At 52.2% G+C, this 70413-nt stretch overlaps 7 protein-coding genes across 7 annotated transcripts; 4 read left to right on the top strand and 3 right to left on the bottom strand.

Moving 5' to 3' along the window:
* Positions 1 to 13424: 13424 nt before the first annotated feature.
* MIND_01128500 (uncharacterized protein) lies at positions 13425 to 14642 on the bottom strand (the record flags this gene model as incomplete). The annotated part of the gene is made up of 7 exons (XM_037367836.1): positions 14531 to 14642; positions 14374 to 14482; positions 14227 to 14323; positions 13910 to 14164; positions 13767 to 13842; positions 13664 to 13720; positions 13425 to 13615 (listed from the first exon to the last, which is right to left on the bottom strand). Exons 1-7 carry the CDS (start codon positions 14634 to 14636, stop codon positions 13425 to 13427), a joined length of 891 nt encoding a protein of 296 aa, XP_037215668.1. The 5' UTR covers positions 14637 to 14642.
* A 6601-nt stretch (positions 14643 to 21243) lies between these two features.
* Positions 21244 to 23894, top strand: MIND_01128400 (uncharacterized protein; the record flags this gene model as incomplete). The annotated part of the gene is made up of 2 exons (XM_037367835.1): positions 21244 to 21432; positions 21480 to 23894. 2 exons carry the CDS (start codon positions 21244 to 21246, stop codon positions 21606 to 21608), a joined length of 318 nt encoding a protein of 105 aa, XP_037215667.1. The 3' UTR covers positions 21609 to 23894.
* Positions 23895 to 25010: 1116 nt separating this feature from the next.
* Positions 25011 to 25743, top strand: MIND_01128300 (SWIM-type domain-containing protein; the record flags this gene model as incomplete). Its single annotated transcript, XM_037367834.1, has 3 exons — positions 25011 to 25176; positions 25223 to 25519; positions 25568 to 25743. 3 exons carry the CDS (start codon positions 25011 to 25013, stop codon positions 25741 to 25743), a joined length of 639 nt encoding a protein of 212 aa, XP_037215666.1.
* A 3019-nt stretch (positions 25744 to 28762) lies between these two features.
* On the bottom strand, positions 28763 to 31503 carry MIND_01128200 (uncharacterized protein; the record flags this gene model as incomplete). Its single annotated transcript, XM_037367833.1, has 4 exons — positions 28763 to 28918; positions 28972 to 30812; positions 30861 to 31290; positions 31342 to 31503. The coding sequence occupies 4 exons, from the start codon at positions 31501 to 31503 to the stop codon at positions 28763 to 28765; spliced, it is 2589 nt and encodes an 862-aa protein (XP_037215665.1).
* Positions 31504 to 35752: 4249 nt separating this feature from the next.
* Positions 35753 to 36306, bottom strand: MIND_01128100 (uncharacterized protein; the record flags this gene model as incomplete). The annotated part of the gene is made up of 2 exons (XM_037367832.1): positions 35753 to 35899; positions 35950 to 36306. The coding sequence occupies 2 exons, from the start codon at positions 36304 to 36306 to the stop codon at positions 35753 to 35755; spliced, it is 504 nt and encodes a 167-aa protein (XP_037215664.1).
* A 2909-nt stretch (positions 36307 to 39215) lies between these two features.
* On the top strand, positions 39216 to 40186 carry MIND_01128000 (uncharacterized protein; the record flags this gene model as incomplete). Its single annotated transcript, XM_037367831.1, has 2 exons — positions 39216 to 39352; positions 39412 to 40186. The coding sequence occupies 2 exons, from the start codon at positions 39216 to 39218 to the stop codon at positions 40184 to 40186; spliced, it is 912 nt and encodes a 303-aa protein (XP_037215663.1).
* A 1786-nt stretch (positions 40187 to 41972) lies between these two features.
* MIND_01127900 (PCI domain-containing protein) lies at positions 41973 to 42675 on the top strand (the record flags this gene model as incomplete). The annotated part of the gene is made up of 5 exons (XM_037367830.1): positions 41973 to 42150; positions 42204 to 42291; positions 42344 to 42411; positions 42449 to 42538; positions 42587 to 42675. 5 exons carry the CDS (start codon positions 41973 to 41975, stop codon positions 42673 to 42675), a joined length of 513 nt encoding a protein of 170 aa, XP_037215662.1.
* Positions 42676 to 70413: the final 27738 nt, after the last annotated feature.

The raw sequence follows: 70413 nt of genomic DNA, 5'->3' as shown, positions 1-70413 counted from the left end.
CCTCCTCCTGCAGCTGGTCATCGCCGTCCTCCTCCTGCTGCAGCTCGTCATCGCCTTCCCCATCGCCTTCCTCCTCTTTTTCATCATCGCTCTCCTCCTCGTCATCAAACTCCTCCTCTGCCTCGTCATCGAACTCCTCTTCGTAGCGCTTGCGTTTGCCAGTAATACGTTTGCTGGGAACACGCTGGCCAGAAGCTTTGGCAGCTTTTTGTCTGTTGGATGTTAGATGGGCGGTTGCAAGATGAGGAGCGCCACACGCACTTTGCTCTCCAGGTCTGCGTGTAAGTCAGATGTCGAGCTTCATATTCCTTCTTATCTTCTCCCTTCAAGCCCTTGCGCTGCCTGTCGCGAATCAACGGTGGACGACGGCCGCGACACCACCTACTTTCTCATTCCCACCCGCGCCGCTTTGTTGCGTGCTTCACGATTGCTTGGGAGTCTTTAGCGAAGAGAGCAAAAGATGGGAAAGGCTACGCACTTTGCACGGTGTTTGGCCTGCGACTTTTTGACATTGGCCGCTCTTTCCGCCGGGTCGATTCGAGGGCGTCCCACGGCCACGTTTTGCGGGCACAACGGGGGGCTGGGGGATGGGGGCGGCGATGGTGGCGCTTCGGCAGCTGGACGCTTGGGCATTGCGGACGCGAGTTGCGTCGAAGTTGTCGCAAAGTCGATGTGGTCGAGATCAAGGTGTTAATAGGAAACGTGATTGAGACAATTCTGGGTCACCCGCTAAAAGTAATCTGCACTCTACACCTCTCTCTGTAGTGCTAAAATCATGAAAATATTCAGGCAGCTGGATTGACCATATATACGCACAATACGTGAAAATTAGAAATATTGAACAAGCGCAGCGTCTCTAATTGTCGATTTATTGTTTCGGTAAACTTTATCTCAAACGGCAGCGGGGATGGTTTATAACTAACTGGCAAATTTTGAGCTGCATCGGACGAAGGGATGCAGAGATATATCAGACGGTGTGTTAACAACTTTTATTCACAGGCGGGCTGTTAACAACATTTATTCAGTCAAGGATTCGGTGAAGTCATTCTCAATCATTCATAGTAAGTAGTTCGTCTAGTGTGCTCCATAGTTCTAGTCCCATTCTCCAGCGCGATTCTCTTTCTGCCATAGCTTTGGCAAAACCAATCGGGTCTGCTATTTCAAACTCCTTCTCGGTGCGCAATCCATTATCGACGTAACGAAATAATCCTCCCGCCGTAAACTGGGTGAACGAGGTACGTGATTCCCCTTGCTGAACTGGGATGTTAGAGTGGGAAAGTGTGGCGGAGGGAATGAGGATGAGGGCGCCCGATGGAAACTCAATGATGAGTTTGAGGTCCCAAAGAATTAGATGGCCACCTTGTTTTGAATCAAACTTGCCTAATGCTTGTATTGCACACCAGCCGAAGGGCAGATTAAGCACGTCCCTATGTCGGAAAGTCCAAACATTTTGACCAAAATTGAATGCAGCGCATGAAAACACCGACTTTGGCCAAGGTCGTCGAAGATGCTGAAGCTTCTTATTATAGGCAACATAATACTGGTGAAGGCGAGGGGCCCAGAAGGCAAACGCGGCTATACAGGGAATGAGGCGCAATACAAGGGGAGAAGACGGCCTCATACCACTTGCGAAGGTCGCCATAGTGGTGATATCTGGGTCAGAGAGCAATGCCTCCGCTACTGGGGTGTAATCGCTGCTAAGCCACGCAGGCTCCGTCTGACCTTGCCCATAGGAGATGCCTACGTTGATGGCTGCAAAAAGACCTCGTCGATGCTTCTTCATCGAGCTGGGAAACTGAGCGGATGCTTCCGCTACCTGCAGGGCATTGTGGGCGCGTTGAACAGCCGCAGCGTAGGAGGATGTGGCTGGCTGACCCGCCAATACCGCAAATATGCGACCAGATTTGTCAACGAGCGGGCGGGCAGCTCTTTTGGTGGGGTGAGTTAACAATATTTAAAGACTCAACCCGACACCGCACCTGCCATCCCATTCAATGACTTGAAACCCTTTTTCCTCCATTTCCTTGAGTGTTCGCCGCTTCTTGCTCCCATAGGACTCCTTAGCCCCTTCAATGGAGGCCACGTAAGCTCCTTGGGCCACAGGCAGATCGCCTAGTGCATTGAGGGCGGTGGAGATGGCCAGTGCACCATGAACATGCTTCGCGTAGGCTGCTGGACGAGGAACATGTCCCTCGTGCGCGATTTTCGCGTTTCTTTTGCGCTGCCGATGACGATGGGCGCGTGATTGCGGGCCTTTAGGAGGAGGTGAGGCGGTGAAGTCGAGGGCTTTGCGTTTCTTGGGAGGGGGGGAGTCATCAACTTGATTGAGAGGATCCTCCTCGTCTGCGCCGCCATCAACGGACTCGCAGACCTCATCGTCGGGCTCATGGTCTTGCTGAGTGTCTGATTCCTTGCCCACCGCAGCTGCTAAAGGTGCATCGATGGAGAACGTGGGGGATTGAATGAAAGCCGCAAAAACGGCGCCACTCCGAGTCTACGACAATGTCAGAGAGGTCGAAGGAAAACACTTGCATACCTGTCGAGTGGGTATCCACAGCATACGCGTCCTGTATGAAATGTTAGCTTGATACTCGGCTGAGGGACAAGGTGGGTGATGACCAGATCCCAGTTTGAGTTCGATGGTCGCGCAGTCGACCAGAGCCCAGTTTGAGCTCGATGGTCTAGCGATTCAATAGGGAGAGGGACTTACTTGAGGGTGGGATCAAAGAGTCAACAAGACGTGACCATTTTGTGACAGTCCCTTTCCTCCTCATCATTCATGGGCAAAAAACCTAAAGGCACTGTCAGCGGCATTAGCTCCACATCCGTGGCTTCGCGCCCGACTGCGCATTTCCGTAGGCTCATCGGTCGCCACTGGGGTCTCGGCCCCGACAATGTCTCTTACGCCGGGCAAGGCAACCCTGTACCAAAGGGCTCAAGAAGCGGCCGAGCGGCAACGGCGGAAACGTAGGCTTCTTCTTGTCAGTTACAAGCACCCTCTGAATAATCATAGAGCTTACTTTTGCCCAACGGCTGGCCGAAAGACGGCGCTTGGATGTCCCCGACCCCATACCTATGGACGTTGATCCCTACGAGGAGGACGTGCTGACGGGGGCAACACTCATGGATATTGGAGCGGGAGGCGAAGAGAGTCTCAGAGGTCTTGCGGATGAAGCGCGCGAAATGCAGTCGTTGTTGTCCCAAACTCACAAGTGCGTCTTTCACGTTTAATAACCCTAGGAACTCACGCTTTCCACCAGCCGATCTTCCTCTCATCGTCGACGCGCGTTGGAAGGTATCAACGAGACCGCGGGCAGCAAATTGTGGACCGTTTCGAAACACAAATGGCAGCCATCGCTGATGCAGAGGAAGAGCACGCGCTGTTCGTTGAGCAACACGGTCCTGACGCGACCTATGAGCTTCCAGATGGTGCTATGGTCCTTAAGTGGACGCATATGCATGTTGTCGACGTTTTCAGTGAGTATATCACCTGGCAGAATGTGACGAGTTAACGATTTTTATTAGAATCTGGCAAGATCGACATCAACTACCTTGCTGGTGACCATTTCATTGCTTCCAGCCTGGTACGCCAAGGAATATACCCTGCCTCTCCCATCTTTCCTGTGGTCGGATTTACAACCCGCCTACTCGCCTTATTCCATTCCCTCCATCTCCGCTGTCCACGGTTGGGCAAGCAGGCTTTTATCCGTTCGATATGTGACCTTCACACAATTGCCCCACATCCATACCTCGTCACACAATTCACGGTTGCCTACGACCTCTACCTTCGAACAAAAGAGGTCATTCGCCAACGAGTGGCTGCAGAACTAAAGCGCAACACCCCCGATTGGAGGGTAAAAAATGCCTGCCCTTGCTGCATGTACAGGGTAGAGGGAGAGCCGGAGCTGGCAATACCTGGCGTGTTCATCACGTTGGATGGCAACAACGCACTGAAACGCTTCGACAGGAGGGAGAGGCTGACGAATGAAGACGGTGTTGCCGTCCCAGGCGATTCACGGGAGTTGTTGGATAATCGTCTGCCCCCAAGAGACTACTTCCTCTCTCGCGAGACGGTCGACCGCTATGGGAAGGATCGAATTGAAGAGCTTCTCAAGGGCTTCATTCCCGACCCCCAGTATGATGAAGAAGGTGATGGCTGTGGTGATGGCTGGCAAAACATGAAAGAAGATGTAGTCAACAAAGCGTGGGGGTTGTACGAGGAAACGGGCATATTTGTGGCCCTCTGCCGTCACAGCTTTGGGATGTTCGTGTTGGATATGGTGCGGAGCGGAGAGCTGTAAGTTTGACTTGTGATTTCTTTAAGATTGTTAACTCATCACTTTTGCAGCTCAAAGTACGGCCTCGCTGCTATTGCCGAGCTGCTACGAATCCTTGGACGGGTTCTTGCCGGCTATGACATTGGCTGCAAGTTCCTGAAGTGGGCGTACACCCATCCAATCGTCGGGCCCCTGGCGAAGGACAATAAATTCGAGACTGTCGTGGGCGCATTTCACGGATATGGCCACAAGCGGCAATGTCAATGTTGTCGACTTCCGCTGTACACACTGGGGGCTGGGTTGGAGCCCTTTGAAGAGGCTGAGTCGTTCTTCTCTCGATCCAACGCGCTTTCTGGGGCGACACGGTATATGTCTCGCTTCCATCGGCAGCAGGAGATCGTCGAATACTTTGCCCACTCAGACACGTTTGAGGCCTACGCGAACCTATGTGGGTTGTTTACTTGATGCATTTACTCCTCGTTGAAGGACACACAGCTTCAACATTGGTGAGCAAATACATCCATGCCCTTGAAATCTTGGACACCGAGGCTGGTCTCGAGGAGGCAATGGTGCTGTTGGGGGTGGAGAATCGCAACGTCTTCGAAACATGGCTGCAGGATGAGGCAGACCATCTTAAGAAGCTCTCAACTGAGCCTGTGGAAGAGACCCTACAAATGGAGTACTACCAAAAGTTGGTGAATCTTGAGGCAGCCGAGTAAGTGATGTCTGAATGACTTTGGGAATCCTTCTCACATTCCCTCAGGAAGCGCTTCCAAGTCTGTCGAGCCGCCGACATTGTCATTATTCCAGCAGATAGGAATAATGACTACAACGCGATTGCGAAGGAAACCCGACGTCGGGAAACTGAACGACGACATGCAACGGAGCAGCGAGACAAATGTCTTGAAGTAGTGATGGATCTGGAACGTCGGCTCGAGATTCAACAAAGATGGGAGCCAGGTAGCAAGGAATGGACCGATGCAGCGACGTTGGTCAGTGAACGTCGATATAGGCGAGCGTTGGACAGTCTACAGGCGTTAATCATCGCCCGCCTTTTGGAGCTTGCTCGGGTCAACATGGCTGGAACAGGTACGAGCTCCGTGTAGTTTGCAAGCAGCTGATGACTGGCTGTAGGCTATAAGCTCCGGAAGCACATTGCGAAGGCGCTTCAAGCAAGATCCAAAGCTCTGAAGAATGCCATTTCCCATTACAACGATTCAGCGACACTACTGGGCCGACCGACACTTACTTGGGAAGAAGTGATGAATTACGCATTCTTGGCTGACTTCGATCTCTTGCGACTTGGCCGAGAAGATATTCGCAAGGCTCCATGGGCGCAGCCTGGTGCCCGTGAAGCCATGGACCACTACTTTCGACTCCTTCGAGCTGAGGAAGAGAGGCTCAGATTAGATGTGGAGATCAGCCGCTTGGTGACATACATATATGAAGAAGAGAGGTTTTTGGTCTACCATGAGCGACGACTTGAGGCAGAAGGAAGATCTGCCCGTGCCGTCCAAGTTCGACAATATCGAATGCTCCAAGGGCGCTTCAATGCCTTGCATCTAAAACGGCTACATAAGCTCAGCAAGCGGAGGGGTTTCACAGGAACGATCCTACCTGGCCATGGCTTATCCGATGAGCGAAGGGTACCAGAGGACATCGTCTGGGCTGCTCCTGCGCACCCCGAGGGCTTACCAACGGAAACAGAAAGAAATCAGGAGAGGGAGGGGGATGGTGAGGAGGCCAGGGAAGACGATGGGGATGCAACAGATGAAGAGGATGTGGAGGGACTGGCCGACGCATTGGAACACCTGGTCCGCGTGGCAGAAGATGATGACTAGTGTTTGTTTTGTGCGTGAGTTAACAATGTAAATTGAATATCTACTTGAATATTGCATATTTTAAATATCCGACTTTTGTTCGTGCTTAATTGAGTCATTTCGCAACTTTTTGATTTTTGGGGTCGGGGGGCGTCGGGGGGCGTCGGGGGCGTCGGCGCTGCGTCGGGCGGAAGGCGGGGTGATGGCCTGCCATCAATGACATCGGGGATGCGGCGGGGTTGATGAAAATGATGTGAATATTGATGTATAATCAAAGTACAAAAAATTTGATCAAGTTTGGTCACGAAATGACCTCATTGTCGTCGGCGACGTCGACGACGACGAGCGCGAGCCTTTGACAGCGGCGGGGAGGTAAGCGGCGGTGGCGCGGGGGTGTTGCCGAGCCGACGACAGCGAGCGGTGATGTTCTTGATGTTCCTGATGGAAGGTGTCAGCAACGGTCACGGGTCACGGCCGCGCTCACCGTCGGCGGCGGTGGGGACGGGTCTAGACGGTGATGAGAGGGCGGGAGCGTGCCCGGGCGATGACGCCGGCTCCCGACCGCGTCACACTGGCTTCCACCACCATGAAGCCCGCCGTCGGTAGGCGGAGGTAGCGGGGGTGCCCGCGGCGAGCTCAACCCCCTCTAATTAGAGGCGGAGAGTACCCTAGTCTCCGCCTCTAATTAGAGGGGATAAGGGTGAGGGATAGGTGCTAAGAGTGCAGAGTCCTGCGGTGATATGGTCTTTCCGCCAAGAAGCACAGGCTTCAAGTTCAGCAAACTATGCCAGTGGTTATCGTTAGACCAACCAAGAGCGAACGCTAGCGAAAAAGATCTGTTGCTTGGCAGTTTTTTTTATGTAGAACACAGAAGGAAAGACAAGTTCCGAGATAGCACTGGAATACAAACAACATCCAACAAGTAGGGATGAGCAGTACAACTGCGGAATCAGTGAGCAGTATGTAGAAATAGTAAAAAAGGTATCAATGAATGTGTGTACTGGCAGTCAAGCTCGGGAAAACACAGTTAGTTGGGGGATTCAAAGAACCGGGGCTTGCCGCTGGACCGCGACTTGGACACCCATTGCCTGATTTTCGCAGATGACTTCGATACTTTCCTCGATCTGGAAGAACTAAGTACTAAGACTGAGTAATTGGAAGAAAAGAGATGCCCACAATCGAGATATCGCCGTCGAAATTGCTCTTTGTGTCGTTGCCATGTACCTTGAACTCGAGAGGTCTCATTGATCGTCCAGCAGTAGTCTGTCCCATGGAGCCCATTGGACTCGAGTTCCAATCCTTGTCGAAGCAAGAAGTGACTTGATCCCGGATGCGTTGTCGGTTATTGAGCCTATTGTGTAGTTGTTGCAACATTGAAATGTAACAAATCAAGCAGATGAACGCACGTTGCAAGGAGACTGTTCATGTACACTGCTGAATTATGAGCACAAAATGTCCAAATATGCGAGAGGGAAACCGACACTTGGAACCCGGTGCAAGGCCGAGAAAGAACCAGAATGTATCAGGAAGTGCGAGAAACTGGGAAGAAAATTGAGTGTGGCGACGCAACAAAATCGGAATATGGGGCCGCCGACCAGGACAAGATTGATTCCAGATGCCAACACAGTTAAGGTGCCACGATTGATCACCTCGTAGATAAGCCTATCCATGATAATATTTGTCCTATGGTGAAGTTGAGCGATCATGCGCTCAGGTCAAGATTGAACCCCAAAGCTTGAAGTCCAACAGTCGCTCACTTCTTGATGTCACCCTTCTTTCTGGTCAGGAATACACAGAGGAAGAGTGTGATAAGCAAGTCGCAGGCGAGCGAAGTGGCAGCTTGGACGATGGTGACAGCCTAGTATATTGACGATTTAAACCATGCACAAAGGGCGAGCGGTGAAGGAGACTGACCTTGGTGTCTTTCAACTTGAAGGAGGATCCGATAATGCTGGTCCATGCAGTTTGGGCGATTCCAGCGACTGTGGGTATGGTCAATATCATCCTCCTTCAAATACAACTTGAAGTGCATATTACCAACGGACAGAAAGGCGAAAACGAACTGTCATTTTATGCGATTATTAAATGTTTGTTCAGAGATAATAAGGACACGACATACGATCCCATACGTTCCGATCTTGGCAAACGGACTCGGTGATTTTTGGGTCACTGGCTACCAGTCAGAGCTCCGAGCGTCAAGGAGGGTGAGGAAAGTATCAACACTTGTAGAGGCGACTTGAGAAGAAGAGCCGAACAGCGAAAGCGCCAAGGTACTACATGGTGCATCGATGTAAAGATCGATTTGGGAAGGCCATCACTCACCGACGAAAGAAGTTGAACGGAATCCACCCTTCATCTCATGAGTGATGCGACGCGCAAGAGGATGTTGAGCGCACCAGTTGAACCCCGCGGTCAGAACACCAAAGTTCTGAACAAAACGAAGGTAGCCTTGACCCAAAGAAAAAGACGACTTGAAGAGTTTCGAGAACACTATCACATGCTGGTGAATACCTAGCGATGGAGTCCGTAGCAAGAGCATACATGACGATGCAGACCTATAGCGTCAATAAGCAAAGGTGAGACTCCGGTGACCGCCTTACCGTGAGTTTGATAGATAACGAATCCTGTGGCCTACTAGCAAAGTAGATCCATGTTTGCAGGAGGCCCATCCCGTAGAGAATGGTCTCGGCGAAGAGAGACACAAGCCATGCGCCGTAGGTCGAATCTAAAGGCGGAAGTTGTGGGACAAGAGCTGACATTGGTAGTAATTAGTAGTCCAAGCAATGAGCGCGTTGTATGGAGTCAGTGTAAGAGAGCTTGACAGAATGAAAGTTTGCATGCAGCCCGCCTTATAAATGTGTTGCGCGGCTGCCTGATGCCGCTTAAGCGAGAGCTTGTTCGACGATATCCCATTTCTTTGTGGACCCTGAATGTGCGAACCTGAGGCTTCGAAAGCGTAATAGACAGACACAAGACTTCAATATTCAATGTTGACCCAAACTCACGGAATGGTGAAGTAATTAACTTTTTAGGGCCAGATTGGAGCCAACTTTCAATTTTTGCCACTACAAAATACAAATAGTGCCAAACAATCTCGGAGCGTCGAATGAGCTCCACCGTACGGCTACACTTTTGAAATCAGCTCAGTTGCAAGTACTGAGGCTCCTATAAAGACATTCTCGTCTGTTGTATAGAGGGCTTGGAAGACCTGGGTCTGGATCTTGTTGAAGGTCTTGAGCGAGGACGAATATAGAGCCTCGAACTCTTTGTTGTGGAGGGCCAACAAGGGTAATGCTTGCAGATCGAGTAGTGGCAGGTGGAGGGAATTTTTTAGGGAGAATGAGATGGGCAACCGAGTTTCTGCGTGCAGTGCAGCCATGACCACCGATCTGAGATGACCGAGATGTAATGTTTGGGCGGCACGGGCTCGAACATGGGCACGGTTAGTGTCACATTGTGCTCGTCTTCAGCGTAGCGCTGACGCAAGCTAAACGAGTCACGGAAAAGAATGGTGTCGCCTTCCACATCTTCGACCACCATTATGAGCACCACCATGGATCTTCTTGTCCCATCGGAAGTGAGGATAACGGACAGGTCACTTCGAAGGAGCGAGCGGGTGATTGGCTGGATTTGAGCCGATAATCTGAGAGGATATTAGCGCGAACAAACAAAAGCATGCATCAGGAATGACACCAGTCGATGCACCAGTCAACCGGATGCCGATGAGGTGGTGTCTGTTGTTTGATCAGAATAGGAAGCCAAAGTTATTTACAAACTCACCAAGTCGAAGTAGCGACACCAAGGCTGCGAATGAATTCAGCGAATGGATCTATGGTAAAAGAAATCAACTCACAAATTACATCTTTGAATTGTCGCAAGGGAGTCCCACCTAGCCAATCAATCAATTAGAATGCAAAAGAGCGAAAAAAAAACAAGCACTGACATGCGCTTGTCGACCATTTTGCAGAGGTCCAAAGCTGCCCTGGCGGGAACGGCCCAACCGCGCTTCAAGCAGATCTCGAACATGGCACGCAATATACTGCATAGAAATCAGATTTGGGTTGGACGTTTTAAAAAAGCGCCTACCTCCTTGCAGACTGCTGCACAAAAGCCATAACGAGCACAAAACCTAGCATGTCGAATAATATCAGTATGGCGGGACAAGCGATTGTTTTTTGCTCGCCGTCCAGTCTCAACTGCGAGATGTACGCCTGTTGATCTTGGCAGCAGGCTCTTCGACGCTCTCTTTCACAGGGATAGGCACCCTCTCGAGAAGTTTAGCCAGCTCCAACTTTTCCTCTTGCCGAACGGGAAGGAGTTTAAATTCGTCTGACAACGCGAAAACGCGGAACAACTCGAGAGTCGACATCGTTGGCTGCAGATGCTGGCTGCATGTCATCATCGAGTTGTAGGTCCCATAGTAATACGACGCGATACGGCCAAGTTCAGTGCTTTGGAACCGGCCCGAGGACCGTTCGTACTTCAGCAGCTGGCATTTCTCCAACGGAACGGCAGGCTCGCTTTTGTATCAACCCTACGTCGTCATCTTGATAGTCGACACCGACCCCGTATAGCCCAGGCGATTTTTAACATCCGAACGTACCTTGAAAAAGTGCATCAGCTGGACAGTCAAAGATATATTCAACAACTCACAGATAGGTGTAACCCAGCCATTGGACGGCTTTGTCTCTGTTTCTGATCGTTCCGAGAACAATCTCGGCATTGAGGTTGTCGGCCAGCTTGGAGACGAATTGCGACTCGATTGGGAGCTGCTGATTCGACAAACTCAAGTAATATTGCAGCTCGAAGTGGTTTGTGATGATGATACCCTCGCGTACGCGTCATATTGCGGTCGACCGGCTCGACCAAGCATCTGCAGCACATCTTCCTCCTCTCGTAGGAAATCCAGCGTTTTTCGCGGTCCCAAGTGCGCTAAGAGAGAATGAGCATGCTTTATGACGATTTCACGCAAGCTACGCCCATCCAAATTGATGTCTGGAATGCATAGTACTTCCACCCCATCGCGTGCCTTGAACACTAACCCATCCCACTCTTGGAAGTCCTTGTACTCTGCTGGTGGAGATTTCAGAATGTGGCGGAAGAACTCGTCTTCCTGGTAGTCTAAGCGGTACTTGAGACCGTCCGGAAGTGGGATGCCCAAGTCGCCCCCAGTGACCACACCACTCAGATCTGGCTGGGTGGTATTACATAGTGTTGTGGAGCATGAGGAAGAGTTGGCTCTTGCTCGGTGCTCGGCGCCGATGTGGCTCGGCGTTTCTTATCGGGAGTGGCTGTCCTCTGTGACACGTCCATGCCTGCCATCTCCTCGACTAGTCCTTGTCCACCCTTGGCTGCCGTCTTTTGGGGCCCCCGTAGGTCCTCGTATCCGCCTTTGCTTCCGCCAGCCTCGACGACCGGCGTAACGCGCCCTCCAGAACCGCCGCCGCGCCTGTGTAGACTGTCAATGGGTTCGTGAGTTCAGCATCGCTGTCCTCTACCGGTGCGCCCCGCCTATCGCCTCCATCCACATCGTCCATGCTAACATATTCGCTTACAGCGCGAATTGTTCCGAAGGGTTTATCGCTGTAAATACGCGATAATGCATCTGCCAACACATTGGTTTCGCCTGGGATAGGGAATTACCGCAGTGGTCCCGAATCGGAAAGCGTAGGGATCGTGAAATCAAACTCATTCAAGATATCGAGCTATCGGTGCTGGCGTGGAGATATATTCTTCTGGCTCATGAGGTGCCCGAGGGCTCTGTGGTCCGTCGAATTGCGGAATCTTGCACCATGAAGAATGCCGCGGAAGCGCTTGAGAGATTCGACGATGGCGAGTAATTCCATTTCATGCACTGGGTAGTTTTGCTGTGCTGAACCAAATTTACCAGACCAAAAGGCGACTATTTTTGCAGTCTTCAAGTCATCACCTTGACTTACATACCTGGTCGCACCAGTGCAGCGTCCGACACCAAATTGATGGTTGGCGCGTTGTCTGAGTAGTCCAGCGACACGCGATGGTGCTTTCGCCGCCTGTGCACGGTATCTTTCACCTGCTCAAATGCCCGTTGCTCTGTATGACCCCATTTCCAGGTTGATTTGGCCCCAGTCAGCGGTGTCAGTATGTACTCCCATTGGGATTCGAATGCCATGGCAATCATCTGCAAGGTATACGACTGCACCCAAGAAACTCGCGAGTAAGTCCTTGTTCGTTGGCGTCTTCCAGTTCGTTCCTGACTCCAGTGTGGGTCCAAATATCCTTCTCGTCGATGATATGGCCCAAGATCTTGAGCTGTTCGGCAAAGAACTGCATTTTATCGGCACTCAGGTATAGTTTTTCCTTCCGCAATATGTCGAAAATGATTCTCACGTGTCGGATGTGGTCCTCGACAGTGTCGGAATATAACATGATGTCGTCCAAGTACACATCCATGAATACTCCCAAGTATGGCGCGAAATATATGGTTCATCAAAGCCTGACACGTCGCTGGCCCATTCGTGTCGCCTTGCTGCAAAACCAGGCTCTCCAGTGTCCCGTCCGGTGTACGCGATACGTGCTCTGGTACTACATGGATTTGCTCATAGAAGTCCTTGCCGTCAACCAGTGTTCGATATGGGTGGCGGGCAACGTTTCGGAGGATCGCGTGGATATCGGGGAGCGGTGCCGCAATCTTCACGGTATTGTCATTCTGTTCCCGTTTATCGATTACCGTCCGTATCCTGACCACCCCATCCTCCTTCATAGGCTTTGGCAGGATCAACATTGATGATGCATTGTGTCCTGACGCCATTCGCCATCATATATAGGTGTTTTTCTTCTCGCGCTACACCTCTTTTAACGCCTCTGGGCATTTCGAAGGCCGCCAACGATACACCTTAGACTCATCTTGAGTGGGATCATATGATTGACCGCGCGAAATGGTAGCAATGCCGTTTCCGTCTGGGCATAGATCTGCTGCCTCTTGCTTCAGCATCGCCCGTAGCTTAGTAAGATCTTGCTCAAATATGTCCGCTGCCGCTGATGTTATTGCTGGATCTCAGGTCGGTGCATTTCGAGCCGCTTATCAGAACCCACAACTACTCGTGTCGGATTCAACCCCAGCACAACTTTATGTTGGAAGATGAACGGTGTACCAAGAATTAGATCATAGCTGTTAGCAACATCCAGCCGCCGTTCGCAGTCTATGCCTCACGGTAGTTGACGAATTGATCTTGTTTCTCATATAAGCAGGCAAATCTAGGATAAAATTTTCCTTTTTTGGTACATTGATTTCAGGTATAATCTTTCGAAATGGGGGCCATTTATTCCCAAACTCCCGCAATGACACCTATTTCTCAGTTTTCCGACATAATCTGATAGGACTTGCTCTCGACCCCCCAAACACGTTGTCAACCACGAGCAGGGCCACCTCCGGCACCGTATTAAACTGTGGATATTGTCCTATCATCACAAACTTGCCAAGAATTCTTGCCCTGCTGAATGTTTTCAAAAACGAGCAGTACAGAGGGCCGTTGCGACCTATTTCAAGCTGATGTAGCAAGAGCAAGTCAAAAATATCGCACATACGGCCGGCAAAGAAAACGCGAACAGTTTGGGGGAGCTGAATAAATGTGTTGATGTATGCTTCAGGTTTGTTGAGCCAATGTTATCTGTGAGAAGCAGCACGAACCATTTATCTTAGCTTCTGTTTGATCGAGTCCGCTGACATCGACAAAGGAATAGCCTTCATGTGAGATGCTAAATCCCTAAGTCAAATATCAGTTAGTGGGCGTATTTCATAGACAAATTTGACCAAGTCCAACTTGAACCCACCGTTAAGAACTGGTTGAATTGTTGGATGGTGCAAATACCCCTTGCTCTCAGTTGCCCTATGAGTCGCCGCCGATTATAGAAGACCGTCATAAAGTGAGAAACTGAGCCGTGATATGTTGCCAAGTCGTTGATCTGAAGATAGGCTACAATATTTTGCGTCAAAACAGTAGCTGTATGAACACCGCCATCGAAGCCATGGCTCAAGTGGGAGAATAATAGTTCGTCCCCATTGATGACAGTGAAGACAAGCGGCAGCTAACATAATATTGCAGCTTTCAGTCAACCAAGCTACAGGCTTAGACCACACTACTACACACCGAGATTTTGAACAGCTCTGCATGCACTGTGGACAGCTGCGACTGCTGGACAAGGGACAAAAGCTGTTGTTGGAAGATGACTTCGCGTTTTGCTGCGCTGCGGTCCTTCTCAATAAGTGGGCGGTAATGATAGTCAAGCTGACTGACCTCTCCTTTTCTATGAAGTGCTTTATGTAGGTCTCCTCCAGTTGTGTTCTTAACCAAGCGACCTGCTCCTCCAGGAGCTCGTTATGTGCATTCATCTTGCGCATCTCTTCTGTTTCTTCTGTAGATGGTGGTAGTGTTCGATGAATGCATTGCATACCATCTGAGTCATCTCTGATCTGGGGCACAGAGGACAACACATTGAGGAAGGACAGAGCTTTCTGGGTGTAAGCACCATCTTCTGGTGTTGTAGGCCGAGGTACCATGGACGATGCAACGAAGAGTAACTCAGATCACGTGCTATTTCTTTTTTTTTTTGAACACATGTAATTATTATAAGTAGCACTTAACCTGCATGGGTGGATCCCGAGAAAATAAATCTAATCATCTTGAACGAGCGGCCGTGTGTGCACCAAATTTTTTTAAATTATGTTCCATGCAGGCACGACGGACGTTTATCACACCGGATATGGTAAAATATCCCTTAAAGTAGAAACTGTCTTAGATTCTACCAGAATCTAGAACCAAATCAGCCTGTGGAGATTTGCCCAAAATATACCTTTTTGAAACTGAGAGTGATTTTAGTCAAATATATACCAGTTTTAGACAGTCTGAGATGGAAACTATCTGTGAGGCTGAAACCATTCCTGAAATGGTTAATATCTGCGCGCATATATTTGATCATGATATCACGCGCATCAAACGTGGCGAAACTGACAGTGAAATCCTTTGTTTCACTGTCAGTTTCAGCGTGGATGATACTAAGGAAATCAGCAGTGGAGAAATGCACAAAGATTCTCTTTGTTTCTATGTGCATTTCTCCACTGCTGAAACTCTAGGTTTACAGCACAATGAAACTATTCTTGAAATCTCGAGTTTATTTGTGCCAGAAATTGCAATTAAAACTATTAGTATGTACATTTCAGAAATTGTAGTAGAAACTATGCGTATATCAGCGACTTGCGAGTCAACCCGCGAGTCGACCCCAAGGGTCGGACCTCCGGGTAGACCCCAAGGTTGGAGTTTCTAGCTGGGACACGCGATTAGCGCGAGTGACAACGCAGTAGGGTCATTCCTACCTTACACGATCGAGGTGTCGACCGCGGTGGGCTGGGCCAGACCCAAGAGGCGTCGAAGGGTGGCGAGGATGGTCGCGAAACGCGAACGACGGTGAAGCGGCTGGGTTTCGCGTCAGCGAATGTAGATGAGTGGAGGGGGTCCAAACCTCGTTCAGGACGCGCGCCTCCGCGTGTGCACGACTTTGTACTCCGGGTAGATGGTTCATCTGCCCCATGTAAGTAAGCAGAGCTGAAAAAAAACGAGAACTGACCTTGTGGTTGTTGATTATGGTGTGGTGGTGGTTTAAGGCAAGGTGAGTTGTCGCATCGTCACAACTCACCTTGCCTTAAGTACTCCCATCGCCATCAACGATGACAACGCGTCATCGCTGGCCAAACGACGGACCGCGTACGATGGAGGGAGGGAGGGGAGAGTGTGGATGGGGAGGGGAGAGCGTGGATGGGGAGAGGGAGGGGAAAGGGAGAGGAAGGGCGGGACAACGTCGGACGCAAATGGGGTCTGCGAGAAACCTGACCCGCCCCGCGCTACTCTCCAACGCTCCACTGCCACGCGGCATTCGCGCCGTTCGCACCGTTCGCACCTTGCTTGTCGAGGTCGACGACGAGGTCGTTGTCGGCAAGCTCGACTTCGGCGTGGTGTCAAAGCCCGCTATCGTCGTTGCCCCTGCTGTCGCGGCCGCCCCCCGTCCCCATGCTGTGAGTTGTTTCTTGTTTGATTCTTGATTGCGCTGAGTGTTTGTGTAGTCGGTCGCCACCGTGGCCGTTGCGGCCAGCCAGGAGGTCGCGGATGTCTCCGTCAACGTTACCGCGCCCGAGGCGCCGGTTTGCTCTCTTTCCTTCGTTCAGGCCAAACTTCCTCAATCCGCGCCCCGCACCCCGGTTAAGCGCCGGTGGGGTCGCCTCAGCCGCAGCGCTTCAGGTCTAAATCTTCACGGCCACCAGCAGCAAACTCAGCCCGCCGGCGCACAACGACTCGGCCTCTCGCGCGGGATAAAGCTCGTCGGCGTACGAGCGGATCGTGGGCCGGCGCGCGGGCGGGTACTGCTGGGGGTTCATTGCTGGTTGCGGCTCATCGTTCGTGATTGAAGGGAAGGGGAGGGGGAACGTGAAGGGAGAGAGAGGTCGGTTGAGGAGAGAGAGAGAGGTCGGCTGGGATTGTCTGTCCTGTCACCCTGATTGTGCGACTTCTTCATTACTTTTCCCACTTCCCCTGCGCGACTTCTGCTCATGCTCTTGACAGGCTGCGACGCCGAGTTGCTTCTGCTCTTCTTATATTCATGCGAAAAGCCCGGCATCGACCCGCCCTCCCGATCATCGCCATTCCCGCCCTCATGCCCGACTTCGCGCATCTAACGTTGTTGGCGCAGTTTGAGAATTCTAAGTTGCAGTAGATGGCGCTGGGTTAAGCCAGAGCTTACTACTGGTAGTCCTTATTGTTGTCGTTCCCCTCTCTACCAGTCTACAACAAGCCAAGTCTCTTTCGTCACGAATGAGCCAGCTCAACCTCGGCTTGAAGGTGTTTATTCGCTAAGCACCGGTTACTGTGTTTCCCACTCGGAACGACGCGCCTCAGGCCAGTCGCCAAAATGGGACGGTCCCTGAAGTTTACTGCCGTTGATTGGACGCTGCTGCTGAGCGCGCTGGTCAAGTCAAGCTCATCGTTGGTGGTGAAGACGAAGTTCATTTGCGTTGTCTCCAGGTGAGTCGTTGTCGTTGTTCATTTGTGTTTTCTGACCGCTCTGGTTAGCGGCGGGTTGACGCAGCCGTTGTTACCACGAGAAGTATAATTTAAATCGACTAGCACGAGCTCCCCGCTGCACACGTCGTTCACTGGCGATGAGACCTATAACCAATCCTGCAAGCCGCAAGTACATCCAGCTTGACATCTCGAAGTCACTCCCATTCGAGCTGCACTTGTCTAATCACATTTCGTCTTCGTCTTCGGACATTTGTAGTCACTGCTGACAAGTTTCAAGCCCTACCGCAAAATCAGTCAGCAAGGTATCCCTATGCTAAACTGGTTGTTGTGGGTCAAATCATAGGATGAGATTATGCGGCACGGTTTCACACTTGGGAAAACAATGTACAGTTGCAATATTACTGTGGGGGGCTTTCAAAGCGAGGTCTTGACCGGAATTTTACTCCATACTCCAAATGCTGCACGCCGATATGCAAGACATGTCCTCGTCGACGACGACGATCTGAAGAAGTAGATTAGGCCGAACTCTAGAATGGCATGGTTCATGACACTCACTGTTGCTGTTACAGGACCTGGAATAAAGATGCCTCCGGGATAACAGTTTTGGTGTTTTCTGTAGCTACACCCTCCTGATTGCTTGTCGCTTGGGTTGGGTTGGCTGGAGAAGTTGGGGTACAGATGAAGCAGGTGTTGTATCATATTCAAGAGTTGAATGATTTCTTGGAGAGAATAAGGATTGGTCGCAGGGAAAGAGAAGGCAGCATGGTAACCCATTGCTAGACTAGTCACATAAGAGTCGGTTGCGAGGAGTTGTTTGGACAATTTGAGGAGAGGTTCTGAATTCAAGACAGATAGCACAGACAGAGCCAGCGCAAGTGGTGACCGCCGCACGAGTGACGCGTCTTGAAGCGCAACACTGGGGCCGGCTGTGAGTAGGTTCGTCGGCGGAGCCAGCGTTGGAGTAGTTGCGGGGCAGGGGATCCCTCTGCGCACCATCTAGGAAGTTACTGAACATATTCTGTTGGAGTTGGTCAATAATCATCGAAGCCGTCTACCTGGAGCGTGGTGAAGGGGAAAGAGATGGCCGTGACGGTCACGATCACGGTCACCGACCAAATCGGGAACCTCGTCGTGATCAGGTCACTCGATGGGTCAATAAGTAAACCAAAATATGTTATCCCCCCACGCTTACTATATATGTAGCCACGTGCGACACTCTGACCGAGCGCAAGGTCATTTGTCCACGTTCAGCCCGTATTTTTAGTAGGTTTGTAGCCCACGACTTACTTATATTCCAACCCGAGCTTTGCCTGTTCCTAACCTCAAAGTCTGACTGTCTCGATACTATAATTGAGCCTCACTTTTCCAATCAACTTTATCGTTAACCCACCTCGATTTCGCGACTCATATACCTATTGGATGTAACATGTATTTACACCTCTTGCTAGCCCATGTATCCAGCCCGACTTTCTACGATAGATCAACATGATCCAGCCCGACTTTTGCACGTCACACGAGCATGATGCTAACCCGACTTTCAGCCTCTCTCTTTTGCCATTTCGACCATGACTTTCGCCACCTGTCCCACTTCCATCCTATGGCGGTCCGTTTGTAAAATAAATAAACCTCAATAATATGAATCAAAATCTCATCTGTAAATAAGTCAACTCCCATCTCAAGAAGTTGAGAGGCTACCTTGAAATATTTGTGGTCCATTGTGAAATATGGGTAGTTGGGCTAAGCCATTCGTTTTCAGCGAGAAGGGGTTTGCACGTGATCCGGCCCGGGCCCCGACCGAGGCCAATAGTGCTCGGAACTTGGCAGACTTCCCTTTCTGGCCACATTTAGCTTAAATTAATTGTTCAAAATGTATGAACTAGACATTTTCTACTACTATAAGATGAGTGGTAAGTGTAGGTGTTTAACACCAGTCGGACCACCATTAAGATCTACGCAGTCGTGCCCTTCTCCGACAAGCCTGATAACCCAGCTTGTCCTTTCTTCCCAACAGAACGTTCTGCGCAACCAGCTTGTGACTCTCCAAATCGACAAGCTCCTGGAAGCCCAAGGTGATGAGGTCAGGGCAGTCAACACTGGTGATCATTATGTTCCCTGCGCGAGAGCACCAGCATGGGCCCCGGCCGGTCGGTTCGAACGCACCACCACGACTTGCTTGCAACATAGTCTTCTCCTCTAGCCATTTTTATGGGTGGTGCAAATCGTGCGATGACACCACAACCAGGACTGAGACTTCGAGGACGAATATGGGAGTCACGAGGAGGAGATGGCGCTGGGGGGCCTTTGTAACTGGGCGGATGTAGCATAAGGAGACGAAGCAGCAACAGCACTAAGACCACAGGATGTGCGGCAGCAGCAGGATGATTTGTTGGATGAAGTGGATGTGGTGCTGATGCTGACGCGGGTTTCCCAACTCCGCATATCCGCCATAGTCCGTTGGCCAGTCACGACGGTCGCATTCAACAAGCGCTGGAGCTGGTAATACAGACGCTGATCTTGGAGGCAAAGGTGGTGGATATCTTTCTCGCTCCCGCTCCCTTCCGCGTGCTCTTTCTCATTCGCTTGCTGAAACCGGGATGTATCGGTCACCACCAGGTAAGTAGTGGTCACAGTCTTGTTCCACAGAAGATGGCAATGGCGGGTAACGTTCTCCACCAGTGTGACGATCGTTTGCATATCTGTCGTACTGTCGCGTGGCGGAGTTGGCCTCGCAGGCTCTCGCGTGGCTCAGAACGGTCGCGAGAGTCAGCGGTCGTCGTATCGTCCATTGCTCAAAAAAGGTGTTGATAAATGTGCTTCCAATGAGCGCGGATTGAGGCCGGAAGAAGTTGGAGTTGGGGCAGCTAAGGCACTGAAAGCCGTTAGAGGAGCCGATGCATTTTGAGGTTGTGCTTAGATGCGGGCTTGAGATTCGTTTGTGGAGCTCCCTATATGCTCTCGAAGACTTGTTGTCGGACCAACATAGGCTTGGCCTTGCACGTGTGCATTCGCGGCAACTGGAGCAGACCCAGAGCTCGTATGTAGTAGCAAGAGAGTGTTGAGGATTGCGACTGCTGGCAGAAGGCGGGCCCGCACATCTGGTGGACGGCGATCTACCCCAGTGCTAGTTTGACCATTGGTATAACTTGTTGTCTGAGCGGGGCGGTCCCAAGAAGCGTGTGAAGCCGTGGGAGTCGTTTCGCTGGCAGTTTATCAAGTAAGACCCTGGTTGCCGCAAGCACATCTTTTTGACTGCGAAAACGTTGTCAGCAACGAAAGCAAGAGCCTAGTAGCTTCAGACTCACCCATTTGTGGCCCCCCGCATCAGTACCTTCCTCTCCCGTCCTCGAGCCCTCCGTTCCTTTTCAGTTCCCTCTCGTTTCCTGCATGAAGGCGCCTGCCGTGTTGGTGGGAAGAGGAGCAGACTCGGACGCCAGCGTGGCGTTTCCCACGGGCTCGGGCAGGCCGGTCCGAACGCGGAGGCCTTTGCCACGACCCACCTGGCATGTGCACGACACAGGGCTGGAGGTTAGGGGGAAATGGTTGGCGGTTGGAAGGAGGTAGAGGGTGGGGGTATTCGGGCGAGAAGGTCGCAAGGAATGCGGGCGAGCGCGTGCAAGTGCATGATTGCTCGCAATCGTCCTTGCAAAGTTGGAGGTGGGTGTGCCGATCCAGAATGTGGTCAGAAAGGCAAGTTCCGAGCACGATCGGCCTGGGCCCGGCCCCGGCCAGAGTCACGTGCGGTCACGTGCAGACCCTTCTCGCGGAAAACAAACTGCTCACACATTATTCCACAATAGACCAAAAACAGTTCACGGTAGCCTCTCAACTTCTTGAGATGGGAACTGACTTATTTCCAGGTGAGATTTCCATTTATATTTTGAGATTTATTTATTTTACAAACGGACCGCCATACCATCCTACTACCATTGGTGCACTGCAGCCTAATCATCTGCCCCAACCCGACTTTTCGCAAGCACTGAAGCAACAATAATCCAGCCCGACTTTTTTGTGCTCTCATTTCCCTGTCCCAGCCCGACTTTCAGCCAACTTGCACACCACCTTTGAGTAGGATGGTTTTGACATCGTCTTTGGCTGATGAATCGGACTGCCAACTGGGCTGACTGGCGACCTCAAGGCGACCTCGGTTTGCGTAGAAGTCACGTACACGTGACTTCTACGCAAGTGTACGTGACTTCTACGCAAACCGAGGTCGAAACCATCCTCGACCAGTATCCTTTATTACCACCATCTCCAGCAGGCAAAAGTCTGGTCCAGCAATGCCAGGTGTGTTGATTCCAGTTCCATAGCTCTCAAACTCATGTGCACCCTAGTCTGCCCGGCTCTACTACCGACTACTCATCGAGATGCTCCGGTCAGACAATGGCAGCAATGGTTTTTTTGGAGACTGCTCTGCTTTCTTTTGCTCGCTGCGACATGGCTTCATTGCATTTCATGGCTGAGACTTGCGATGGGAAATAAGCCCAGTTCAGCGCTGGCTTTCTGTCGTATAAGTCTGGGTTCGTTTGTCCGCTGAAATACGATGAGAGTGTCGCTAATTTATGGTGCAGGTTTAGTTTTTTGGGTCTATTGCTTTCAACACCCGCCGCTTTCTCCCTTTCCCCCTCCTGCTCGACGAGGCCAATACCACATATCATTGATGACTCCACGTCGGTGGAATCAAGCCGTAACCAACAAGTCGTTCACGGTCTTTGTCCTCGGAGTGTCGGGCAGTTCAATACCTATCAGTGAGTGATCTTCTGAATTTCGCGTTGACTCGTATCTCATCTATGATAGTTGTGCAAGGATCGACAACGGGGAATGACCTCAAGCATTGGCTTCAGTCGCGTGGGCTACTGCCCTGTGGATCTTCATGGCAAACCTATCTCACCCATGAGCGGCAGTTGGTCTCAGGCACCGACACGATGTCAGCGCAGGGCATCGGCGACTCATCACACCTTTCATTGCGGTGTCGTTACTTGGGTGGATCCAGGAATAAACGTAAGAGGGACGAAGTAGTGAGTGAATTCAAGTTTCGTACTGCGCTCTGTTCACCCCTTTTTTTCAGGATGATTCAGATGCTCGACCCAAGAAACCACAAAAAGGCAAAGGTGGTCGGCCAACCAATGCTTCGAAATTAAAGCGATCCCGCGAGAATGATGATGATGTATTTCATGAAGATACGACTCCTCCCCCCAGTCTCGCACCGGTTCCAGAAACACCTGAATCAAAGCTTCCGCTCAAGGTTGTCAAGTTCTCTCCACGTACTCGACGTACCGTCACATTTGCACTCAGTACCATGACCTTTTCCGACGACGAATATGACTCCGACCAAGTACCAGTGTCTCGACGCCAGACCTCAAAGCGTCGCCAAACACAAAAGTCGGATCCACGATTTAAGCCACTGAATAAAGTGAAGCGAAGCAAGTCAGATGGCTGGCAAACGTTGGGAAGCACTAGCACATCCGAAACATACCAGTATTTTGAGTCTTCGGTCAGTCTATATTGGTTTCATGTCAAGGCACTAATATTCGTACAGAAAAATGATTATGGTCCACATCGTTATCAAATATCAGACCAGCTCGTTGAGATCCAATACCTTGGCCACCCTCTTGATCGTCCGCAAGACATTCGGGCACGGCCATTCATGCTCAGTTGGATCACAGATGATCGTTCACCACCCAAAAGTTTGCGGAACAAGCCTCGTCCGATCTATCGTGCAACATATAAGTGTCTCGGTAATTGCTCGGCGTTGGATGTCCCCAAAGCACACAAGAAGCGCAAAACGGATCGTCAACCTCACTCAAGTGATTCCGGGTCTGATTACGGCAGCAATAGCGAGTCGGAGTCTGAGAGCCCGTCATCGTCGGAGAGCTCGTCATCGGCAACAACCAGGTCTTGTTCTAGCAAGGTACAGCTTCAGGTCCGTCTGATCTTCCTCTGTCTTTGCTGTCTAAGTAAGCTTTAGCTCGAAGTCTGTTCGGATGATTTGGGCAAGGTTATTGTATATCAACGTGGACGACATGGACCAGCACCAAACGACAGTTTACAAATCTCTCAGTATATTCGTCAGTGTATCATCGAGTATGCCATGCTCGCAAATATGACAGCAGGACGGATTAAGCGACGTTGAGACCATAGTTTTCTGTTGCAATTCACACTGAAAGATCGACAGGTTTGACAAAGGCATATACAACATTCAACACACCTCTATTCAGACGACCGACATCTGCCCAAGTGGAAAACATGGTAGCCAACATTCGCAGGGCAGAAAGGTTGGACACCGATCCTCTCTTGTCAATTGGAATATTTGCCGACAAGAATCCAGACAAGATCTTTTAGTTCGTTTCCCACAGCACTATTTTGTCTCTTCTGACTGCCTGGTTCAGTTATCGTTCAGCGGATCTTTCAACCTCTCCACCGTCCGCATTTGCGACAGGCATTAAATCCGAACACTCTCTCCAGTCACTCTTACTATGGGGAAATCAAAATGGCATTGGCTTAGACTCGTGTTGGAGACATAAAAACGAGAACCGGGCTCCTGTAACATTCGTCACCACTATTGATCATAACCGTCGCATGCTACCAGGAAAGTCGATTGGACATATAAGAGAATCTACTAATAACTCAATCATTTAGGCCCTGTTTATGTCTCCGCAAATGTGACGACTGAAACACTGACCACCTTTCTAAACCAGGTCAAGATATTGGTAGAGAAAATGGCTCGTTCTATTGTGAGAGGCAGGTAGAATCTCAAACCTGATCTATCCTCACTGAGAGATGCACAGGGGCTGTAGGCATCCATCCTTCTCATGCAAAGTTTGCGAACGAGCTCCGCGTAGCTGCCCGACGAGTGGAAAGCGATAGCAATGGCTGGGTCCCATTATTTGTCATGATCGACAAATCACGCGCTGAGCTGAATGCTCTCATTGCAGGTATGCCTTCAGGTTCTGACTGTACTATATCATCTTATCTGTTATAGTCTGGCCTCAAATCTGTGTTCGTCTCTGTCAATTTCATGTCATCCAGGTGAACAAATGTCCGTCAAGTATGATACTATTCATTGATACCAAATAGGCAGTTTTGCGCTGGGAACAGGATGCAAGGTCGCCAACAGCACGTCCTCAGCTATCACGTACTGCCAAGGACCTCCTGCTACACGCTGTTCGTGAGCTACAACGATGTAAAACAGCAGAGGATTGGTCAGCAGCACTGCGAGTTTTCAAGACACGTGTGGCTATACTGTCGGCACACAAACATGACACTGTCTCCCTTATTATGGATTATTTTACCCGAAACTGGTTCTCGGAAGAGTGGCGAGGTTCGAGATGACGATTATCTCTCCTATAACATTACTTAATCTTGACAGATCTGTGGACGGACATGGGGCTACCGGCTGGACATAACCGTGACCGAATTTCGACTAATAATTGGACAGAGCGTGCATTCAAGACTTTTGACCAGATATTTCTAGAGAATCGGGCCAACAAATCGTGAGTACAAGTGAATAGACTATTGTTGTGATGCTAAAATATTGAATAGCGCATATCGGCTTGTGGTTATTATCGCAAATGAATGGTTTTCGTTCTTTGAGAACTGGCAGTACGATAAGCCACGTTTTGACGCAACAGAATTCAAGATTGCGGAGCGGGGTCATCGTTTATGGAACTCGGGCAAGGCGGTGATTCCCCAGTTAGAAGACCATAAGGGTCGTCGTGTTTGGCGTGTTGCAAATCCAGAGGCACTTGGAGATGACGAAGGGGAGTCTGAGTCTGAAAAGAGTCAAAGCGACGAGTAGAGGCGACAAGTGTAACCTTGAATCACTGTAATCATTTGTCATTCAACTCCTATTCTTGCTCTCTACCATGGCTCGCGAAGGCCACCGTCGTCGGCAATACTATGTTGTGGTCGAGCAGCATGACAACTCATTATCTTGCAATTGCTCTGGCTTTCGTCAAACTGGGAAGTCATGCGAACATATTGTAGCTGTTCGCTTGGAGATTCAGTATGGCACTGTTTACGAGTATGAAGGTATACATTGCTGTATCAAGGCTTGTACTCAACTGACTGAGTTTAGCTGTTGAAAAACGAGCACTTCGAGGGAAAGGTGCTGCAGGAAAATCACGAAATCCAAAGAAGAGCTCGAAAGGCATCAAGACTGTTCCCCGGCGCAAAGACAGCACGATTACTAGAGACTATGAGCGATTTCTGGCACAGTTGGGTAAGGAAGAAGATCCATGGGCAGAGCTGCCCTCGACTATCCAGGAGGAGCTTGGTGATGGTATACTGGTTGAGGACGAGGATGTCGATGAGAGCGATGGAAATGCATCAGGAGTCGATATCGACGACCCACTCACACGGATGAGTAGTCAAGGTGAGCACCACTTATTAGAGTCGCACAAAGGCTCTGAACATTATTCAGTGAGTCCTGGTCGCCCTGCAAGAGTTCAGCCATTGCATCCCAGTCGAACAAAGTCTGTCGCCAATCCAAAGAAGCCCTCCAAGAAAAAGAATAAGCCTAGTAAAGAAGAGAAGAAGAAGTCCAAATTCCTATCTATACTGTCGACCATTGGCTCTGTGTTCAGATTGACTTTCTAACATCCACCTTTACACTCTTTGATTCATGGAGAGTAGGCATTAACCCTTCTTCTCAGGATTGGAGAAAGTCAAAACATTCCTTGATTATATTGGTCAGTTCATAACCTCCTATAGGCCTGTGTTAACAAAGATTTCAGTTACTCCGAACTTGGCTGCAAAACCTACTGGAACATCTTAATGTACCAATTGATTGGACTCTTTGGACAATGGATATTGCCCCCCAGGTTAGAGCACTCCTCTGGAGATAATCAGACTTACCTATTTCCTTTTGCAGCACCAAGCATTCCAGACGAATAGCCATGGGCATCTATGTGTGCTTCACAATGACCCTTCTCTGTCAAAACTCAGAAAATCTTCAACATCTTCAGAAGATCATCACACCATGGGCTGTTCAAATGTATCGTTTTGCAATTTTTGAAAAATTGCGACAGGAGCATAAAGAAGTACCACTGGACATATCTGAAGATGCAACTGAGTCAGGTCATGTTTTAGACCTGGGTATCAGTGTGTCTAAGTCAGAAAAGTATGTGCTTTTTTTTTGAAAAGATTTATTTATTTATTTATTTTTTGTGATAAAGCTTGGATGTGGAATCTAATAATCAATTAGAATCTCCACCTCTCCTATCTTCTCCTCTTCCACCCCTGACTTCTAGTCCTGGGCCTCAAGCACCTGAAACTCCAATATTGCGCCGGTCAAAACGCAATCATTGATATTTTTTATATTTGTGTATTTATTTATTGAAAATTATTTATTATCGTAATAGTATTGTGAGTAATGGATATGTAGTAACTATGTGTCAGGCTTCAGGTCGGGCTGTGCAAGGCTTCTTCTAAGAAATGCACGCCCGGAAACAGAACAAACAGATTGTCAGACCCACTGTCAGACTGCGGGTCGGGCCGTGCAAGAACCTCTCCTAAGAACGCGCGCCCGGAACAGAACAGACGGATAGTCGGGCCCGCAGGTACGGCGGGCGGGGTAGATCGAAACCGAAAGGGCCCGTGAACTCGGTCCCTTGCCGTAGTCGGTGGTCGAAGGTTCGAATCGGGTCGTGTCGGGCCCGATGAGTCGATAGCGTCTCCTCGCACGGAGTAAGGTAGTTCTTCAGACGATCTAAGCGATAGAGTACAGGGTACACTATCGCGCCTTATATACGCGGGCCCACAAAGGGGGTGATCGGACACCCTGGCCTCTCCTCCTCCTCCTCGCTCCCATTCCTGGCCGCAGAGGGGACGACCGTACATCCCTTGCGGGCCAGGCGCTACTCCTGACCTCCTAGCACTCCTCCCCAGTCCCCTTGTGTCGAGTTGGGCTCGGCGACGGCTCGACACGTCGTTCTCGGTCATGTGCTTCCCACGTGTGCGTTCCTCCTACTGGGGCGCATGTTCCCCGTCGTCACATGCTGCGTGTTACGGGCCCGCGATGGCCCGACACCAGCGCCGGAGCGGACGGGCCGGGTCTTATCCGTGACACCCACAAGCAGAGCACAATCAAACCGAAAGGGCCTGTTAAAGCGGCCCCTTGTCAAAGCTAGTGTCAGGGGTTGCATTAGGCTGTTGAGTCAGCAATGCCTCCTATTGATCAGATACTCTTAACCTCTTCTGCTCCTTCCTGTGTTCCCTGTCTCTCGCTGTAGAGGATCTGATTCTACATGAGAAGTACATGACTGAGCATGATGTGTTCAGATAAGGTACAGAATATGCTATAGAATATATTGTTGATAATAACTAAAGATTCAGGTCTATACATATGTTGTCTATATTCCATTCTAGTATAGTTGGCTAGTCTACTTCTCGATGCTGAAAAAGATTTGGAGGTGGATAGGCTTGCTGTCCTCGGTTCAATCCTTGTATATTGCTTCTCTTTCTATCTTCAATTATATCTGATATATATTAATTTCTTATTTTTTTCTGTTTTTTTTTTCTCATCTTATTAGATTCAGTCAGATCAAAAATGTATGCCAGAATAAACCCAAACAGTTACTCCAGAAAGGCAAGTTAGATCATTAGTGGAACTACAAGAGGAAAAACTGGGTCATATTATCTTTGTGTTGTAACAGCAAAATATGGCTAGGCTAGAAAGGGATAATAATAAAAAGTTGGGCTATATACTGGGTTTATGGCTGCAGAAAACTGGGTTACATCCTTGGTCAAATCAAAATAATAGTGGGCTACATTATTGTTATTGTGGAACAGGAAAATGTTGGGCTAAACATATAGAATCTTTGTTAAAAAAAGTCGGGCTATGTATCAAGTGTGTGGCTGCAGAAAATCAGGTTACATACTTGGTAAAATCAAAAACAATAATGGGCTAAATCATTGTTGTTGTAAGTCTCGGGCTAAGTATAGAAGAGATAATTTCAAAAGTCGGGCTATCTATCCAGTTCATGACTGCAAAAAAATCGGGCTATGTCCCTGGTACATTCAGCATAGATACTTGGCTATAGTCGGTGGTTCATCGCATGGGCTGAACCTGGGAACACGTTGGGCTAACTTGGATGTATCATTTGGGCTAGAAATACGGTAGAAAAGTAGGCTAGCCATATATTATTTCGGATCAGGCTATATCAGGATATGTTTGGGCTAAAACTATGGTAAGCGTGGGGGGAAAACAGGACTTGCGGATTAAGTAAAACGAATGGAAATTTGGATACAGAAAATATATGTACATTTCATTTTACATTTCATTTTACACTACGCTCAGAGCCCGACCCAACCGCACATCAACAAACGCAGCGCAATGCAATGCAAATATTCCCCAAGACCGTCAACAGAATCGGTGTTTCCTGACGTGTTTCCTCAATCGCATTTGAGGACGATGCCTGTTCCGTTTCAAGTTGATTAGCTGCTACAGGATCTCCGTTGGGGACTGCGGTCGAGGACGATGCAGGTTCCATGTCAGGCTGATCAGCTACTCCGTGGTCTCCACTAGCAATGTCGGTTGAGGACAACTCGGCTTGTTCAAGCGATTGTTCCTCTTTTATTAGGAGCTCTGGTGCATCCAGCTCAACGATGGCGTCTTTCATAAGCCGGTCTTCCTCGGATTCGGGGTCAAGTTGATGACCGAAGTCGCTCGTTCTGTCTCAGATATGACTTTCTGAATATACGAGATCGTGTCCACAGATATGATTTTCGGCTTTGGGACGTAGTTCAAGTCCCGCTTGGGATGACTCAATCGCTAGGAGGATTATGAGTGTTCAGCACACCAAGGATGGATTGGAATTGACTGACCCAAGTCATGAGGGGTTGGACCAAAGCTTCCTTGAGCGTGTACTTATTAGTCAGAGTTTCCGCGTCGCTAAGACGGGCCCACTCAGCATCACTGACTTTGGGCTGTTTTGGAGGTTTTGGGGGCTTTCCGCGAGCAGCGCGAAGTTTCAGAGTCCAGCAAACCCAAATTAGAGCGTCTTTTGGAATTGCCATGAGTTTCTCACGCAGGCTGTCCTCCGTAAGCAATGCATTTCGTTGGACTTGCTTGCGGAGTTGTGGGTTGGGTTCATCAGCTTCGTTGGGCCCGTCGTTGCCGTCGTCTGCATCCCCATCCTCGTTCTCATGAGCAACATCATCATCGAGTTCAACGTCACTGTCCTCTGTGTCAGCTGGTACATCCTCGATTTCACGCTGAAGGAGACGCTGAAGTCGAGATACAAGTGGATAGCGATCTGGCATCGGCCCAATATCTTTGGGTGCCGACTCTACTGTCGCAGGGGTGAGAGGAAACCAATCGAACGGGAAGGCAATTGGAGCTGAATCCCGTTTTTTGGCAATATCTTGGTCAATTTGAAGGACGCGGCGGCAGTGGTAGTGAACTACTCCTTCAAGCACAGTATGCATTGGGTCAGGAACAAGCATAGTCGTTGGGTTCCAATATGGGAGTCGAAATAACTCCGACCAACGCACTCCATGTTCCGTATAGATTTTGTTTTGTTGAGCGATCGTGTCAGCATCCCGCCAAGCCGCCGCATGTTTTCGTAATTCATCGATAGACTTGCATTCACGGTTAAAATCTGTCCGATAGACTGTCGCTCGATGGTGGGCATTGCAACGAGAACAATAAATTGTGTGATTATGAGCTGGTTGTCCACTCAGTTGACGGGCCGCAAGGAGATCGTTGATGGACAGAGGTAGAGCCAGACGCAAAAGACGGCCTTTTGGATGTTTGGCCGTCTTGGTTAGCCATATGCCACGATCCCAACCAGCCAACGCAACATCGATAACAGGCTTCAGATATGGGTTCAATGAAGCGCCTTTTGGTGATGTGGGACCAGGAAGGATGCTGGCGTAGACATTTTCTGGGGCGTTACGAAGATGTATAGGCAGGTTCAAGCAAGAAAGCTTTAGCACACCAATACTTGCCGATGATGAATGTATGCTGGCCCCGCGCGGAGGGAAATAGTCGACACTGATTGAGAACGCGATAGGGAGGCAACCGGGCTGTTTGATGAACAATTCATCCTGCTTAGGTCCTTTGAACTGCTGTATAAGCTGCCCTTGCATCACGGAATCGGTATATTCATTTGCGATCGAGGTGAGATTTGCCTTTTCGATGAAATCTTCGATTTCGGGATTCGACAAGAGGCGACCGAGATAGTCGAGAAAGGAGGGCGATAGAAATGGCTTTAGAGGGCGATGATCTTTGCCCAATAGTAATGTATTGCACTTTGATCGACCGTCCACACCAACTACAACATTCTCGCACTTGCTGAGCCATTTTCCCTTCTTATCCGTGCTGACCATCGGCGCGTAGAGATGGTGACACGAGGGGCAAGCGGCATACAAGGTGGTCTTCCCTTCAAGTTCGAGTTGTTTCATTGAGTCGAGCAGCGATGTGGGTAGCTGATCGATAATGCCCTGCGCCGCGACTCCATAGCCAGAATCTTCATCATCCTCCCCTTCCTTTCCTCGTGACATGACAGAGACAAATGCTAGTTTGACAATGAGCCGCATGGTGCCCATGATGAAATCAACAGGAGTCCTGGCTAGTCCGAGTATTGTGTTGCAAACAAGAGAGAAAATGACCATGATTTGCGCAATTTCATGCAGATGTTTGAGATTGTCTTCATACAGATACGCTGTACCAATGATAAGCCTATTGATGACATGAAAACGGGCAAACTGACCTGTGTCATAACGCAAAGGTTGTGTTTCGGGAGCTAGTCCTGCTCTGAAGTTTGCCAACTGAGTTTCCAGCTCGCTCAGCTGTGCCGCAACTACTGCTTTTTGCGGCGAGGTTTGTACCCTCTGAAGCGACGCTGCGATCAGTGCGATGCATGCAATTTCGTCTTCCGCTCGATGAACTTTGACCCACGGGTCGTTTTTATCATTGCGAGACTGGAACTCCTGTTTGGCGACCTGGATGTCTACAGAGATGGCCGCAAGAAGATCTTGTCGAGACTTTTGAGCAGCGACTTGTGTCTTGCGTTTTTTCAATTTAACTGCAGACTTTTCCAAGTCACCCATCAGAGAGAGAGGATCTGGATTGAGAGTTTCCAACTCCTCTGTTGGATGGTCAAAAAGAGCCACGCGCGCCGTTTCTAATACCAGACGATCCTGGAAAGTACAGGTAAGTTAAGTAGTTTCTAGCAAAAGCGATGGAATCACAATTTCGGAAGAGGATATAGATGAAGGGGCAGGTTGATTCTGGGACTTATCAGCCGCCAAAAAGGCTTCCAACTCCAGGAGATGCTCCTTCCGTTTTTTCGTGCTCACAACATGTTTGAAGGGCTGTAGCTTGCAAGTGCAATCGAAAGTCGGAGGAGCCATTCTTCAAAGCCGGTTGGGAGTAGGACGAGCAGGGTAGCCCACCGCTCAATCCGAGCCCAGAAAGCAGGGTATCCCACCGCTTAGGTTGACCGGGGTTGAGAATTTCCGAGAGAGTGCCAATCTGGGTTGTGCCAGTGACCGTGACACCAAATCGGGTCAGGATCAGCAGCTGACCTCCACTAGGCTTCACCTGCACTAAGTTCTAGTTCATTCTAACCTCTCTGGTGAGCCACGGGTCATAGTGCAAATGCTCTAAAGTACTTCTCAAAGTCTACAGATGGCTATTTTCCAGATGGCGCCGAAAGTGCAGAGGCCTACCCCCTCTATCTTGTGTAAGCTCATACTCCAACCGCTTGACGTCCACCAGTGTGTTCAACCATTCTGCAGACCGCTCATGCTTGAAATGCAGCAACTTAATTGTCGAAACAAACTGACGGCAATTTGAAAACTGTGTTTTCTTCTTCGACCCACGAAAACCAGTCTAGCATCGGGTTACCGTGCTGACTGAGTTGAGCCTCACAGAAATATCGAAACTGTGAACTCGACTTGATTCTTTCCAATACGTCAAAACAAACCGACAGCAAATTGAAACTGTATTTTCTTCTTCGACTCACAACAACCAGTCTGGCTTCGGGTTACCGTGCTGACTGAGTTGAGCCTCACAGAAATATCGCAACTGTGCATTTCCGCTACAACCAGTCTGACATAGGGTTACCTTGCTGACTGATTTTGCGGCGCCAATTCCTGTTCCTCGACCGAATACCCTCTTACCGACCCACGGCAGCCAGTCTAGCATCGTTTTACCGTGTTGTGATGACTGCTGTGCCCAACGTCCTTACCGTCTTTTCCCAACCCGATCCCGATGTGAAGGATGGAAATGGTGCTACTTGAGTACCGGCTTTCCTGCGACCAATACTAGGTGAAGTCCTCGTATAACCATCTGGCGCGCATACCACCCTGAATGCGTCCGCGTGCGTTCTGTGCATTTTAAGTAAATTCTGAGAACTGACCATCGAGCAGCATGATGGTTCTATTGCTGCCGCCAAATGCACCGCCCTTTTCAATCTGGAGAACGGGCGCCGAATATGCAACCGCAAAGGTTAAGGCGGCAAAGTCCGCACGCGCGTCCAAATCGAGTGAGTTTTGCGGTCTTGTTGCCAGTGAGGAGAGGAATGCTGACGCGTGGGACAGCCGTCAACTCTGCTGCGCCGATTGACCCCGCCGCTGCCTGTCCGCTTCTGCTGCGCCACCGGCCATCACCGAGTGCCCGGTTGACCCGAATGCCGCCAGTGCTGGTGCTGCGGTGCCGGTACTGTCCCCCCGGAGCCAGTGTGGCCGTCTCCCATGTTGACCCCGCTGCCGTAGCCGGAGCTGACATGGGTGCGGGTGCTGCGCCAAACCAGCGCCGATGCTAGCGGCAGCTCCGGTACTGGTGGCAGCGCCAGCGGCGGGGTCAACGGGGGAAGAGCTGGTTTTGGCGCTGGTGCTATCCGGCTCGCTCGCAAAAACGCGTTGCAAGGAAGAATCATGTGAACGAACAGGGACATGCTCTGGAAGATATGGCACAAAAAACGACTTGGTCGTCGTCACCGAAAATTAGCACCAGACTTGAAGTAGTAATTCAGACCAACAAAAAAACTCAGGAAAACTGAGATAGTAACTGTCCCAGCGGCAACCATTGTGATGGGAATCGGGTTTCCTGGGAGGCTCGCGGCCGAGCCCGAACTGAATGACGACTGCGGTGCCCCGCTGCCCGAGGAGCCACGCAAAGTCGTACGAGTGCAGAGGCGTGGTGTTGTTTGGCGCGCAGTGGTGGTCCTACTGGTTCTGGGTCCATTTCCCAGCGCGTTTTACCTGCATCAGTCAGTCTTAGAAGATCGGTGAGCGCTGCGCTCGTTTCCTACTCGTTCCGCCTGAAATTAAAACTACAGACAGCGGTGGTGTAGCGCCTTCGATCCTGAAGTTTTCAAGGGAAACGGGCGACCAGTTGGGCCTGCGCGCATTCCACAAAACACGACGGCGCCGGGCCCAATTCTCACGCGTTGCACTTGAGACTTTCAGGATGAGGCGGAGCAACAATCTCCTCATCCTCCTGAGAGTCTCAGGCGCAACAGACTGGCGGTTGGGTCTGGGTGACCCGGTTGGCGTTTTCCAAAATCAGCGGCGTTGCCGGCTTGCCTTGCGCGCGTTCAACTTGGGAGAATGGCCCCGGTTAGCGACGCCATGTGCGCGCGCCTCCTGCGAATCCCCAGCGAAACGACGCAGTCGTCATCCCGCAGTGCCCAATCTCATCCCGGTGAGTGCTTCAATTGTCGCGGTCAATAAAGACTCACCTTGTTGGATTCTCCAGCCGATATTCCCCCTCCCTCTCCCCATCCACGCTCTCCCCTCCCCATCCACACTCCCCTCCCTCCCTCCATCGTACGCGGTGCGTCGTTTGGCCAGCGATGACGCGTTGTCATCGTTGATGGCGATGGGAGTACTTAAGGCAAGGTGAGTTGTGACGATGCGACAACTCACCTTGCCTTAAACCACCACCACCACACCATAATCAACAACCACAAGGTCAGTTATCGTTTTTTTTCAGCTCTGCTTACTTACATGGGGCAGATGAACCATCTACCCGGACTAGAAAGTCGCGCACACGCAGAGGCGCGCGTTCTGAATGAGGTTTGGACCCCCTCTCCACTCATTCACATTTGCTGACGCGAAACTCAGCCGCTTCACCGTCGTTCGCGCTTCGCGACGATCATCGCCACCCTTCGACGCCTTTTGGGTCTGGCCCAGCCCACCGCGGTCGACACCTCGATCGTGGTGTAAGGTAGGAATGACCCTACTGCGTTGTCACTCGCGCTAATCGCGTGTCCCAGCTAGAAACTCCAACCTTGGGGTCTACCCGGAGGTCCGACCCTTGGGGTCGACTCGCGGGTTGACTCGCAAGTCGCTGATATACGCATAGTTTCTACTACAATTTCTGAAATGTACATACTAATAGTTTTAATTGCAATTTCTGGCACAAATAAACTCGAGATTTCAACAATAGTTTCATTGTGCTGTAAACCTAGAGTTTCAGCAGTGGAGAAATGCACATAGAAACAAAGAGAATCTTTGTGCATTTCTCCACTGCTGATTTCCTTAGTATCATCCGCGCTGAAACTGACAGTGAAACAAAGGATTTCACTGTCAGTTTCGCCACGTTTGATGCGCGTGATATCATGATCAAATATATGCGCGCAGATATTAACCATTTCAGGAATGGTTTCAGCCTCACAGATAGTTTCCATCTCAGACTGTCTAAAACTGGTATATATTTGACTAAAATCACTCTCAGTTTCAAAAAGGTATATTTTGGGCAAATCTCCACAGGCTGATTTGGTTCTAGATTCTGGTAGAATCTAAGACAGTTTCTACTTTAAGGGATATTTTGCCAAATCCGGTGTGTATGCTTGTCACACTTGAAGCTTGAAGCTTGAAGCTTGAAGGTCAATGAACCCTCAGGCTCACGTGAAGTAGTAATACATTTGTACTACGCAATGCTTTTGCCTCTGATTCTCGTACTTTCTTTTTGCCATCCCACAGCGTCCACGACCCTCCTCTCTGAACCTCCTCGCAAGACCTCGCTTCTCGGTTGTTGCCCCGCAGAACGACCACACTCTGACGGTCTGACCCGAGTCGGAGTCAGCGATAGCCCAAGAGATCAATTCAGGATTGTCACCTCCCAAACCAACGGTTACGATGCCACTAAAACAGGCAGACGACTCAAGAAAGGCCAGTCTTCGGCACGCTGGTTGCAGCGCGGAGCCGTTTTGCCGGCTTGCTCCCTTCGAAACGGCACGCCAAAACCATGTTGCCCCTTTGCCAACTTGCATATGGATAAGTCTTCTTTGCTGGTGGGATCATTCGGGGCAGTAAATCGAAATATTGCCGTCCCCTGTCGCGTTTGCTTACTTGAGCGCGACAGAGGAACACGGGCGAGGCAGAGTGGATGGCGGTTTAGAATTGCTGGTGGACGAGTGACCAATTGAATGCTGTGAGCTCTGCGTTAGTATGTCTTGCCGAGTTGTCTTGCAAGCTAACTTGATTGGTATTGGTGGTCGTCAACGACGGCGCACGAGGGAGGATGGCACTGGCAATGGTATCGTTGTCGCTCAGCAAGTTGACGTTGTTGGTGCTCTGATAACCTCATCGTTGTTTGGTTTTTGTTCTCCACATTGCCTGGACTGCTAACCCAACATCAACCCAGTCGTGTTTACGCTTTGGAGTTGTTCGTCACTGACAACGGCGCGTAGCTCGGCGTTGTCCCCACCCACACTGTGGTCGTTGTTGGAGTCGATTGGCGGTGGGAGTTGCTTCCGGGCCGAGCTCCTTTGACAGTAAAGGCGGTAGAAAGGTCGATCTTTGGGACTAGTGAGTATATTTGTCCACTAAAATGCGCGCATAACTCACCCACTTCAAGCCTACTTCGCATCGTCTTTGGAATTGGTCCTTGCCGGGAGCTATGTTAGCAGCCGTTGCCAGGAGAAATCGGGTATTTTGGTCCCCACTGCGGGCCGAGTTTTGGGAACGATTGTCGCCCTGGGCCAGCGACAACGCCGCCTCAAGTCGGGCCGCTTGTAAGGGTGGTGGCAGAAAGTCGATGTTATCGTTGTGGCCGTCGATGGTGCTCCTGAGTAGTTGTTGGCCGTGGTTGGTTCTGGGGTCGTGTTGGAACAGCGCTGGGTGGTCGTTGTTGGAGTCAAATGGCGGTCGGTGTTTCGAGTTTCTGACCAGCGTTATCGTCCATTCCGAGATAAGTAAGCACATGAGTCCGCTGAAAATCCGCTCATAACTCACCTGTTTCCAGCCGCTGCAAATTTAAAGTCTCCGGGTTGGAACGGCACACATTGACAAAAGGTGATGTAGTCGTAGCCGTAGCCGGATACTAGGTTGCCGCGTGAGTTTGAGATGGCGCCGGAGCCATTGTTGCCTTGCTGGATGCGGCTTTGAAGCGGAAGAGGGCACCTGAGAGTGCCGACAAGCAAGGAGAAAGTCGAGACTTAAGATTATCGCGTGCCGTCACACGAGGTCACCACAACGTTCTCTACTGAGGTAAGCCCTGCTTCACATTTGTCATTTATCTCACTCTGTTGCAACCAGACACTTCCCTCACTTCCGAGGCCACTGCTATGTAGAAGCGACTTCGTGGAGAAGGGAAGAATGATTTGGTGGCTACAAGGTGCATTTCTTTTTTCATTTCTCCATAAAGCTATCAAACAGTTACAGTTAATACAACTACATTTAACACTGTCCGCACTACTCAACACAAGAGAACTGGGCTGGGCTTGCTGTCGAGGGCAGCGTTGGTTAGTCCTTGGTTTCGCCAATCAACTGGGCTCACGCGGTCGGGAGAGCTGGACCAAAAGGTGCGTTTCTTCTTGCTGCTGCGCACAAACCTCTTCAACAAGTCAGCACAAGACATGAACACAGGCCTGGATGTTGTTGACATCGCTATATACTCCTCGTATCCTGGCGGCCACCAACCCCCCATCCTCCTGTGCTGACCAGCGTCTATCAGGCATTCATAAGCGCTAAGCTTGCGCTAGACCCTAGGCAATGGGCGAAGAGAGGCCTTGAAAACCTTCTGCGACGCCAAGGACGACCTTTCCCGCCACAGACATGCGGAATTGGGTGAAAACGACGGCCTGTATAACTTCGATTGCGTAAGCATTTTTGTGCCATCTTTTTGCCTTTCGAAAGTCACTTTTTCGCAGGATTTTACCGCCGGAGGCGTGCATAACGCCCCGAACTTGAACTGGACGTATTCTCTATATCCTGGTGGACATCGCTGTTTGTGAACGCGAGGAACGCGCCATTAGACACGTAGAGGATAGCCTGATACAAGTATCAAGTTCAAGCTTGTCAGGGGGAGCGCGAGCGCGAGAGATGCACCGCCAGGCGCATCGGAGAATGGTGGATCCTAGATAGTCGCCCTGATTGGAATCAAGCAAATTGTCTTGAGGTCAGTTTTTGCTTCCTCTTAAACACTTGCGCTGACTTAGAATAACTCGGAACATGAAGATGCTGCAGATTTTTTGGCATCAGTAGACCCACCAATCAAGTATAATATTCTCGACGCAGACCACTACGGATTGTCAAGGACCGCATTCTCGATTTTTTGGCTGTTGGCAAGTCCGAGTCATGAGGAACTTTGGGGTCAACGACTACAACGTCTTCTGGCAGTATGTCATTGTCTTTTACCTCCATTACTCGGAAATAATGAGCTTTAGACACTACCACGCCCGCTCCAAATCACCCGAAAGTCCAAGGCAAAATTCTTCTACTTACTGGTCCGCCTGGAGTCAACCTCCATTGACAAATCGATCGCGCCGATTCAGCTGAGCGTTAGCGGCTTGAGCGATATCGCAGACATCAAGGGACACCGAAGGACCCACGTTGAGTCGGTGATCTAAACTTAAGGCTGACGAACAACATAGTGTGATCCCTGGCAAAATTATTCAAATCCCTTGAAACGCGGGAGGGGCATCAATGGCGAGTGCACTGCTGGAAATGCTGGACCCTGAGCAGAACAGTTTTTTGGACCGCTAGTGCGTTTATTTCCTGTCTTAGTTATTTCGTCGTTTTCAAACCGCTCAGCATGGACATATCCCTCGACCTTTCCTCCATCATTTTCGTCTGTACCGTCAACACCCCCTCCGCTATCACAGCCCCCCTCCTCGACCGTTTGGAGGTGATTGAGATGTCAAGCCAAGGAGTTGTCTGGTCTTAACAGACGACAGCGACAGGGATAGGCGCACCGAGCGAGTCTGACAACGATAGAGCGATACTAAAGCTGTCTCACCTAAACACGACACGGAGCCCCAACCACAAGCTCCTAGCGAAACGAGTGATGACGCAAGGGCGCAAACTTCTTCCTATTCCCAAGACGGCCCATGTCCTTATTACTGCGGAGAACCTGAAGGAGTATATGGGTCCGCCTGTTTACCAGAAGGACCGCATGTATGACGACGCGAAGCGGAAGCCGCCGCCGGGCGTTAGCAGGGGCCCGAGGTACTTGTACTTGGGCAACGGGAGCGCAGCCGTTATGCCGATTAACAACACCCAGAAAGTGGACTCCTCGTTCGTGGCAGTATTTGAAATATGTATACTACAGGCCCTTGTCCGTCTCTGCCGAAAATGGATTTAATATGTCTTTTGGGTGGGGACCGAACCTGCGATCCATCGCGTAGGCGTCACAAAGGTGAGAACTATGCAGATCATCTCGTGAGGCGCAGTGCAGGTTGAAAATTTCTGCCGTCATATATGCATCTCATTGTGAGCCAGCCTCGAGCCTCGGTGTTTATACCGCCTGCTGTGGGCAGCATCGAGTAGTCAATGCCAGAGGTAAGTGGGTCCCAACCAGGACAGTGAGATCCAGCCTACCGACGCCACTCAGAAGAACACATTTCAGATGCCCCATTCCACAATCCAAGGAGTGAAGACAGACAAAAAAGTCGAATCTCACCTTCCAATGAGGACACTGATGAGCCAAGCTTGAGAGCGCAACGTGCACTGTGTCGCATCTTGTTCAACTCGTACGACTGGTCATATTCAGTGATCAGGGACAAAACCGGCCTACCTCGCGAGATAGTATCACGAGCACTGAAGAATGTTAACCTTGAAACACGAGTCGAAGGTGGGCGCACAATGTCGTACTATGTGGACGGGACAGCACGATGGACAAGCAATTTGTCAACAACGATCTTCTCCGAGATTTACTCAACGAAGAAGGTCCGCTAGAACGCGTCCGGAGCGGCTCAGTTGGTAGTGACCCAGACTCAGACCCTCGTCCAACCGGAACGAAACAGAAAAGGTTCGTGGCAATCTGGGCAGATACTACCCACAGTCTGATCAAATATCACTTGGATTCAGCTTTCCCAAGCTGACCCATTCGGACCGCGCCCTATGTCGAATTCTCTACCACGAACATAATTGGAGGCTGGATCTTGTGGCAGAAGCTTTTGGTCAGTCGCGTCCTGGAGGAAAATCGCCCCTGTATAAAGCAGTGAAGAACATTCCAAGCGCCAAAGGCTCAGATATCGATGATCCTTCGAGAGACCATGAATTCGTCAACAAAGCCAGACTCGCAGAATTATTGGTCCGCTCACACTCACCTTCCACTCATCCACACCGCCGTTCCACCTCACGTGCTAAGGCACCTCGTTTCAAACCCTACGAGCGATCTCCTGGGAAACAGGGGAAGACTATGCATGCAAGTGGAAAAAATGCTGCCGATCGGAGCCAGCCTGACCCTTTTGACTGTCCGCCGCGCTCTCATCACGCCCGCGATGCTGACTCGGATCGTTTGTCCCCATCCAACAGTAGTTTTCGTAGAACGGGCCATGTCGGCTCGCGTGCAGCCTCTCTCGAAAAATATCCCACTGCATCCAGCCAGATGCCATCGCTCTTCGAATTCCTCGCAAATATTGGACCTGAAATCGACCTCTCCGATCGACACAGCTTGTTCATCGATCGAGGCATTGACACCATCGCAAAGCTTCGGGCAATGAAAAGCTGGGACAAAGAAGACCTCCACGGGGCACTGAGTGACTGGTTCCATGACAAAGTCACAGTAAAGTCCGGAAAATATACTCCACTCAACGACTACGAGCTTGTCGCCCTTCGGCAGGCCATCCAAAAGCTGTAAGAACCCACGTACAAACATTGAAGATTGCTAGTTCTGGTCGAAACTGTTCCATAAAGATCGAGTACAGAGAATATATAAAGCGTGTTTACTGAGAGACAAATGAGTACTTGCCCGAGTCGACCCGGGCCTTCATAGGCGAGCTTGTTATCATGGTGATACCCTGGGCTTGTGCCACGGCCTTCCCGTCCTCGGTTAACGTCTGAGCTGAGCTGAACGTTGTACCACTCACATAATAGATGGTATAGAGAACGGCAGATTGATTCATTTGAACTCAGGCTGGATCCGGTTGATCCGGGTCCCATCGTACTGAAGACAGTGAGACGACGCATTGAAGCGGATGGAGACACACAGTCTCTCGGCCGAAAGCGCGTTCTTAGCAGCTTTACAGAGCGCCTTACCCAAGACCGTAGCCAAAGGATTGCTGGTAGTCGAGTGTAATAATGGATGAAAGACTGGTGCCACCAGTCTGGTGGCTCTTCCCCGTCCTTCCGCAACACTATGAGTGTCTTGTAACAGAAAATCGACATCCAAATACTACATAGTAGCGTAGTTTTTAGCGAATACTGCGCTTGGTAGAAAATCGATATATCTCGTCCCCTATGGATCGAGTCCGTGTTGGCGGACGACTACGAGGAACGAGCCGATGCATTTAAACTCGAGTCGGTTCTGTTATTGCTATCATATTGTTGAGCACAGAAAACAACCTGATCAAGTACTGCTCACCTGAGAAAATATCAAGCATTCCCTTTGCCGAGACCCCAGGGAGCTGTTGCCTCACGGCTACTGCGAAGGGTTCAAAGCTATTGGGGCCACAAGTGAGCACAAAATTGCAGTGTCATTATCCTCCAGTTGGATAACGAGAGAGCGAATATGCTTGGCAAGGGTTCGATATATTACGGTCGGAGGATGAACGTTGCCAAACTTGAGCTTCGCACAAAGTTGAGATGATGAAGGTCGGTTTCGACATCCGGTAGGGAAGGGGCTGACTTGGGAGCTTCCAAACTGCTGACTATGATAAATAATGAGCGGGTCATTGTAACCATTCATAGCATGATCGGAAGTGGGATCATCTTCAGTCGCAACAGCACAAGAGTGTCAAGTGCTTCACTGGCAGAAAGTTGCTCAATCCAATTGAAGATCGCCGAAGTGACTTTCTTGGGTATGTCATTCCACTTGTCCTTGCATGTCTCTGAAATCGCGATGCTGAGGTGTTCGAAATGTGTGAGCAGGCGTAAGACGCGTAAGAAATCGCGGATTGGATGAGACTCTTGAATATTTTCGAGGTCAAGTCTGGTGACATATGACGCAAGGTGAAGGGATTCGACAAAGTGTTATGCGGCCTTTTGAGATGGTTCTAGCCCGAGAATTCTCTCTCATGGCGAAATCGAGAGTTGCGTGACGAGCCTGAGTCCCAAGGCTGAACAAAGATAGACGTAGCCAAACAACAGTTTTAAGCGTTGGAAAGCATGAGACTTGGTTTACGATGGGCTCCACAAGTTCGTAAGGTATAGTGGAGGACATGGTAAGTCGTGTAGCCAGAATTCCATGGCGGAGATGGAGATCGAGTGTGACCTACATAACACCTCATAACACGTCACGTGTCACTTCTCCCTGCCTTCACGCTTCCTCTCCAGATCGACGAAACGATCATCTTTCGCGCGAAAAGAAACTCACGTTCAACAACCCCAAACTTGTAACCGGCTAGGATCTCTGGTGAGTCTTAATAAGCCGCAATCGACCGCCATTTGACCACATTTGACTCATTAGCGCCTGGCATGGCCCCGACATGTCGCTCGACCGCATCCTGCAGCAGATTACCACCACAACTAATCTCAATATCTTGGACCAAACATTGGAAACCAGTCTTCCCAAGGAGTCGAGGGACACTCTTCTTTCAAGTCCACTTGCGAGTGGTCAAGATCCTTTGAAAATACTGGACCTCACGCAAAACAATTGTATATCATGTGCGTGCTCTTTCAAATGTTTTGGTCCATTGCTCATCACGCTTTCAAGGCAGCTCGACTGAGCGTTACCAAGATTGCGGTGCATCTCCAGGTCATAACCACATTCCTACCTGAACAAGCCCGTCTCGCCCCCAGAACGAGGTTTGCAGAAATAGCCATCGCGTTAAGCATATAACAAGTTGATATTCTTTAGTGACTGCGTTAGCGAAGGGAATCTATCGATATGGGCTCTCCAATGGCAGCGTGTTTTCCTTTTCGCTCGTATGTTGCTGTTAAGTAATAATCTCACATTCCATAGGCATCATGGGCTGCCCAGCAACTGTCCAGCCACTATTCAATCTTGTCCCCCACATCATTTGTCACCACAATCCATCCTGTTTTCCTGCAAGTTAGTGCTTGCAACGCGTTTTATAGCTACCGCTAATAACGGTCGAAGGCTGCGTTGTCGCTAGCCAGCCTAGTGCTGCCTGCCCTCGCCACTCCCATTGCAAACGTCTCAACTCTCCTGTCCGACCTCACTTATAACGACAACTCGTCTATCATTGTCTCGGTGGCGTGGCCCTTGCAATGCTGAAAAGATGGGCGGAGGCGGAGGAATACTTGGAGATTTGTGTGACTGTGCCGGGATCAGCGCCTGGAGGCACTAAAGAAGCTTCGACTTGTCCAACTCATCTCGCGCGGAGAGACGACCTCGCTTCCCAAACATGCGCATTCAAGCTTGCCTCGCATGTTCAAAAACTCGTTAACACCGAGCTCATCAATGCTTACCCGCAAAACATCGAAACGTTGCATGGGCTCCTGGACAAGGAGAAGCCGCTGTTCTTTGCAGACAAAAATTTGGCGCTCAGGCGATCGAGCGTGCTCCTAGGTGGACGTTGCGGAAATTGACAGCAACCTATGTTGCTCTGGGTTTGGCAGAGATTGCTCGGCTGGTGGGGGAGACCGGGGATAATTCGCTGCTCGTTGACGATGGTGTTACTGCTACTCATTTACTCACTGTTACCATTCGTGTTATACACTTGATTGTTAGTTTTACAAAACTGAATGCTGGATTGCACAATTGAGTCAGACTGTAAGGGCAACCCTGGAGACTCCGATGAAAGCCTAGCAGGGGAGGATCCAAAGAGTGAATAAGAGCTACGGGAAATACACGGAGGGACCGACCTAGCAGGGGAGGATCCAAAGAGAAGAAACTCTAAGGGTCCGCCTGCTAGGGCGCCAACTATATACTGGTCGTCCGTAACTGCCGACGTAGAGCGCAGAAGGCCTGTGCGGCATTGCAGGCCGTGTCCCAAGGTGATCGTTGGGAGGGTCTTGACGGATCGGTGATTGTGCGGGCGAAGGAGGCTGTGGACGACGGTCGGGGCGGGTCGGAGCATCCGAAGGGGCGCCGGTCGAATGCGCCTTGATGCGTTCGGAGGGTCCGAAGGAGGCCGAAGCGGGGGTTCCCCTGACATCACCCCCCCCCCTTTGAATGCGGCGTCCTGACGCATAGTTCGGAAGGGCAAGGAGTCGAAGGTCGCTGAGGCGATGTGCCGTGGTTTACCTGGGTACCTCCGATAGAAGTCCGCAATTTTGTCTGGTGCGAAGACACGGTCGAACCGAACCCACGAGTCGTGCGAAGCATCGTAGCCTTTCCACCTGACGAAATAGTTAAGACGCTTATACCTTATCCTGGCATCCAAGATTTCCTCGACTTCCCATTCGGGGACTCCGTCCTCTAGTTTGGGGGGCGGTTCGTCGTAGCCGGGTCGTCCATTGAAGGGGTCGTCCTGAGCGAGCTCGAGCTTAACAACGGGGAAGACGGGGTGGAGCTTGGAGTAACGCAGGGGGAGGTCGAGCTTGTAGGCACCTTTGCTAACCTCTGCGAGCACCTTGAACGGTCCAAGGCACTTGTGGGAGAACTTCTCGGAGGGCCGAGTCGTTCTGATATCAGAGGCATCCAACCAAACCTTATCACTGACTTGAATATTCGGAGCATCCGAACGTTTCCGATCGTAGTACTGTTTATACTCGTCTTTGGCTTTAACGAGCGCGGCCTTCGCCTCAGAGACGCTGTTCACTATCCGATCGCGAAACTCGTTCACTGACTCCAACTCTGAGCGGATGCCCGGCTTGAAACCCATTCGGGGGAGCCGACCGGTGTCCGTCATAAAGGGTACCTGTTGAGTGGAGGAGTGAACGTGGTTGTTATAGGCGAACTCAGCGGCAGGGATAAGGTCGTCCCAGTCGTCTTGTTGGTAGTTGGTGAAGATCCAGATGTACTGCTCGAGCTCCTGGTTAACGTGTTCGGTCTGTCCGTTGGTCTGCGGGTGGTAAGCCGTAGAGGTAGCCGGCTTGACGCCAATTAAGCGCCAGAGTTCACGCGTAAAGTCAGCGATGAACTGCGAACCACGGTCCGAAATGTACTTCTCGGGGGTTCCGTGGTGCCTCCAGACGTTCCGATAGTACAAGCGGGTAGCTCCGACCGCGTCTATCGTCGTATGGCACTCGGTGAAGTGAGCGCGCTTCCTGAGAGCATCAACCACTACCATAACTGCGTCATACCCATGGGCCTCGGGGAGCTCGACGATGAAGTCCACAGTGACGGTGTGCCAACGCTCCGGGGGGACTTCGGTCGGGTGCAGCTCTCCATGTGGAAGCCTTCGGAGGACCTTCGTACGACAGCATAAGTCACAGGTCGCGACGTAGCGTCCGATATGGCGAGACATCTGCGGCCACCAGTAGTTGCGCGAAACCAACTCCAAGGTCTTGAACCGCCTGGCATGTCCGGCGACACGCCTGTCGTGGCACAGCTCTAAAATGCGCCTCCCTAGGTCTTTGTCCTTGGGGACTACAACCTTGCCGCGGAAGTACAGGAGGTCGCCCGAGACGGCCCACTTGTCCGAACGCGATGAGCGGGGGCCCCGAACTTGACCTCGGACCTTCAAGAGTTGCCGGGCCGCAAGTGCGACGGGTTCCTCTAGGTCAGGCTCACCGGATAGCGCTTCCTTGATGTCGCGGACAAGTTCGGAGCCAGGCCCAGAGACAGTGACGGCCTCAAGCGCGCGAACGTGGAACAGTTCGGGCCATAAGAGGGTGACATCCGAGTTGTCTTCGGAGATGCCGTGGTCAGGCCGGTGGGAGAGAGCATCGGGACGGCCCATCTGGCGACCTGGGACATGGTGCAGCGTAAAGTCAAACCTAGAAAGGTACAACGACCATCGGGCTTGCCGACGATTAAGGTGTTGCGCCTTTCGGAAGTATTCCAAATTCTTATGGTCGGTCCAGATCTCGACCGGATGCGCGGCGCCCTCGAGGGAATGCCGATACTCCTCGAGTGCGCGGATGATCGCGAGCATCTCCTTGTTGTGAATCTCGTAGTTGCGCTGGACATCATTTAAGCTTTTGGGATAGAACGCTACAGGGTGCCACTTCCCGTCCGGGGCGGATTGTTGTGAAAGAACCGCCCCTGTCGCATAATCTGAGCTGTCTGCTTCTAGTCGGAAAGGCCGAGAGTCGTCCGGGATCGCTAAGACGGGCTCTGATACGACCGCGTTCTTGATGGCTTGAAAGGCGGCGGCTTCGGCGTCTCCCCAGGTCCATTTCTGGTCTTTCTTGGTGAGCGCGAAGAGAGGTTGCGCTAGGGCCGAGAAATCCCGAATGAACCTGCGGTAGAAATTAGCAAACCCCAGGAACTGCTGAACGTCCTTCTTGTTTTCGGGCAGAGGCCATGCGGAAACTCCGGCGACCTTAACGGGATCCATTTCGACGTGGTTGTGCGAGATAATGACCCCCAAGTACTCGATTGACGATTTCTCAAAGTCGCACTTTTTCTTGCGAAGGTACAACTTGTGCATTCGGAGTCGCCGAAGGACCTCGCGGACGATCTCGCGGTGCTTACGGAGGTCCAAATGTGCAATGAGGATGTCGTCAAGGTAGATCATAATGTTGCCTGAAAGAATGAGATCCTGGAAAATGTCATTTATCATCGTTTGGAACGTCGCAGGGGAGTTTGTCAGTGTAAGGGCAACCTCACGAGGCTCGAAATCAGAGTCCTGAGCAGAGGGGGAATCCTTAGTGAAACTACTACAACAGGAAGGGACGCTACAGACTCACCTGAGCAGAGGGGGAATCCTTAGAGAACAAGCCAAGGAGCCCTCTGCTCAGGTGCACTACTATATACTAGTGACCGGAGTAATGATAGAGTGACTGCATAGCGACGAACAACGCATGGGAGAAGTCAGGTGTCGCCAATGGACCCTAGGTGAGTGTCGAGTAGCCCTCGAAGCTCCGGAGAGGCAGGTTTGGGACCATGATGCCAAGGGAAGAGCCCAGGCATCCTTAGAAGGCCCAGGAAGGGCTTCGGGGGGTCCAGACTGCCTCTGGGCGTCTCCGCTTGTGACCGTGACCGTGACAACCGGAATCGGAATCGGAATCGGAATCGGAATCGATTCCGGGTGTGTGACCGTGACGTGACGGCCGGAAACGGAGAGGGGGGGCATGGAGCGGAGAGGGAAGGAGTCGGTCTAGCCCAAGGGCCAGGGAGTGTCGGAAAGGACCAATAGGAATGGCGGCCAGCCATGACCACTGGAGGGTAGCGACAGGAGGGTCACTCGGAGACGTCCCCCGGACGTCTCCAGAGAGGTGGAGGTGTGAGGGCGTGCAGCCTGGGGCGCTGCAGTAGGCACGAGCCTTAACGGCAGTAGGCCTCACCCAAAGGAAGACCCGATGACGGGGGCCGTGGTGGCGGAGTGGGGGCGGAGCCATGGCGGGGCTCAGCCATCCGAACGTAAGCCCGAATGCTGACATAGGTTGGGGACACCCAAGAGGTCCAACGGGTAGAGGTTGCAGGGAGACCTTGATGAGCGACAGCCCAGAGAGGCTATAAGGCCCTAGGCTCGAGGTCTCAGAGGAAAGTGGTGCGGCCACATCCGGAGAGGTCTCCGATGGCATTAGTGATCCCTGATGGTGACTCCGGAGAGACTCCCAGAAAGGGGTGGCCATGGGAGTTGGAGGTTGGGGACCACTGGATGCGGGATGTGGTGGGAGAAGTGGAGGAGGAGCGTCAGGGTGCAGGAATACAGAGGCTCGGGTGGAGACACGGAGACGCAAGTGGAGACGCGGAGACGTGAGCGGAGACGCGGCGCTTGATGGGATCAAGTGACGGCATCAGGGTTTCCCCTGACATCATCCCCCCTTCAAGCTGCGTCGCCCCGATGCAGGAAAAAAAATCGGGGGTCACTGAGCTCGACCTCCGGAGTCCCTTGTCCTCCGGTGGTCAAGCTCCTGTCTCCGGCGACGTCCAGAGACTGTCCGTCTCCAAGAGCCAGTGTGACATTACCTTGGCGTTGCTCCAGTGATTGCTGCTGCCAAGGTCAACCTGCGGAGTACTTGCGTTCTCCAGTGGTTGAGCTCCCATATTCGGAGATGCCCCGGAGACCTGCAGTTCCGGTGCCTCTCCGAGAGATGGTGCAACTACACCTTTGCGTAGCCGGTGTGCGCCCCTTGCGCTCTGGTCGCATGTTGCTCCAGGAGGGTCCTCTACGAGTCCCCTCCTATACCTCCTCCATCCCCCCTTCAAGAGTGCGGCGCCCCCGACGTACCACAGAAAAAAAAAAAGGGGGGGTCTGCGCTCAGCAGAAGCACCAAGTACACCTTCGGAAACGTCTCCGTTTGTGACCGGAAACGTCTCCGAGCGTGACCGGAAACGCCCGTGACGTCACGGAGGCGATTCCGACCGTCCCTACTGGTCGTCGGAGATCATTGGGTGGCAAATGACTTTGCCATGGGGTGATAGCATAGTGGCGAGCTCACTTTTACTGTACCCAGGTGTCAGGTCGGGAGGAAAGGAATCGTCGTGTGACTCCGGACACTGCGCCGTCAGCCGAGGCACTAAGCCCAGTGTTGCGGATTGGGTGGCAACAGCTCGACCCATCCTAGTTGTGCGGCAGAGGCGGGTTGACGTAGGCATTCCGGAAGCGATTCCACTGTTTCCGGCTGTACAATGAGACCCTTCGAGCATCTCCGCTTGTGACGTGACCGTGACGTGACTACCGGAAACGGAAACGCGATTCCGGGTGCGTGACCGTGACGTGACGGCCGGAAAGCGGAGAGGGGTCCCATGAACGGAAGAGGGCAGAGCCCTCAACTGCGGTGACTGCCTAGGTGACACCATAATGGATCCTCTAAGGCAAGGGTACCCTCCGGGGGCAGCTATATTGACACCAGAGATGTATAGAGACGTCTCCGGGGGCGTGCTAGATGAACTCCGGTGCCATGTGAATGACATTGTGGGGCGGAGTCCATCTCCGGATAGCAAGGGGGGGGAAAGTCGGCACTCCGACTCAGCACCTGCCACTCGTGGCCTAGTAGGGCGGCCCTAGGCGAGCGGACTTGTCATCTCGCATCTGGCACGGGCCTATACGGCAGTAGGCCACGCCCAGAGCCTAGCAGGGCGGCAACGAGTGATGTCATGCCAAGGTGTCGCAAGCCAATCAAAGGGACTGGCCATCTCGCGGTTATCCCAAGGTCCAGAGTCGAACTGGACGCGTCGAGCCGGACACGTAGGGAAGGTCACCCGGCTAGTCCGATAAGAATCAGAGCCGGGCTGTGAAGCCCGCGGGAGACACGTGCGTAGGGGGGACACGGGTGATGGAGTGTGGAAGACTCGCCTCCCAAGGAAGCCAAGCCTTTGCTCGGGGTGTGAGCGGTCTCGTGTCAAAGGCGCGATGACGGCATCAGCGGAAAGGATCTCCGGGGTGCTGGAGACAGAGGCAAGGTGTATGGTGATGGCAGACGGTGCGGAAGAAAGAGTCGTCGCACCAGCAAAAACACTGTGATCAGCATCTTTGGCAGTTAGAGTGGGGAGCATGCAGAGATAATAGCCATCGCAGCGACAACCGCGGGAAAAGGGAATCGGAATCGGAATCGGAATCCGGAGTCGTTTTGATGCCATCAGGGCGCTCCGCATGACAGGGAAAGCCCATTCCGACAGGTGGCTGGCAGCAGGAACGGCTAGGGACAGACCAGCGGTGGCCGGAGAGGCCAGTATTAGCCATGGGTGGAGGGAAGGAAGGCGGGGCCACGGTCGGAATTGGGGGGAAGGGGGTCCGGAAGTGGTTCAGGACAGCCCGGGGGCCATAGGGCGCGGGGCATGGGAAAGCTAAACCACGGCCGGAGGAGAACACCAAGGGCCGGGCAGGAGGAAGTATTGAGGCCTCACGAGGACCAAAGTGTTCGAAGGGGGCTGGGGCTGTGCAGCGCAAGGTCGGGTGGGGCCGGGACGGAGCCATCTGTCGCAATCCACCAAGAATCCTCCTGCATGCAGCCCCTCCGGAGGCCACCTCCAGGTTACCGGCAGGGGGGCGTCAGAGACTGCGGGCCCTGGCAGGGAGTTGGGAGGTGAGGTCCGTATTGGTGGGCTTGTTCTGCTGTAAGGGCAACCTCACGAGGCTCGAAATCAGAGTCCTGAGCAGAGGGGGAATCCTTAGTGAAACTACTACAACAGGAAGGGACGCTACAGACTCACCTGAGCAGAGGGGGAATCCTTAGAGAACAAGCCAAGGAGCCCTCTGCTCAGGTGCACTACTATATACTAGTGACCGGAGTAATGATAGAGTGACTGCATAGCGACGAACAACGCATGGGAGAAGTCAGGTGTCGCCAATGGACCCTAGGTGAGTGTCGAGTAGCCCTCGAAGCTCCGGAGAGGCAGGTTTGGGACCATGATGCCAAGGGAAGAGCCCAGGCATCCTTAGAAGGCCCAGGAAGGGCTTCGGGGGTCCAGACTGCCTCTGGGCGTCTCCGCTTGTGACCGTGACCGTGACAACCGGAATCGGAATCGGAATCGGAATCGGAATCGATTCCGGGTGTGTGACCGTGACGTGACGGCCGGAAACGGAGAGGGGGGGGCATGGAGCGGAGAGGGAAGGAGTCGGTCTAGCCCAAGGGCCAGGGAGTGTCGGAAAGGACCAATAGGAATGGCGGCCAGCCATGACCACTGGAGGGTAGCGACAGGAGGGTCACTCGGAGACGTCCCCGGACGTCTCCAGAGAGGTGGAGGTGTGAGGGCGTGCAGCCTGGGGCGCTGCAGTAGGCACGAGCCTTAACGGCAGTAGGCCTCACCCAAAGGAAGACCCGATGACGGGGGCCGTGGTGGCGGAGTGGGGGCGGAGCCATGGCGGGGCTCAGCCATCCGAACGTAAGCCCGAATGCTGACATAGGTTGGGGACACCCAAGAGGTCCAACGGGTAGAGGTTGCAGGGAGACCTTGATGAGCGACAGCCCAGAGAGGCTATAAGGCCCTAGGCTCGAGGTCTCAGAGGAAAGTGGTGCGGCCACATCCGGAGAGGTCTCCGATGGCATTAGTGATCCCTGATGGTGACTCCGGAGAGACTCCCCAGAAAGGGGTGGCCATGGGAGTTGGAGGTTGGGGACCACTGGATGCGGGATGTGGTGGGAGAAGTGGAGGAGGAGCGTCAGGGTGCAGGAATACAGAGGCTCGGGTGGAGACACGGAGACGCAAGTGGAGACGCGGAGACGTGAGCGGAGACGCGGCGCTTGATGGGATCAAGTGACGGCATCAGGGTTTCCCCTGACATCATCCCCCCTTCAAGCTGCGTCGCCCCGATGCAGGAAAAAAAATCGGGGGTCACTGAGCTCGACCTCCGGAGTCCCTTGTCCTCCGGTGGTCAAGCTCCTGTCTCCGGCGACGTCCAGAGACTGTCCGTCTCCAAGAGCCAGTGTGACATTACCTTGGCGTTGCTCCAGTGATTGCTGCTGCCAAGGTCAACCTGCGGAGTACTTGCGTTCTCCAGTGGTTGAGCTCCCATATTCGGAGATGCCCCGGAGACCTGCAGTTCCGGTGCCTCTCCGAGAGATGGTGCAACTACACCTTTGCGTAGCCGGTGTGTCGCCCGCTTGCGCTCTGGTCGCATGTTGCTCCAGGAGGGTCCTCTACGAGTCCCCTCCTATACCTCCTCCATCCCCCTTCAAGAGTGCGGCGCCCCGACGTACCACAGAAAAAAAAAAAAGGGGGTCTGCGCCAGCAGAAGCACCAAGTACACCTTCGGAAACGTCTCCGTTTGTGACCGGAAACGTCTCCGAGCGTGACCGGAAACGCCCGTGACGTCACGGAGGCGATTCCGACCGTCCCTACTGGTCGTCGGAGATCATTGGGTGGCAAATGACTTTGCCATGGGGTGATAGCATAGCGAGTGGCGAGCTCACTTTTACTGTACCCAGGTGTCAGGTCGGGAGGAAAGGAATCGTCGTGTGACTCCGGACACTGCGCCGTCAGCCGAGGCACTAAGCCCAGTGTTGCGGATTGGGTGGCAACAGCTCGACCCATCCTAGTTGTGCGGCAGAGGCGGGTTGACGTAGGCATTCCGGAAGCGATTCCACTGTTTCCGGCTGTACAATGAGACCCTTCCGAGCATCTCCGCTTGTGACGTGACCGTGACGTGACTACCGGAAACGGAAACGCGATTCCGGGTGCGTGACCGTGACGTGACGGCCGGAAAGCGGAGAGGGGTCCCATGAACGGAAGAGGGCAGAGCCCTCAACTGCGGTGACTGCCTAGGTGACACCATAATGGATCCTCTAAGGCAAGGGTACCCTCCGGGGCAGCTATATTGACACCAGAGATGTATAGAGACGTCTCCGGGGGCGTGCTAGATGAACTCCGGTGCCATGTGAATGACATTGTGGGGCGGAGTCCATCTCCGGATAGCAAGGGGGGGGGGAAAGTCGGCACTCCGACTCAGCACCTGCCACTCGTGGCCTAGTAGGGCGGCCCTAGGCGAGCGGACTTGTCATCTCGCATCTGGCACGGGCCTATACGGCAGTAGGCCACGCCCAGAGCCTAGCAGGGCGGCAACGAGTGATGTCATGCCAAGGTGTCGCAAGCCAATCAAAGGGACTGGCCATCTCGCGGTTATCCCAAGGTCCAGAGTCGAACTGGACGCGTCGAGCCGGACACGTAGGGAAGGTCACCCGGCTAGTCCGATAAGAATCAGAGCCGGGCTGTGAAGCCCGCGGAGACACGTGCGTAGGGGGACACGGGTGATGGAGTGTGGAAGACTCGCCTCCCAAGGAAGCCAAGCCTTTGCTCGGGGTGTGAGCGGTCTCGTGTCAAAGGCGCGATGACGGCATCAGCGGAAAGGATCTCCGGGGTGCTGGAGACAGAGGCAAGGTGTATGGTGATGGCAGACGGTGCGGAAGAAAGAGTCGTCGCACCAGCAAAAACACTGTGATCAGCATCTTTGGCAGTTAGAGTGGGGAGCATGCAGAGATAATAGCCATCGCAGCGACAACCGCGGGAAAGCGGAATCGGAATCGGAATCGGAATCCGGAGTCGTTTTGATGCCATCAGGGCGCTCCGCATGACAGGGAAAGCCCATTCCGACAGGTGGCTGGCAGCAGGAACGGCTAGGGACAGACCAGCGGTGGCCGGAGAGGCCAGTATTAGCCATGGGTGGAGGGAAGGAAGGCGGGGCCACGGTCGGAATTGGGGGGAAGGGGGTCCGGAAGTGGTTCAGGACAGCCCGGGGCCATAGGGCGCGGGGCATGGGAAAGCTAAACCACGGCCGGAGGAGAACACCAAGGGCCGGGCAGGAGGAAGTATTGAGGCCTCACGAGGACCAAAGTGTTCGAAGGGGGCTGGGGCTGTGCAGCGCAAGGTCGGGTGGGGCCGGGACGGAGCCATCTGTCGCAATCCACCAAGAATCCTCCTGCATGCAGCCCCTCCGGAGGCCACCTCCAGGTTACCGGCAGGGGGCGTCAGAGACTGCGGGCCCTGGCAGGGAGTTGGGAGGTGAGGTCCGTATTGGTGGGCTTGTTCTGCTGTAAGGGCAACCTCACGAGGCTCGAAATCAGAGTCCTGAGCAGAGGGGGAATCCTTAGTGAAACTACTACAACAGGAAGGGACGCTACAGACTCACCTGAGCAGAGGGGGAATCCTTAGAGAACAAGCCAAGGAGCCCTCTGCTCAGGTGCACTACTATATACTAGTGACCGGAGTAATGATAGAGTGACTGCATAGCGACGAACAACGCATGGGAGAAGTCAGGTGTCGCCAATGGACCCTAGGTGAGTGTCGAGTAGCCCTCGAAGCTCCGGAGAGGCAGGTTTGGGACCATGATGCCAAGGGAAGAGCCCAGGCATCCTTAGAAGGCCCAGGAAGGGCTTCGGGGGTCCAGACTGCCTCTGGGCGTCTCCGCTTGTGACCGTGACCGTGACAACCGGAATCGGAATCGGAATCGGAATCGGAATCGATTCCGGGTGTGTGACCGTGACGTGACGGCCGGAAACGGAGAGGGGGGGCATGGAGCGGAGAGGGAAGGAGTCGGTCTAGCCCAAGGGCCAGGGAGTGTCGGAAAGGACCAATAGGAATGGCGGCCAGCCATGACCACTGGAGGGTAGCGACAGGAGGGTCACTCGGAGACGTCCCCGGACGTCTCCAGAGAGGTGGAGGTGTGAGGGCGTGCAGCCTGGGGCGCTGCAGTAGGCACGAGCCTTAACGGCAGTAGGCCTCACCCAAAGGAAGACCCGATGACGGGGGCCGTGGTGGCGGAGTGGGGGGGAGCCATGGCGGGGCTCAGCCATCCGAACGTAAGCCCGAATGCTGACATAGGTTGGGGACACCCAAGAGGTCCAACGGGTAGAGGTTGCAGGGAGACCTTGATGAGCGACAGCCCAGAGAGGCTATAAGGCCCTAGGCTCGAGGTCTCAGAGGAAAGTGGTGCGGCCACATCCGGAGAGGTCTCCGATGGCATTAGTGATCCCTGATGGTGACTCCGGAGAGACTCCCAGAAAGGGGTGGCCATGGGAGTTGGAGGTTGGGGACCACTGGATGCGGGATGTGGTGGGAGAAGTGGAGGAGGAGCGTCAGGGTGCAGGAATACAGAGGCTCGGGTGGAGACACGGAGACGCAAGTGGAGACGCGGAGACGTGAGCGGAGACGCGGCGCTTGATGGGATCAAGTGACGGCATCAGGGTTTCCCCTGACAGTCAGGCCGAAATACATCACCAGAGGTTCGAACAACCCTCGGTTAGTCCAAAAGGCTGCCTTCCACTCGTCTCCTTCTTTAATCCGGACATTATTAAAGCCCCAGCGAACGTCGAGTTTGGTGAAGTAACGGGCACCCTTGAGCCTGTTGATAAGGTCGTTAATCAATGGAAGGGGGTACCAGTTCTTAATCGTCATTGCGTTGAGGGCGCGGTAGTCCTGGACAAACCGAAGCCCTCTGCCGGAGCCTCCGAATGCGCCTCCGCTAAGGCTGCAGTGTCAGACAGCCGGGCGAGCAGCTCTCCCAGCATCTCGTCGCCAAGTTGCTGGATTCACATCAGAGTTTGAGGTAAATTCAGGTGGTGAAAGTTAGTTTAAAAAGTACTAGTTTTTAACCAAATTTTCTTCTGCCACAAACAAATCGTTTTTGCAAGACAAAAGTTGGTGAAAAAACCATAAATTTTCTAATAGACTTTCCAAAAGAGGAAATCACTACTTTTGGAAGGGGCTTTTGCAGATCAAAAACAAATGGTTTTCTCGGTTTGAGGATGGTATGCCGTGCTGGGGTTCATCTCTGTTCCCAGCAGTCGATTAAGCTTCGCACATGAAGTCGGATACGTAGCGGGGGTCTCGGTCCGAGATAATCTTCCGAGGAACCCCGTGATATCGCACGATCCGATCGCGTGTCAAGCGTGCGATTCCCTCACTGTTGATCTTGATGCTCACAGGCTCGATATGGATTCGTTTGGTGAACAAGTCAACCCAGACTTGGATAGCTGTAAAGCCATTACTTTCTGGTAAGGGGCCGATCAAGTCCATTGAGACTGTCTCCCATGGTCCATTGGGAACACTATGGGGTTTTAGCAATCCATGAGTTCGTTGTCTCCATCGAGTCCGTTGGCATGCATCGCAGGTTCGGATATACTCTTTGATTTGGTTACCCATTCTGGGCCACCAATATTTGCGTTCAATGAGTTCTTGAGTCCGATATTCTCCTGGATGTCCAACAAGTGGGGTATCATGATGCAAACGAATGATCTGTTCACGAAGAGTATCATCTCGGGGCACATAGATCTTATCTCGGTAAAGGATTAGATCGCCATCTCTTCGCCAATCAGGCAGCGACTTTTCAAGGGCCAGTTTGACACTGGTATCTAATCTTCTAGTCGTTTTGATCTGACTAAGAAGATCATCTTCTGGTCCCTCGAAGTGTACTTGAGTCGCCCTGAATAATTCTGACTTTAGGAGGATGACGTCCTTGTTATCGTCCTTTCCTTGATCATGATCAGCCCGTCGAGATAGCAGGTCAGCCTTCCGATTAAGCGCTCCGGGACGATGGTGCAGTGTGAAGTCATATTGTGACAACTCAGTGACCCATCGGGCTTGGCGGCGATTCAGCTTCTGGGGCTTCTTGAAATATTCGAGATTTTGATGATCAGTGAAGATCTCGAACGTCTCCTTAGCACCCATGAGGATGGCACGATATTCTTCCAGCGCGAACATGATAGCGAGCATTTCTTTGTCATAGATTTCGTAATTTCGCTCTGTCTCCGTCAGGCTATGTGACAAGAACCCGACGGGACGCCATACACCATTCTGTTCTTGACTAAGAATGGCTCCAATTGCGCCTTCAGAAGCATCAGCCTCAAGACGGAATTTTCCATTGTCCGTTGGCAGTGCCAGTACTGCATCCTCAGCTATTCGCGACTTCAGTCCATCGAAGGCTTGTTGCTGTTCTGGTCCCCAAGTCCAACCGCCTTTGCCAGTGAGCTTGGTCAAAGGTCGAGCCACTTCGCTGTAGCCCCGAATAAATCGGTGGTAGAAATTGGTGAACCCCAAGAAAGCTTGCACATGCTTTACAGTTCTGGGCTGCGGCCATTCCATGACACCTTTAATCTTCACAGGATCCATTTTCATTGAGTTGTGCGAGATAATCACTCCCAGATACTCAATCTCAGTGCGTTCAAATTCACACTTTTCGGGTTTGAGATAGAGTTTGTGCTTCTGGAGAACCTCGAGCACCTGGCGAACAATCTTCCGATGTTCCTCCAGTGAATCCGTAAAGATAAGAATGTCGTCAAGATAGACAACAACGTGTCCTTCGTTAATCAGATCACGCAAGATGTCATTCATCATTGTTTGAAATGTTGCCGGCAAATTGGTAAGCCCAAAGAACATGACTAAGGGTTCGAACAGTCCTCGGTTGGTTCGGAAAGCTGCCTTCCACTCGTCTCCCTCCTTGATGCGCACATTATTATAACCCCAGCGAATGTCAAGCTTTGTGAAGTATCGGGCACCTTGGAGCTTATTGACGAGCTCAGAGATCAAGGGCAGAGGATAACAGTTTTTAATCGTCATCTCATTTAACTTCCGATAATCTTGCACAGGTCGAAGAGAGCCATCTTTTTTCTTGACAAAGAAGAAGGCGGACACCATCGGTGACTTTAATGGTTGGATGCGTCCGCTCTTTAGATTTTCTTCCAGGAAATTGTCAAGCTCTCTTTGTTCATCACGAGACAGAGGATAGATTTTGCAATCTACAGCCTTAGAGTCTGGCTTGAGTTCAATTGCATGATCCCATGGACGACGTTCAGGTAGAGAGTCAAATGATTCTTTAGCGAACACTTTGACAAACTCTCGATACTGATTGGGAATCTTTTCCTCGGTCATTCGTTCTTTGTCTCGACCAGCTTCTTCTGCCATTCGCTACGCTTGGGTCTCTTTCAGTCGGAGATCAACTGCTGGACCAAAGTCCACGAGCAAGATCGACTCTCCTTCTTCCAGATCAGGGTCAGCTTGGAACTCTTCATCACGCGCATTGCATTCAGCTGGACAGCGAGAAAACTTGATCTTTTGGGAACACCAGTCAATTTCAGGGTTATGTTTGAGAAGCCAATCATATCCAATGAAGACACGGGCTTTACCCAGTCCAGTGACAAGAAAGCGTTGCATTTCCCAGTGATCTCCGACACCCATGCGTAGTTCGACATAGTGTGTTATTTTGCCATGAGTATTCTCGGTGCCATCTGCATTGCGGGCGACAATATGAGAGTCCAGCTCTTTCAACTCAAATCCTTCAGCTTGGGCATATGCTCGGTCAATGCAGGTCGTTGTGCAACCGTTGTCAAGCAAAGCCTTAATTGCGCGGACCTTGCCAGTCTCGGGAACCATGAGAGTTACTGGAACCAACATCTCATAGCGTTTACGTTCCCGTTGAAAGTCTTTCAGTTCCTGACTAAGACGATCTGGCTTGGCTCTAGCTTGTCGCGCAGCAGCCTCTTGCATTCGGATAGAGTCTCGAACCCTAGTGTGCGCTGGGACTGGGGGTACAGTCACATCAGCCTCCGCCTCCTCACTTCCTCTCTCAGTCTTTGTTGATGCGGTTTTTTCTCCGCAGGCCTTTTGGAACTCAGTCCACCACTCATCTTTCTCAGCACGCTTTTGTTCCTTTAAATTATGAAGACGATTCTGATTTTGCAAAACATGGATACGACGAGAGTTGTAAAGGAATTCATGTATGTCCTTTCGTAACGAGTCCGAATCGGTACCATAGAGAGAGTCCGTAGCAGGCATATCGAGAGTCGCATTCAAGTTACTGAGAGGAGAATAACGTCCATATTTCAAATCAACAGTTTCGGATCGCTCCGTCTCCTTGGCCAGGGGAGAGGAGCGCTTTAAAAACCCGCCTCGCGCAACTTCTGGATCAACTGCGCCAACGTGCCATCGAACTTGTCACCCTCATCAACTTGAGCCATCAAGGCCCTGACGCTGAGTTTCTTTTGAGGGGGTTCCGGACAGTTGCGACTAATGTGGCCAATTTTGCCACAGTTGAAGCAGCGCAGAGGTTTCCCACTTCTGTCGAGCACGGTCGACATCATGGCATCGGGGGTCTTTGGCAGGCGCAGCAGCTTGTGGTACTGGAGCACGTGGGGCGGCGGGCGGAGTACGTTGGAACTGGGGAATAAATCCAAACGTCTGTCCGCGGCGGCCCAAACGTAGCTTGTTCCGAGACAAGTTGGCGTCGATCTGCATCAGACGCTCTTTCCATTCCAAATAGGTCTTGGGTAGGGCAGTGCCTCCCACGTAGATAGGACCAGTGATCTCCGTATTGACCAATTCCTCAAGAAGCTGGATCAGGAACGCATCGTATGCACAAGGCTTGGCATTGGGACTATAGCCTGCCTGTTCTGCCAGCAATTCGAATGACTGGAAGAAGTCGGTCAGCGACATCTTGTTTTGACGAGTAGTCGTCAGCTTCAGATGCGCCGCCTGTGCCACGTTCGTGTCCTTGAACGAGAGTTCCAGCTCCGTGATGAGGTTGTCGAATGTATAGGTGGCCGCAAGTGCACCATTCTTAAGGGTTCGCTTTTTCCAATTGCGCACCCAGTCAGCTGCCGTACATGCAGAAGCATCTGCAGATCGAAGGTACGAGATCAAGAACCAAATTCGTTTATGATCCGTATCGAGTGCATCAGAATAAGCCGCAATATAGGTAGTGACGGAATCGTAGAAATTTTCCCAAAGCGATTTCTCACCAGAGAAGAGGGGAGGGGGATTTGCGGAGTACAACACGGGACATGTTGGTTGGTGGTTGGGGTGCGGGCACAGGTGTGGGTTGGGGTACGGTTGCGGGGGTAGGAGCAATGGCAAGAGTAGCCAGAGCGGAGATAGGAGATGGGGGAAGAGAGTCGAGATAGAAGTGATTGAATGGAGAGGGGAGAGGGGAGAGAGAGCGGGGCGAAGAATTTCTTGAAGACTCCTCAGAAGGAGCCCCTGACGAGAGGTCAGGGATCAAAGCGCGCGGAGAGCGCCACAGAGGATGGACCGGAGAGTCCGTTGTTGGGGGTCCAAGAGACCTGTTGCGTGAGAGGAATCCACCGGGGCCTTCTACGACACACCCCGCGCTGGATGAACTAGGGTTCTCCGAAGATTGCCCCTGCGCTCCTTGTAGCAGCTATGACTCTACGAAAGCACCTGGGTTGGGCCAGACGTCTCTCTTGCAAGTACGAAGCGCGTGTCCTCTCGAGTGGGTCCCTTGGATTGTCGTCTCCGAGTGTACCTAGCCAAGAAGAAAAACCTAGAGCAAAAGGACCTAGAACAGACGACCTAGAGCAGAAGGGAGAGGGCGTGGGAAAGTGATGGGAGGAAAATTGGCGATAGTTTCGGGGTAGGGGAGTGGTTTGGGTAGGTGGTAGGAGGTAGGAAGGTACGAGGGTAGGAGGGTAGTCTTCGAATTATGTCACAAACAACACCAATTCAGAGGATGCCAGTTGGCCAGTAAAGGCAAGCAAGAAGCACCGTGAAAGGATATCGTAAAGATGATGGAATTCGAAGACTGGGGTACAAGACGAAATCTACTCTACTTATATACACTACTACCATGTGTTTACCATGCCTAATACGAGAGGCAATGACATCATACTTTAGCCATGCCTTTACGTGCTGTTTGCCTCATGTCCAACTCCATGCTGTCAATCAACATCAGCATCGACATCTGATGATCCAATCACCATCTTATCGTCCATCTTATCTCCTCCTTGTCTTATCTTATCAACCAGGGCCAAAATAAAAGGTTTAAAAGGCGAAGAAAAAGGTTTCTTGAACCCAGGGTTTGACAAGGTGATACCGTTGTTGATCAAGGGGTCAAGTCCGTGGCGGTACTTGGTTACCTTGACCAATGCGTCTTCGAAGCCAGCGAGGTCCATCAAGTCCTCGAAGTCATCGGTATATCCGTAGACGTCCCGCGTTCCCATGTGATAACCCGCGCTCTCCAGCTTAGCGAGTGCGAGGTCCTGTTCGTTCTCCTCAACGAACCGAAGGCGAAACTCAGAGAGGAACTGGCTCCACCGAGGGAAGGGGAAGGGGTTTTTGCTCCCATAACACTCTGCCCATTGCTGAGCAGGTCCCTCCGCCATATAGGACATGGCGTAGCGGACGGCCTTTTCTTCACTCGGCTCTCCGTTGACCACAAAGGCCTCAGGGGCAAGCCGGGCGTAGGTTTTGACCGCGTATAGGAAGGCGCGGCCGCGTTTGCGATCTCCGTTAAACGCAAACGGGGGGGTTTGGTCGTAAGACCAGTTTTGAGGCAACAGTAATGTTGTCACAGATAAGACCCGGCCCGTCCGCTCCGGCGCTGGTGTCGGGCCATTGCGGGCCCGCAACACGCAGCACGTGACGACGGGGAACATGCGCCCCAGTAGGAGGAACGCACACGTGGGAAGCACGTGACCGAGAACGACGCGTCGAGCCGTCGCCGAGCCCAACTCGACACAAGGGGACTGGGGAGGAGTGCTAGGAGGTCAGGAGTAGCGCCTGGCCCGCAAGGGATGTACGATCGTCCCCTCTGCGGCCAGGAACGGGAGCGAGGAGGAGGAGGGGAGGCCCGGGTGTCCGATCACCCCCTTTGCGGGCCCGCGTATATAAGGCGCGATAGTGTACCCTGTACTCTATCGCTTAGATCGTACTACCTTACTCCGTGCGAGGAGACGCTATCGACTCATCGGGCCCGACACGACCCGATTCGAACCTTCGACCACCGACTACGACAAGGGACCGAGTTCACGGGCCCTTTCGGTTTCGATCTACCCCGCCCGCCGTACTTGCGGGCCCGACTATCCGTCTGTTCTGTTCCGGGCGCGCGTTCTTAGGAGAGGTCCTTGCATGGCCCGACCCGCAGTCTGACAGAATCTAAGCGATCCCCCTACACCCGCAACAGAATGGACACTACCACCGTCATTGCGCTCCCGGCATGGGCCACGATAGTGGCTATCGTCATCGCCTCCCTTGCCTACCTATACGGGCGCACCCTCGAAGCCCAACCCGTGGTCTTCGACCGCGTTCTCTATGGGAGAAAGGAGCCTGCTCCGAAGTGGGGCACCCCTAGGCGGGTCTCCATGGACGAACACCACCGGCACATGGAACACACCTGCCCGGCCCATGGTGTCGGGCCCGCCGCGAAGCACCGGCGCCTCAACAACTCACCGCCCCTCCCCGCGTACGGCTGGACCCCGATCCGAATCGTCTCGGACCGCCCCGCACCACCGGCGCACTCTGCCTGAAGAAACGGGGCACACCTCGTCCCCGCACGAAGGCCCTGGGGGCTGTTCTTATCTCTCTCATAATCTGCTCTACTTAACCTGTGGCGGGGCCTCTGTCCCCCTAATAATAAATCTCTTTCTTCACCCATCACACAACGAATGAGCGCAAGATGATCAATTGGTTACAGATAGCAAAAATACAAAAAGAAAGGGGGAAAATACGCAGACCAAGGGAGAGGGCCGACTTGACAAGGCGCGCGAGCGACGACAGCAAACAAAAGGACGAGGATACCCGAACGCCGAGACCCGAGTAGACGGGGAACTCCGGCCGATTCCGCGACGAATGACCAACGATCCGCCGGAGCCTAATCCAGATCCATCATGTCGAAGCTCAGGCCGTCCCAACGGCACACATCCGCATACACCTCTCGTTCAGCGGCCCGACGTTCCAAACCCTCCGGTGTTTCCCAGAACCCCGATCGCTCGCCCTCAGACCGATGGATAGCCAAAAGAATGGCGCCCAGATAGCGGCATACGTCGGCAACATCCCGCGATGCGGTCAGGGACTCCAGCGAGTTCACCAATCGGAGGTCTGTGTCTAGGGAACACATCGACGACAACTCCGCGAGGGCGCGGGTCCGAGCATCCGGGAAGTCCCCGTCGGCCGAATGAACCGCCGATTGTTGCAACAACAGCACGCCCAACGGCGACAAGCGCTGATCGGCGGGTACCGACAGGTCCCCATGCAACCGGCGAGACTCGGCGATAGCCCGATCCAAGTCCCACTCCCTCCCGAACCACAGGGAGACTCGAGAGAACGAAGGCACCTGGAAACCCATGGTGGGATAAGAAGGGGGTCGAGTCTTACCCGCAGGAACGTACGGCCGGGACGATGCTTCTCCTAACGAGCGATCCGCGACAGGGGAGGCTGGCCGGCGGAAGTTGGGGCGAGGTCTCGGCGGGGGCCGACTTGACGATGGTGGGGGAGACGGCGAGCGGGTGCGAACTCGTTTCCGCACAGGAGATGGGGAGGAGTCCCGAGAAGACCCTGACAAAAGGACAACCGGGCGGCGACGACGGCCCGACTGACGGGGTCGGGCTCCGCCCGAACCGATCCTCGTTTGAACGGGGCAAGTAGGAGAACAAGAAGGATCGGTACGGAACCGATGCGGACAGCCCGACTAGATCGGCGAAGCGGGGATCGGGGCGTAGTAGCGCGAACTCGCCATCCTCGACCTGACGCTCCCAAAACTCGAAGGAAAACTCGCGCAGATCCACGGAACGAGCTTTGTACGCATCCGCGAAAGACCGCCAACGCAAACAAGCATGATGGAGCGGGCTGCACGCGTCACAAGCACGACGCACGGGACCAGGGAGCTTCTGAGGGGAACCATCTGGGACGCCCCACACGGTGCATAAATGATCATGAGCGATGCAATACTCGCAGCGAGGGGAAAGGGATCGGATCACGGTTCCCGGGCGACGGGGGGGCTCTCCCCGGAAAAGCGCCAGCTGTCCAGTGGGCTCGAGACGAGGGGCCAAGGGGGTGCCGAAATCCCGGTGCAACGGGATGGGCGACGAGGCCGGGGAGAAAGGAGGGTCAAGTTCATCCTCTGCCGACTCGTGTTCCGAGGGGTCGATGCCTAGCGAGGACAAGCGGCGGGGGCCGGTGATCACTTCCACATCCAAATCCGAATCCGGATCAGAGGGGAGGAACAGTAGGGTCGAAACAGGCGGGGCATCGTCATGCTCTACGTCAATCTCCATCGAAGGGGAAGACCGCGCCCGAGCCCCGGGCATAGGAAAAACGCGCTTCACCATTGAGGTCGCGGCCTCGGGACCCTCCGGGTCGCTCTCAGGGCTCGGGAATCGGTCGTCCAACCAAGTCGCCAACGGGAGGAAGCTAAAGGAAACGCCCGCTTCCGCCTCATCCAACGAAGGACCACCCGAGAACACAAACTCTTCTCGAGGATCCTGCAAGGAGACGATCCGGACGAAGGAGGACCACTGGTCGGCGTGAAGAAACGGGCGGAACGAGAGAGGGAGGGAGAGGGCCCAGTAGCCGGGCCAACGCATCGGGGCGAGCTATGTTCTCTCGGGGGAACACGCGGAAGGCGGCCACGTGGGCTAGGATTAGGAATCGCTCCGAGACGAAGGATGGAAGGCCGGCCGAGGAGGCGCAAGACAAGGCATGCAGGATAAGGCGCTGGACGAAGATCGTAAGCGCATGGCCGGAAGCGAGTAAAAAAAAAGAAACATACCACCCAACGCCACAAGCGGGGAAAGAACGAATCGGTGGGGGAAGAGGTGTCGGCAGAAAGGAGGTGGGCAAGGAGGCCACGGCCCAGTTGTCCGAACAAGGGGCGGATGTCCTGAAGAGAGCCGTCCTCGCGACGCCAGATGAAGGAGGAGGGAAAAGCATCGAACAGAACGCCAAAGTAGAGGTGGTGGGGCCCGAAGACAACCGGCTGCCACAGACCGGCTTTCATCAGGAGGTTGAACTCGCCTTGCCACAGGACTCGACGGGAAGACGACGGCAACAGAGGCGCTGCGGGGGGAACTGGGAGAGCGGGAGTGCGATGCGAACGGACTATGGGGGCCAAATGAGGGAACAGCTTGGAGGAATACTCGGCGGCTTGAGACGGAGGCAAGTCCTCCAACGGGCGGAGGGGCTTGAACGACTCCCGGTACGACAGGTCTCGCCCTTGCACGATGGGCCAGGAGGCAGGAAACTCGACGAGAGACATAGAGGCGAAACGGACGAATAGACGACCAGGCTCCGACGACGGGGGAACCATCTGAGGGCCGAGAGGGGGCAATAACCCGGAGCGGTACAAGTTGGGGGACGACATGAAGAGGATTAGAAGGGGAAGTCCCGGCTTATATGGGGGAACGAACGCGTTCTATATCGAACTCGACCGAGGCGCGCAGCACAGCCCACTTGCAAGCAATATGAACAAAGGACGCGCAACTGAATTGAAAAACACCTACGATAACGCCGCACGTGACCGCGGTGAAACACTTGATGGACAGGAAGAAGCGATCTGCGGACGCCACGAGGCGACAGAAGCCGCGGGAGATTAAAACGCGCAGCCAAAGCTTAGCTTGAGCTTATGGGCTGGATGGAATTTGCGATTGGAAGGACGAGCTAGAGTCAAATTAACCCGAGAAACCGGGGCGACCGAGCCACGCCGACTCGAGACGAGTCGTTCCTAGGGAGGGGGTGATGTCACGGATAAGACCCGGCCCGTCCGCTCCGGCGCTGGTGTCGGGCCATTGCGGGCCCGCAACACGCAGCACGTGACGACGGGGAACATGCGCCCCAGTAGGAGGAACGCACACGTGGGAAGCACGTGACCGAGAACGACGCGTCGAGCCGTCGCCGAGCCCAACTCGACACAAGGGGACTGGGGAGGAGTGCTAGGAGGTCAGGAGTAGCGCCTGGCCCGCAAGGGATGTACGATCGTCCCCTCTGCGGCCAGGAACGGGAGCGAGGAGGAGGAGGGGAGGCCCGGGTGTCCGATCACCCCCTTTGCGGGCCCGCGTATATAAGGCGCGATAGTGTACCCTGTACTCTATCGCTTAGATCGTCTAAAGAACTACCTTACTCCGTGCGAGGAGACGCTATCGACTCATCGGGCCCGACACGACCCGATTCGAACCTTCGACCACCGACTACGACAAGGGACCGAGTTCACGGGCCCTTTCGGTTTTGATCTACCCCGCCCGCCGTACTTGCGGGCCCGACTATCCGTCTGTTCTGTTCCGGGCGCGCGTTCTTAGGAGAGGTCCTTGCACGGCCCGACCCGCAGTCTGACAAATGTCACCAAATAACGCATCTGCGTCGGGGGCATTTGGAGATGCCGAAGTCGGTGCAGGAGCTGCCGAAGGTGGTGCGGCAGCGGAAGCCTGGGAAGCAAGATTGGTGAGGATATTAGTGAGGTTGTCAAGTTTCGCCTCAAGTGCGTCCATGCGCGCGTCAGTGTCCGGAGCAGCTCCGGTAGACATGGCGGGCATAAAGACAACAAGAGCAGAGGAGGAGGGGTCAAGTGGCAGGGGCGGTGACGAGGGGGGGTACTGACTCGTACTCCGTCCGCGCCCGAACCTGGCAATCTTGACCGGTTAATCCCGTAGAGAGTTTCTTCTGCTGTAAGGGCAACCCTGGAGACTCCGACGAAAGCCTAGCAGGGGAGGATCCAAAGAGTGAATAAGAGCTACGGGAAATACACGGAGGGACCGACCTAGCAGGGGAGGATCCAAAGAGAAGAAACTCTAAGGGTCCGCCTGCTAGGGCGCCAACTATATACTGGTCGTCCGTAACTGCCGACGTAGAGCGCAGAAGGCCTGTGCGGCATTGCAGGCCGTGTCCCAAGATGATCGTTGGGAGGGTCTTGACGGATCGGTGATTGTGCGGGCGAAGGAGGCTGTGGACGACGGTCGGGGCGGGTCGGAGCGTCCAAAGGGGCGCCGGTCGAATGCGCCTCGGATGCATTCGGAGGGTCCGAAGGAGGCCGAAGCAGGGGTTCCCCTGACACAGACTATAATCTGTGGAAGTTCGGCGGAATGCACTGCGGGAGTTTGGGAATAAACAGTGCCCCTTTCGATCCATTATACACCTAAAATCAATGTACCAGAAAAAGAAATTTTTTTATACCTCTATTTGCATCCCAAAAAAAATTGTTCCAAATTTGCCTGCTTATGTGAGAAATAGATACTATAAACGGGCCCAGTTTTGTCAACTGGTTTTGGGGCAGATCAAACAGCCTTTTCTAGACCAGTTTTTGTATCAAAGTATGAACCAAAAATATTCACATATATTCACTTATATGATATATATCAGGGCCCTGGACCATATTTTTTGGTCCCCATTTTGATGCAAAAGCTGGTATAAAAAAGGGTGTTTAATCTGCCCCCAAAACCAGGGGACAAAACTGAGTCTGTTTATAGCATCTATTTCTCATATAAGCAGGCAAATTTGGAAAAATCTTTTTTGGGTGCAAATAGAGGTATAAATTTTTTTCTTTTTCTGGTACATTGATTTTAGGTGTATAATGGATCGAAAGGGGCACTGTTTATTCCCAAACTCCCGCAGTGCATTCCGCCGAACTTCCACAGATTATAGTCTGTGTCAGGGGAACCCCTGCTTCGGCCTCCTTAACTCGCCATTCACAGCCACGGACTGTGGCTGGATTCCTCATAAATGTCCTCTTACGTCCACAGAGCCGCCATGTCCCCCCCAAAGAAGGTGCAACTCAAAACTCTGAGTTGTCGCAAGCTCACCCCCCATCCCGTCAAGGCCGCCAATCGTTCGGCATCTGCTCGCTCGCCAAACAAAAAGACGAGTACCAGGGAAAGGTACGCTCTCTAGATTGTCACTGTCCATAGTACTCACTTATTCAGCATTAAACGCGCTCGAGCCCATTGCGATCGCGCCATATGTCATGCGCTGAAGGAGCAATACGATGAGCATCAACTTGCGGCTATTCTTGGTTGTCACTCCAGCACAATACGCAGGGCTTTTATTAATTGTCATGACTTGAGCGCAGCCCCAGAACAAAGACAACCGATTGACGACCTAAACGAAGACCCTGAAATGTTGCGCGATAATAATCGACAGCGCTATCATGAAATCATTGTACGTGGTATTGCGATAATTTATCACTAAGCCTCACATTACCAACGATGCCAGTCACGACTCGAACAGGCGTATGGACCTCCTACTAGCACATTACCGGAATCTGAGCCTGACATGGAAGACTAACCCATGCCAGACATCGACTCCCCAAACCACGGCCGAATTACACAGAGCCAGTCACCCGAGTCCCAGTTCGAAGATCAGTATGAGCCACACGCTAGCCCGTCACCGAAATCTGGGTCCGACGACCAACCCATGGTAGACATCGACTCCCTAAACCACGGCCGAATTACGCAGAGCCAGTTACCCGGGTCCCAGTTCGAACATCAGTATGGACTTCGTGCTAGTCCGTCACCGACATCTGAGTTCGAAGGCCAGTTCATGGTAGACTTCGACCCCCAAAACTACGACCAAATTATACAGAGCCAGTTACCCGAGTCTCAGCTCGAAGATCAGGTCATCCAGACCAACTTGCCCGATAGTGAAAAGCGCAACATGAGCTACCGCAGAGCGCTTACATCTGTCGCAAGCGGAAACTCCTTCCATCGAGACGAAACCAATGAAACGATGGCGAGGGTGTCGCAAAAGCGCCGCTTGCAACCAGATGAACCTACACCTGCTCCGAAGAAGCCAAGCTGTACGTCTTGAGGTACCGCCCAAAGAGGACTACTAATATCAACAACCTTAGATGCTTCGGAATTCAACCTTAGTCAAACCAACGCAATTCCTGAATCGGATGTTGGCAATCATGATACCGTCTTCATTACCGAGGCGAATAGTCAACCGAAATCTGGCCCTCTCCAGTTCACTACCACCAATTCCTCTTCATCACAGTCAACTCTTGAGATTGTTTCCAGGGCCATCTGCGAGACACCTTCGACTGCAGTCGCCAACAATAAGCACAATACGATAACTCAAGCACAATTTGATCACTCAAAGGCCCTCGCTGCTGAACCATGTATTTCTACCGTCAACAACACCGTTAACAATGCTTCTATGGCTCCTAATTCCTATTTTGCTCCGTCCCGGTCAACTCTTGAGATGCCTTTGCAGGTGGTGGCTACCTACATGGGCACAACAACTCATCCGTCGGCCGTCTGGAATCCACGGCTAAACCATCAACTTCGATTGCAACAAACACCTGCATAGCTTCCAGTTCCGCCCCATCACAGTCAGCTCTTGATAGCATGCCCTCACAGGTAGTTGGCATCGCTAAGGGTAGTGCGATAACTCCACAACAATCTGGCGATATGGAATCCACAGCCAATTCGTCAACTTTGATTCCGGCACACGGTTGCATGGTATCCAATACCAACATGTCAGAGCCAAGTCTCGAGAGCTTTCTTGCAACCATCCAACCCCCACTTTCCTCTCACCTCCGACTGCTTAATCATCACGGAATTCATCAAATGCTCGACCTCTCTAGCCTGGTCGCTGAAACATTGATCGACACGCAAATTCGAATCGAAGGTCTTTTTTGGGCCCCTCCCAAACATGAAATGGACGAGTTGCTGCCTCGGTTCGGTGGTCCTCGGATGACGAAAGCCCAATGTGTGGCTCTCGGACAAAGTCTTCGAGCACGGTTGAATATGGATAGGAAGCATCATACTCCTAAGAACCCGTCATCTCTGGCTGGACTTTTGGCAGGAATTTGTCCAGATCTGTCTTCCCACTTGGCAGTATTCCAAGGCTGCGACATATGGACGCCGATTGATCTCTATTCTTTGATCGGCCAAGATTTTACGACGACCCATATTTGCATCCTCAGCTTGTTTCACGTACCATTCAAGCAAAATATTCGGGAGGAGCCGTAGTGGTAATATTTAGCCTAAAAAGCCCTAGGAATAGCTAGAATAGCGGTAGCCTAGAAATCTAGGTATTCCTAGTCCCTGTATTTTAACAGGGTAATTACTATAACATTATTCTTTATTTATCTATTTTCTGGCCTTATATTGCCTTAATTTTGATAGGGATTTGAGTTCTTGATATATGTTATTGATGTGGAACGATTTTTGATGGCCATCAGTAGTTTTGATCACTGTGTCAAGCTACATCATTTTTGTCCCAATTAGGATAATCCTAGACAGAGGCCTTCCCCACTATATACCGGGTCTTCGGCCTGATGTTATTGATGTGGAACGATTTTTGATGGCCATCAGTAGTTTTGATCACTGTGTCAAGCTACATCATTTTTGTCCCAATTAGGATAATCCTAGACAGAGGCCTTCCCCACTATATACCGGGTCTTCGGCCTGAAGAAAAGGAGTTAGCATTACTATATATAGTACTGTTAGCATCATATCCATCAATTTAATGTATTAATAACTGATTTATTCAAGTCTTTCTTATCTGGAAAGCATCTTCCTAGAGTTTTAGGCTACAGCTATCTTAGCTGTTCCTAGACACTAGGCTAAATCCTACACCTACGGGTGTCGGGAGCTGACTGCACATCTTACTGGCCCAGGACTGTCGAGGGTAGAATGCTTCGCATTGGCGCAGTCACTCACCAAACTTCACCGCCGGCATCCCACGTGGTCTGAATGGGAAGCAACATTCCATAAACCGATGGACACGTAGTCCTCAGATAGTTTGTTTGTTTGTTTGTAATACAGTAAATGTCTCCATCGGAGAGCTACTGGACCTAGCACCTACTCGCAGGCGACCTGTCCCTCGTCTAGTAATACTCTGCTGTTTCGTCGCACTAGCCTAAGTTTTGTACCTATAAGTATATACAATGCCATGTCACTTTCTGTCACACTGTGACAACCCCCCCCAGCTCAAACTTCAACTAGCTTGCGCTGATTCAACGCAGTGGTCACTGGTTTCGGAGTGGCTCGCTCATAACCAGTGGCCACTGTACAAATGGCTCATTATTCCTAATTCTCCGTCTGTTGCGCGTCGTCATCCGAGTTCTCCGGTGCGCAATCTTTCCAAGGCTGAAGGGGAGATGTCTAACTTGTGAGAAAGAGGCACATATTCACCCACTACTGCCTTTTTGGCCCAGCTGAAGAACTAGGCCCAAATCGTGAACGTTACCATAAACCACCGCAATCTGGGTGACACAAAAAATCATTCATGACTGGGCATGTTCAGGTTTCAAGCTGCTGCTGCATATTCAATCGGTAGTAAATATCCATCAACATCTTCGGAATGCTGCTCAAGCTCCTGCATCGCGTCCAGAACAAGTCGAAACTCTTGAACTCCCAGTTAGTCAAGACAATTTGAGCACAACTCGACTGATCCTTCGCTAGATGATGGTCGAGATCCCGACGCATCGCCAGAGTGGCCTTCCAGGCCGTCGTCGTTGTGTTCCGGCCAAGTTTAACGATGGTGTTCCCCCCGCCATGAATTCGCAGAGCCGTTCGACCCCTGCCCATCATGTCTATCTAGAGGCTGATCCAAGATTATTGGAATTGCGTGCTCCGGAGCCTGAGCCGCAGAAGATCCACATTTCATCCAACGCTTGTAGACTTTACGAAGTCCGTCCACAACGGCCAACAAATGCCCTAGTCGCAAATATGCTGAACTATCATGTCGAGGAAGACCACGCAGCATTCATTTGATCGACTGGTTCGCAATGTTTTACAGCCTAACAAGGAGGC

Source organism: Mycena indigotica (genome assembly GCF_014461135.1).
Source record: "Mycena indigotica strain 171206Taipei chromosome Unknown Mind.scaff0010, whole genome shotgun sequence".
NCBI classification, from domain to species: Eukaryota; Fungi; Basidiomycota; class Agaricomycetes; order Agaricales; family Mycenaceae; genus Mycena; species Mycena indigotica.
Note: the sequence above shows the minus strand (reverse complement) of the source record. Positions and strands in the feature narration are given on the sequence as shown.